Raw genomic sequence first — 72,089 nt, 5'->3', positions numbered from 1 at the left:
AAACTCTACAAATCCAAAATCATGAGAAAATCGAACATGCAAGAAACAATAAAACATGGGGAGAAGTAGATCCAAAACTCATAACAGAACTCCTTGAAAATGTAGATCTAAACAAAAAAAAAATTAAAGAGGAAGAAGAAAAATAGTCGAATCTACAACAAATAACCACACACGTGGTAGATCTTAAAAAAGCCATGAAAACATCTCTAGAAAAATATACAGGGAGCAAAGATTGATTCAAAGAAAAGACCCATATGACCAGGCAAGAAGAAACAATATGAGAAAAAGAATGAGACAAAAAGGACGAACCAGACGGATGAAGAAGAGAGAAGATGAGAGAGATAAGAACAAAAGTAACGTGAAGATCTGGGTGAGTAAGAGAGAGAGAAAAGAGGAGAGCTAGAGAAAATGCACCGATTTAATTAGAAGGTGTTAGGAAGTAAAACAGTGGGTTATTAGACCTATCATATTTATTTTATCAATGGCCCAAACATTGGGTGGGGTTTTCTTGCCTACCCTACTCAACTCTCTCAAAATTATTAAATGACCCCTAATGTGTTATTTTTATCCATCTCTCCAAAATCTTTATATATGTTTTATTGTGAGATAGACTAGTGTAGACATTGTATTTGGTCCGACTCAATTTTTTTTAAATACGTTTTATTTTATTTTTTTTAATGGGGTTTTTAAAAAATTTAAAAGGATAAATAATTTTTGTATATAAAGACATAAAAGAAAAGTAAAAAAAAAAAATTAAATAAAAATATTCTCTTTTTTTTCCATTCTTCCTTGTTCCCCATTCCTCTCCTATTCTTCCCCATTTCTCTCCTTCTCCCCTACTTTTCTCCTCCATTTTATCAACTCTCTCTAAGCTAATTTAAGCCTTATTATGGCTAATAGAAAGGAAACACAATACATTTTAGAAGGGGGAAAATACATTGAAAAGAGATTTAGGTGAAGATAAAGGGATTAAAGAATTATTATACACATTGAAAATAGAGAAATGAGAGGACTATAGAGATTTAAGAAAGAAATTGGAGATGAGATGAGAAGAGAGTTTAGGTGGAGGCATTTTAGAGAAAAGAGTAGAAGAAAATCATAGTAAAAGTCCAACATTTCGGTGATATCCCCATCGGTGCACATGATTTCTGACGAACTGTTGGGAATGTCCTAAAACTCGCTGTTTGTAAACATTAAATATATTTTATTCACAATAAAGATATTATTGAGATTTCTTTCTATAAAGATGTTATTGAATTGCATTCATTCCTAGATCCAATAAACTAACCCATGACTATAACATGAATACTTAGACTTTATGTAGAGACATAAAAGAGGATCAAGTTGTAGTGTTTAGCCATAATATCTATAAGTATATGAATAAGGTCGGGTATCTTATCTTGGAGACACTATGGATGCGGCATGCTTTGTATATTGATTAAAACGATATGATCCCAAAGTTGTTCACGTGAAGACATGTGAGTAAGGGCATCTATGCAAAAGATGTTTGCATAAGATCGGACCACAAAATAGTCACATTTCTTTATAACGATCATTTATTGTTAAAACTGATTATTTCAATTTGATGACCTAAGGTAACTCGATCTTAATCCTGAGATAATTATGAACTTCTGTTTCTTCGAGATTATCCTTTAATTTGCATAGTTGAGAGTGATTCAACATCGTTGCTCAATAAAACTCCCATTTTTGGGGTAAGACCAGATAGATAGCTGGGGACATAGTCCTACAAGATGGAATTCACTTTCTACTCGTCTCAGGGTCAGCAGATAGATTGTTCCTTTAATTACTGACTTCTGTTTTTGAACAAAGGGGTCCCACCCTCTCGTGCTGAGAGGGATTCGGTTTATTGGTAAGACCATAGACCAATTGTTCATTAGAGGATCAGTGGAGACTTGAGGAGCAAGATGTATTATAGGGGTCTGGTAATTTTGACCTAGCTGTAAATATGAACGACTTATTAAGGATTGACTTACTAATTATGGTTAAATCAAGTGGACATAAATATATCTATAGTGAGGAGAGTGCAACTACTGAGTTATAGTGGTATGTCTCGGTAGTTAACGGATAGTGATTAATTTGGGTTAAAGAGTTTAGCCAATTAATCTCAAATCGTTGGAGCTCATGATCTGTAGGTCTATTAGGTCCCTCTACTAACTTGTAAAAGGATTAAACATTCGATTTACGTGTTGAGAAAATTTGAAATGTTCAAACTCGGTTTAGGGTTTGGATTATTATATTTGATATAATTGATGTTTAATTATCGAATTAAACGTTTTGGTTTTAGAGAGTTGACAATATTTAAATATGATTTAAATATTTAATGAAGTGTTATATTAATTTAGTATTTGATATTAAATTAATTAATTAAATTGGTTCAATTAATTGTCAAAATTAATTTATTAAATTTTGAATATATAAAACTGCAAATTATGAAATTGGTTAATTAAATTTTGAATTTATGAAATTCAAAAATATAAAATTTGTTCAATTAAAATTGAATTTTAGAAATTAAAGTTTTAAATAAATTTTATTTATTAAAATTATCCAAATTCATTTTGAAAATTGAATCTAATGGAAAAGTGGGACAATCCCACATTTTCCATTATGAAACCACCTCATGCCACTAAATTGAATAGAAAATGAAGTGGTTCTATCTCATTTAATCTGATCTGAATGGTTATGAACTACAAATTGAAGTTTAGAGATCTTAATGGTTTAAGCAACCAGAAATTTTGAAGGAAAAATACTGTATTTTTCCTCTTCAATCAAACTCCCAAAATCATGTCAAATTTCTCTCAATTTCGTTCTACCACTCAATCTAAGGCCTGGGATTAGTAGAGAAGATTCTTATGGTGGTCTACTACAGAGATAGAAGAAGAATTTCGTGGTAGTTTCAAGCAATTGGAAGAATTCATCAAATGTATGATTCTGAAACCCTAATATGTTGAAAACTATGAACATGCATGCTAATTGCCTAAAATTGATGTAGTTAGAGTGCTTAGATCCTTAATTGTTTCCGTTTATTGCATGCTAATTTTATCATGAACGACGTATCAGCTTGATTCTAACGAATTCAAAGCTGCAACCCACTTGCAAAGAGAATAATGAAAGAAGAAGAGGGGAGGGAATGAAATAAGAAAAGGTGGAAGAAGAACAAAGAAGAAAAATCATGGAGGAAGAAAGAGGAAAGAAGAAAAAGTAAAGTGTGATGGGTCCCATTTTTAATTTCTTTTATCATTTTAGTTTCTTTCTTTTATTTATTTATTCTCCAAACCCTTCCTTCTTTTAATGGGTTTTAAAATCCTATTTGATATCAATTTGAAATTTTTCATAAAGTTTTGTTTCAAATTTTCTAAAGGTTTTTAAATTGGTTTTATTAAAAAAAAAAAACCAATCGACTTTAATCACAATTTGAGTTTCAATTTAGTTTCAATTAGTTTTACAAATAAATTCTAATTTAGAATTACCAAATAAAACTTATTTGGATTTAACTTGAAGTTTTCTAATTAGCTTCAATAATTTTTTCAAATTTCAATTTAATCTTCAATTTGGACTTCTAAAACAGAACTCCAACATCAATTTGATGTCCAACCCTTTAATTTAACTAAAACAGAACTCCAATTTCAGTCAAGTCTTTTAATTTCAATTCTTGGTATATTGAATATGGTGTAATATTTATGGATGCACCAAGATCTAGCATGTCCCTATTAATTTTCTTTTTGTCAATCACATAAGGAAGAGAAAACATACTTGGATCCTTTTGTTTTTCAGGAAAATTTTTCTGAAGGATCGTAGACACATATTGGCTTACCACCATTCTCTCCTTTTCTTTCGCTCGCCTCTTTCTCGTGTAAAGCTCCTTAAGGAACTTGGCGTATTCTGAGATTTTCTTAACGACATCAAGGAAAGAAATATTGATCTCCACCCTTCTGAACATCTCCAAAAGCTCCTTATCCTTGTCTACCACAGACTCCTTTGGCCTTGCAAGCCTTTGAGGAAAAGGTGTTTTAGGCACATAAGCATCTAAAGGAGAAAAAATGTGAGATGATACTCATTTTTTATTTCCTAGTGGTGTGACTGTAGAATTTGAAGAAGTGGTTCTTGGTTCTTCCAACTCTGGCTCTTTTATTGACACAGAAGGTGGCTCCAACTCCTTGCCACTCCTCAACGTTATTGCACTTACATTTTTCCTAGGATTTGATTCTGGCTAAGATGGGAGTTTTCCAGACTATCTCTCTAATTTACTCATCGAAGTGGCTAATTGAGAGACTTGGGTCCCCAAAGCATCAATGGCATGTTGGGGTTGATGCTCTAAATCTCGTGGGGTCCTATAGTTTGTAAACATTGTTGAACAAACTCTTTATGTATTTAATAAAATATTTGATATTTTATTCATTGTCTATAAAATATGTGATATTTTAGATGCATTAACCACAAACCAATAAACTAACATCCAAGGTTATTTTGTAACTTAAACATGTAAGTGGAGACATACGGGTGGACTATGTTTAAGTGATAACCTAAATGGTCTGTAGTAGATGGATAAGGCTGGGTATCTTATCCTTGTGACACAACGAGTATGACCCGCTTTGTAGATGTTACAATTGATCATTCATGTATTGGAGATGCGAGCGGGGATATTCTATACAAAAGAGTTTGTATAAGACTGGACCACGAAATGTTTAGTCTCATTATATAACGTCGTTAATAATAGAAACTTACATTTCACCGGATGACCATAGGTAATATGACCTGAATCCTGAGTGAGTTGTTAACTCCTGCCTATGAAGATGGTCCTTTGATTTGTATGGGTGAGAGTGGCCAAATCGCCAACTCAACAAACCTACCATTTTGGGGATTCGTCTGATTGGGGAGTTGGGAACACAACCACACAAGATGGAATTCACTCCTTCTTCGAAGTCGGGTTAAGTAGATAAGTTGCTTCTTTAAGAGTTGATTCTAGGTCTTGAACAATGTGGCACCAAACCCTCTCCTAGCCCTATTTAATCATAGTTAGACTATGATCTATTGTTCATTAGAGGGATCAGTGGTACATAAGGAGTTAGATGTAACTACGGGAGCAAAATGGTAATTTTTCCCAACTGTACTTACGAGTAATTTGTCAAGGGTCATCGTACTATTGATTGGTTATATCTAATGGACACAGAAATATATTTGTAGTGTGAGGAGTGCAACTGTCGGTCTTTAGTAGAGTGCCCAACAGTTAACGGATGGTGAGTAATATAATTAAAGAGTTTAATTAATTATTCATGTACCGTTGGAGCTTTAAACTACAGATCCATGAGGTCCCTTGGTAGCTCAAAAGAATTTAGTTGAGAATCAGTTTTTGGATTAAATTGAATTGTTCAAATTAATAGAGGGATTTAATTATATATGATATAATTAAATTGATTCAATTATATGTGATATAATTGTCTTAATGTATTTGATACATTATAGCTTAATGGGGGAAAGTAAATATTTGAGTGAGATTCAAATATATTTTTTATGAATGGGATTCATAGTTGTTAAATTTAATATAAATATGATTTATATTAAATGTCATATAATAGAGAAAAGAAACTATAGTTTATATTGTATGTGATACAATATTAAAACTATAGGTTATATGTTATATTTGATATAACATATAATATAATATATTTATAATATGATAAGTTAGTTATCATATTTATATTTATATTATTTTTATTATTTTGATAATAAGGAAGGGAGTTACAACTCTCTTCCCGAATCTTTTCTCTCCACCGACATTAGTGGGGTGGTTATTTAATTTGGCAATAGAAGAATAAAACAAAAAGTTGTTTTTCTTCTTTTTTTACGTGATTGCTCTTGAACGATTGAGTGAGAAAGACAAAAGGGTTCCGTACTTTGTCTTGAGTTGTAAGAGTTCTCAGTTCTCAATCTTTTTCTTCCTTCCCATTAAAATGTAACTTTCCCTCTAAACCAAAATAGTCAGAGCCCACCATTCATGGGTTCTCACCCTGAGAATACCAAGATAACATTGTGGTAGTGTCTGGATTTTTGGTTCGAGGTTATCTTAAAGAAGGTCTTCAAGAAGTTCGTGATTTTGTTCGAGGGAGAAACACGAAGAAAGGTTCTTCAAATGTGAGGTTTCTTGAAACCCATTTTCGTTTAAAGCATGTTGTAATTTAATTGTTAATGCATATCATCTTGTTTGTTTACTATAAACTTTATATTCGATAAATTATGGAATTTGGTTGATCCATTTCCGCTCAAGGTCTCTCATTTGAGTTCCTTCATGGCATTCTTTGTGTCCCTCTGAAATTTAAAAGAGTTGTCAGCAAGACTTTTGACAATATCTTCCAAGAACATACCTGAGCTAGACGGAGCTCCATTGTTAGGCTAAGCTTGCTCATTCTGTCCACCCCATTTGAAGTTTGGGTGATCCCTCAACCCAGGAATGTATGTTTGACTGAATAGGTCATACCATCTATTTTTCCCATCGAAATTGTAGCCTCCAATAGCATTTACCTCAAGTATTACTCCTTATAGAGCATTGGGGCAAATGTCAGTTGTATGTCTAGCTCCATGACACATTTGGAAACAATAGCAGGTTGTCCATTCTCTGTCTTTGCCATCTGTTTAAAGACAGAAACCAGGTCAGATATTTCTTTTCTAAGTTCACTTACCTTGTTTTCCGACTTTACACTGACTGCAGCTCTAGTGCCAAACTGTTGAGAATTTCTTGCCATGGTAGCTATCAGTTTCGTTGCCTCAATTGGGGTTTTATTGACTAAGGTTCCTCCTACATATCTATGCTACTCTTGTCAGTCTGTATCAGCCCTCATAAAAATACTGGATCAACAACTATTCTGAGATTTGATGGTGGGGAAACTTTGCATAGGTATTTTTGAATCGTTCCCAATACTTGTGAAGTGTCTCCCCATCAAACTGCATAATATTATAGATCTCTTTTTTTTTATACTAGCAACCCGAGATGCTGGGAAGAACTTTTCCAAGAACTGCCTCTGTAACTCTTCCCAAGATGTGATACTCCCAGGCGGAAGGATGTAGAGCCACTCCTTGGCATCTCCTTCAACAAAAATAGGAATGCCCTCGTATTGATTTTCTCTTGAGTCACCCTATTCGGTCTCATCCCATTGCACACCACATAGAATTCCTTCAAGTACTTGTGCAATCTTCACTCTGTAGACTAGAAAATGCAGGAAGTAAGTGAATTAACCCAGATTTAAGCTGGAAGTTACTTGTCGTTTCAGGATAGGCAATGCATAGGGGCTACTGGGTGAAGTCTGGTGCTGCGAGCTCCCTAAGAGTCTTTTCACATTCAGCCATTACTGGTAAATTTTCAAGAACGCTTTCTTCTCTGAATGTGTCTTCAACACGAATATCTCTATCAAGCGTACCTTGTTGTCTTCTCTCTCTCCTGATTCTCCGCTTCTCTCTGGAAATTTCTACAAAATACAACTGTTTAGAACATTTGGGAGTGTGAGTCATGCACCAAAAGAGAAAACCGATTAGCAAGGAAAACACTACAAGCCTAAAAAATAAAGAAATTCGTTGGCTCCCCGGTAATGGCGTCAATTTAGTAGGTTGCAGATTCACCGTCCCCCGTAAACCCGTGCTACACAAATAATATTTATAAACACCGAACAAACTACTTATACAAACTAGAGTACAAGCGCAAGTCTGAGGTTAAACCACAGAGAACCGAATTGGATTCCTCAAAAATTGAAACTCATAGAAAGTAACCAAGGGGGGAATTGTGAAAATTGAAAATTAAAATTTCATAAAAATCAAATTGCACAATGTGAAAGAATGTGTAAAAATATCAATTGAACAAAATACTTAGTTTGGGTAGTTCTAGTTTATTTCATTCATTTTCAATAGTATCATAGACTAAGATATGTGAAAAATTCAAGTTACAACTTAGCCTACTTGTTTAGAATCCTAATCGGTAGTCCATAAAATCAAGTTAATTAAAGGAAAAGAGAGAATCCTCGGCCATTAAGATCTAAGGCAAAGCTAAGCCAAACAATTGATTTTCATCGTCTAACCAATTATTTAAGCGAGAATTATCTAAGTTAGAAAGTAATGCTTATTAAATGGAATCCCAATTTAACTTTATAAACTTACTTAACTCTTGCTTCTAGGTGACGACTACCTAACGATTACAAATTAGGGTCAATCAAAGCAATCAATTATACATGCATAACTACTTTATTAGATTATCCCATACAAGACAATTGAATAATAAACACAAGATAAATTCTCATTAAATTCAGAACAGTCTCACAAAATTACATAACATAGTCTTAAGAATGAATTGGAATGAAAGTAAATTATGAAACACAAGCTAAGTTCTTACCATTTAGCCACAAATCATCTTCTAATTCAATACAATGCTCAAAGGGGAGGAAGATTCAGAATTTTGGTAAAAAAAGAGGCAGAAACTGAGTAGAAATAAAGTGGCGACCGTGTATTGGAGCGTGTCTAACCTAGGCTCAGACTGATGGGTTATTTATAGAATCTGTCGCTGCGCGCTACTCCAAGTTGTTGCAATGCTACCCCATTCTTCGACCGTCCGTTTCAAGTTGTAGCATTGCAATGCTACATATACGTCTCAATGTTACCCTGTTCTTTCATGAAATGGGTAGTTGCTGCCTTATAGCATTGCACAATACTCAAATCGAGCATTACGACGTTCCGATTGGGCAGAAAACTTCATTTTTTTGGCCTTCTTTCTTCATTTGTTCAATTTGACTCCTATCTTGGTCATCTTAACGCCCTTTTGTCTCGAACACTTCATTCGACCGCTTGTACACTCGAGTCCTACAAGACAATCGATTTTAACATATCAAGTAGCTTAACAATCTTGAATTAAGTAGAGGAAGATAACACATTTTCAGTGCTATCAGCTCTATCATGAAAAATATTATTATGATTCAATAAATTACATATATATGTTGATAAATAAACGAGACATCTACAACAATCATATATTCAATGTCGGTCAAGAAAAAATGTGATGTGAATACGTACAATGTCAGACAACGTCAATCCCATATAATTTTTATGTACAAGCTATGACACTGTCCCAATTTTGTATTAGTTGACAATTGTGTGTATAAACTACAAAGGCTAAGTTGTAATATATAATAATAATAACATTTAATTTTGGTATAATTTTTTGTGGTAGAAATTAGATTGTTACAAGATTTATAAGTTTAGTGACGAGAACCTCGTTTAGTAATCGTTTTATTTTTAGTTTTTAGTGTTTTAAAATTAAGTATATAAATGCACTTTCCATATTTAAATTCTATGTTTTATTGTCTACTTTCAATTAATGTTTTCAAAAATCAAGTCAAGTTTTGAAAACTATAAAAGTACTTTTGTTTTTAGATTTGGCTATGAATTCAACTTTTTTACTTAAGAAGATGAAAACCATGGTAAGAAATTGAGAAAAAATATACTTAATTTTCACATCCCAAAAACCAAAAATCAAATGGTTATCAAATGATACCTAAATTTTAATTTGGTGAGATTTTTTTTGGTATAGATTAAATTGTCATAAATTTAAAAATGCAATGATTAAATTATTATAATATGGCAAAGTTTAAAAATTAAATTGTTACCTATTGTAAGAACATAAATCAAATTCTTACAACTTAAATGAAAGTTCAAAGATCTAGATTGTTAATTTTATGAAAGTTGAAATGCAAAAAAGATGTTTTCTCTAATCTAACATACTAGTTTAGGTTTAAATAATTATTTCAAAACTTAAAGCTCTATTTGACTATTTGATTTTTTATTTGAATATTATACTTATTTCTTATCTAATTTATTTGTCATGATTTTTATCTTAATTCTTAACTAAACACTTAAATTCTTAGCAAATTAAAAGCTTCAAAAACTATTTTCAACACCCTTCGCTTGAAAAGAAAAAAAAAAAAGAAGATAATAGAAAGAAATCAATGTGCATCTTTAAACTTAATTTTTAAAAATTAAAAACTAAGTCCCAAATAATTTAATCCTCTATAGTAATTATTAGGGTTTTAATTTTTTTTAATTAAATCTATATAAACACTCATTCGAATTCTAAATTTCTGGTTTTGTTATATACTTTTCTATTAATATTTTAAAAAACCAAGCCAAGTTTTGGAAAAAAAATGATTATTTTTAAGTATTGGACTAAAAATTCAACTCTTTTATTTAAGAAAAATGAATATCATGGTAATAACTTGAGAGGAAATAAATTTAATTTTCAAAACAAAAAACCTAAAGTCCTGTTTACCATTTCATTTTTTTGTTTGTGGTTTTCGAAAGTTAAGTATATTTCCTCCTCATTTCTTATAATGATTTGCAATTTTTTTAAATACAATAGTTAAATTCTCAACCAAATTCCAAAAACAAAAGCTACTTTTTTTTAGTTTTCAAAATTTGGTTTGATTTTTTAAATCATTGGTAAAAAAATGTAGATAACAAAGGAAGAAATTTGGAGACGGAAGCAGTATCTATAAGCTTTATTAAAAAAAAAAAAAAAAAAAAAAAAACTAAGGTCTCATTTGGTAACCATTTGGTTTTTTATTTTTGTTTTTGAAAATTAAGTCTATTTCATCCACATTTCTTACAATAAGTTGCATCTTTCTTAAGTATAATAATTGAATTCTTAACCAATTCAAAAAACAAAGCCAAGTTTTTTAAAGCTATTTTTTTTAGTTCTCAAATTTTGATTTGGTTTTTTAAACAATTGGTGAAAAATAGATAATGAAAGAAGAAATTTGGAGGTGGAATAATATCTATAGATTTAATTTTCATAAAAATATAAAAATAAAAATAAAAATAAAATTATTACCAAATAAAGTCTAAATGATTATTTAACAGGACCTAAATAGTTATCAATTGAGCGTTACTTATGTAACCTAATTTATTTGCTACATACACATAGTAGTGTAATTGTAATAAAATTTAGAATAATAAAGTTTTATAAAAAGAAGTTTAGTGGGTGGAAAGGGCAATTTTTATAGAATTAGGCTTAGGGCAACTTTGGAGGCAAGGATGGGTACAACTTTTTAAGTAGTGGGTTTATTATATTGTTTCTTTCTTTTTCTTTTTCTTTTTTTTTTTTTTTTAAAAAAAGAAAGGTTTATTATATTACTCATATTTTTTGGAGTTATTATATTGCCTTTTCCCCAAACACAATCATCAAATCTCCAACCACAATATTATTTTCTCACTTCCATTGCTCTGTTGAACATTAACCTAATTCTCATTATTTATCTTGATTATTTTTTTAAAAAAAAATTGATTGCAAATGTATTTAAGGGTGGTCTGCCCAACTTTTCGTGGGTGGAGTGAGGCTATTATAGTCAATTCTATGTTTGAGAATTCAATTATAATAACTAGTGTTTCAAACTATTTCAAATCCATCTTTTGTTACCGTATATACTATTTCCTATTCATCATCTATTTCTCTTTTTGTTACAATTGTTTACTATTTACTATCCAATTAAAATAGTTTATACCCCACTAAAATAATCTACACTTCAAACCAGATTATTATAATCTACCTATTATTTTAACTCACTTATTATAATAACCAACTCAACACCCTAAACACTCATTAAGGAGTTGTTTTTTCGTTTACATTCAAGATCTTCGTGAAAATCTGGACAATCGTGTGTGTTTCATAATAACGTAAAAGACATTAACATCTAGATATTGATGCCTTTACGGAGTGCATCTTAAGAGTTTTGGATGCCCTCCTAAAATATGAATTTTTTATATTCCCATCTCGAGGACATCCATGTTTACTTGTTTACCCTTCATTTTTTTATTTGTATTTTATAATTAAGATAAATATTAGCAACCACATATATCACTTTTTTTTTTATTATTATATCCTAGTTATTTTTATTCTTTTAAAAAGATATTCAAATTTAAATGTAAATGAATATTTATTTTATAAAACATATTAAATTAATATATATTATTTTATTGTTAAAAATAACATATAAAAACAATATAAACAATAATTTTTTAAAAAAAGGAAATCAAATTAATAAAAAAATAGGTTATATATAATCAAATTATATTAAACTAATTATAAATTAATCTATAATCACGAGGATATTATTGAAAGATATGTTTTTAATAGAAATCCTACCAAATAAATAAATATATCTAAATATTTTCAGACGAAGATAAAAATATTCCTACAAAATAAATATATCTAAAAATATTAAAATTCTATCATTTCAAGCCTATAAAGATTATGTAATATACATTTCTAGAAAACAAAAGGCCCTAGACCAACTTAATGAGTCTTCTTTCTAGAATCCCTGTAAATATGTAGTTATATATTATTGTAATTTTCTTAAATCTAATATTAATTAAATATACACATACATTTGCATATATATATATATAATAATGTGTACACACTACTTTACTTGAATATTTTATTTTAAAATAATATTCCCTAATCTTCTATTTTATTATTTCCTTTGGTCTATTCCCACACTACATACACCTATAAAAAGTTTGTTTTGAAAAGGATTTTGAATGAGATAGTATGTCTTCATTAAACAAATACTCACATCTAAATAAAGTCACTTTTTAATGTATTAAGTTCATTTATTTATTTATGGTAAAAAATGGAACAAATATTCCCTAACAAAATCCATTATTAAAATGTGTACACCTAAGTCTTTCTCTCTTGCCTTTAAATTTTTATTCTAATACATGTATTTGATACTAAATAATTTGTACACATTTATCATGTGTCTCAATTAAGGAATATATGGATTTTATATCCTAATTAAATTCCATGGTTTCCACTAAGCTTTGCAACATAATATATCAAATACACTCCCTTAATTGTTAGTTATACCTCTAAATTTTGAAACGTTTCATTTTTAGTCTTTTACATTTGATTTCTTATTCCTTGAAGGCTTTTTATCATTAAATTTATAGATAAAGGCTTTATATCTACTTAATTAAGTGAACAGATAAACACATGACACATCTGTAAAATACATCTATTGTGATCTTCTACCTCTTTTTCAATCCACGACTCCAATTTTTTTGTTCCTTTGTTTATAATTCTTTTCACGAACTATAACCTCCCAATTTAGTTCCATATGTGTTTAAATTTGTTCACTGAAATAACACATAATCATATATAAACTTTTACTCCATAAAAGACCATCCGAAAATTGGAACAAATTTCATTTAATTTCAAAGCTCAAACCAATAAACATTTTTCTTATTATTATTTCTTTTATTTTAATTCAATGCAAAAGTTGACACCAAAGTGAGCAAGATTTGACTGATAATGGTTTTGATGTGTTCTTTAGTCAAGTTTTATATATATAGCTTTTGAGGATGATCCATTTCCCACTCAATTTGGCTTTTAATTTCTTTGTTTCTCATATTCTTTATTGGGACTATTTAATATCCTATGGTCCACTTTTTTTTTAAATGTTATTGCTTCTTCTTTTACTTAAGATTGTTAATCTTATATGTACTACTAAATAATTACTCTACTAAATTGTCCTGATTCAATAATTTTATTTCGATCACTTAAGTATAACGAAACTTTCCACGTCATGATTGATAAAAGAATATTCAGTTCAAAGTTCGAATAAATTTATACGATCTCCTTTAATATGTTAGCATTTTATCAATACTAATAATTACAACATCATAACTTGAATGTTAGTTTTTATTTTGAAACATTTTAAAAATTAAATCGAAATCGAGTTTATATAAGCTTTTTTTTTCTTTGGTTATTTACAGGTGGAGGGATCAAACCTCTAACTTTGAAGTTATTGTACATATTTGATGTTAATCGAACTATGTTCATTTTGACAGAAAAATATAGAATTTAGCTTCAAACATATCTTTAATTGAATTTGATTCTTTTCAGTACACATATATTTAGTTAGAACATTATTGAAATCTTTCCACATATAATTTAGGAAAATTTTTAAAAATAGAACAATATGAGAAACTATTTACACAAAATTGCTAATTTTATTATTATTATTTTTTTTATTTATAGAGATTGATAGTGATAGAAACTAATAGAAGTCTATTATTGATAGATAATGATATAAGTATATCAGTATCTAGCAATTTTTTTTTTTTTTGCTATTTTTATAAATAGTTTGAAAATTTTTCTATCTGTAAAAGTTTCCATATAATTTATTACATCATTCATTAATTAATACAAAAAAAATTTTTGTTGTGAATTTGAGAAGCACAACGAAACACAGATGCCAATAAAATATAATATAATAATAATAATATATAATAAAGTAAATAAATATCAAAATAAATAAAGCATGATATAATAAAAAAAAAATATAATATATAGAATAAATAAATAATAAAAGAATAAAAATATATATAGATATAAAATAAATAGCTTAAATAAAATAAAGAAAGAAAGAAAATAGTGAAATTATGAAATTTCCTTTAATTTTTCTCCAAAAAGTTAGAATTTCTCTCTAATATATTCACACCAATATAACCCACAAATGACCACTATTTATAGGAGTCTTGGCAAGTAGGATGTGGAATGACTTGGACACTAATGATGTATTTACATTAAGTATGGGCATCTATCTACCATTTATAATATTTATAATACTTCTTCTTAGATGCCCATCATATATATGAAAAATGTTCCGTTAAAACCTTACTAGAAAAAAAATCCAATAGGAAAAAAATCCTAGTAAAGGAAAAAGAGTACATATTTCATATAATTTATAGTTCTAAAAGAATACAATATGTTTGTAAAAACATCACTTGAGATCTCTGAGTCGTCGCATTCCAATATTGTGTACCAATTTTTCAAAGGTTGCAGTTGGTAATGATTTTGTAAATAAGTCTGCTAGGTTATCTTTCAAACTAATTTGTTGTACAGTGATATCACCATTTTCTTCAAGATCATGAGTGTAGAAAAGCTTTGGTGACATATGTTTTGTTTATCTCCTTTAATATATCCTCCTTTGATTTAAGATATATATGTTATGTTATCTTCGTATAATATTATTGGAAGATTTTTATTAGAAGACAAACCACATGTTTCACAAATATGTTAAGTCATTGATCTTAGTAATACACATTCTCGACTAGCCTTGTGAATTGCAAGAATTTCAACAGGATTTGAGGAAGTAGCCATTATGGTTTGTTTCACTGACCGACAGCAGTTCCTCCACATGTGAATAGATAACCTCTTTGAGATTTAGCTTTGTGTGGACCAGATAAATATCTAGAATCTGTAAAACTAACTAGATCAAATTTGATTTATTTGAATAAAACAAACTCATATCGATCGTTCTTCGAAGATAACAGATTATATGCTTAATTCCGTTTCAATGCCTTTTTGGTGAAAAATAACTATATCTTCTAATAAATTTACAAAAAATGCAATATCTGGTCTTGTATTATTAGCAAGATACATAAGTGCACCAATTTCACTAAGATATAATACTTCATGACCAAGAAGTTATTCATTATTATCTCGAGGTCGAAATATATCTTTCTTCACATTTAGTGAATAAACTTTCATTGGAATGTTCAATTGATGTGCTTTGTCCATATAAATTTTTTTCATAATTTTTCCTATATAAGTTGACTGATGAACAAATATTTCATCTGCTAAATGCTCAATTTGTAAACTTCCATTGGAATTTCGATGGATGTGCTTTGTCCATCTAAAATCTTTTCAAAAAAATTTCTATATAAGTTGACTGATAAACAAATATCTATCTGCTAAATGCTCAATTTGCAAGTCAAAGCAAAAAAAAAAAAAAAAAAATCGGAATCTTTCATTTCAAATTCTTTCTTAAGATAATCTATTACTTTTGAAAGCTCTTCAAGAGTTCTAATTATATTTAAATAATCAACATATACATTTATAATAGCAAACCTTGACTGTGATTTCTTTATAAAAATATATGGACATATTGAATTATTTTGATATCCTTCTTTCAACAAATAACCACTCTAGCAATTGTATCACATTTGTCCTAATTGTTTCAATCCATATAATGATCTCTGTAACTTTATTGAATACAATTCCTGAGAATTTAATTTATATGTTTAGGTATCTTAAATCCTTCTAGGATTCTCATATAAATATTATTATCAAGAAATTCATATAAATATGTTATGACTACATCCGTAAGATGCATGTCCAGATTTTCATACATAGTCAGACCAATTAAATATCTTAATGTAATTGTATTCACCATTGGAGAATATGTCTCATCATAATCAATATCAGGTCTTTGTAAAAAACTCTATGAAACTAGTCTTGCTTTATATCTTGGGACCACATTATTTTCATTTTTTTCTCACAAATACCCATTTGTATCCCACAGGTTTGACACATTTTGGTATTTGGACTATTGGTCCAAAAACCTAACATTTTGAAAGTGAATTTAATTTTTCACTAATTACTTATTTCCATTGAAGTCAATCTTAACTCTGTCGACATTCTTCAACAGATTTTGGTCCAGAATTCTTATTTTTAGATATAATATCAAGAGCAACATTATACGCAAAAATTTTGTCAATAACTACATTAGTTTGATTCCATATTTTTTCTGTCATGACATAGTTTATTGAAATCTTATTATTATTTTAAGTACACCTTCCTTATTAGTCATGGCAAGGATTTTTTCATGGGTATTTACATCCTCAACAAAGTCTTCTTAATTATTTATTGTTTTTCTTTTTCGAAGATTTTTATCGTTAGAACCCACTAGTCTATCACGCTTCTGGCGTGTTCTAGACTCATTAGTGACAACTTATTGTGTTGGGATATTAGTTTTTTATGGAACATTTACAGCTGGTATATGTGACTTAGTTACTTTCTTTGCATATATAAATGCATCTAATAATTGATTTGCTATATTTCGTAAATGAATTATTTTCTAAACTTCAAGTTCACACTGATCTATATGGGGATCTAAATGAGACAATAACGATGCATTTCATGTAATTTATTTATCCAACTTTTTAATTCCTCCCTCTAATTTTGGAAAAATTGTCTCATTAAAATGACAATCAACAAATTGTGCAGTAAATACATTACCCATCAATGGTTCAAGATATTTAACAATTGATGGGGAATCATATTCAATATATATTCCTAACCTCCTTTGAGGACCCATCTTAGTGTGTTGTGGTGAAGCAATTGGAACTGTACATCGAAAAATTCTCAAATGGGAAATATTTGGCTCATGATCATAAGCTAAGTGTAACAATGAGTACTTGTGTTAAGCTACTAGTCTAATGCGTACAAGTGACGTTGCATGCAAAATAGCATGCCACCATATAGATGAAAGAAGTTTGGCTCTCATAAGTAATGATTTTGCAATTAATTGCAAACGTTTTATAAATGATTGTGCTAAACCATTTTGTGTATGAGCATGAGCTACAAGATTTTCAATACTTATCCCAATTGACATACAATAATTATCAAAAGTTTGGGATGTAAATTCACCAACATTATCAAGACGAATGGTTTTAATTGTATGATCAAAAAATTGTGCTAACTTAATTATTTGAGCAAGTAATCTTGTAAATGCAAGATTTCGACTTGAAAGAAGCACATGTGTGACCTCTACTGGATGCGTCTAGTAATACTATAAAATATCTAAATGGTCCACTTGGTGGGTTAATAAGTTCACATATATCACCATGAATTCGTTCTAAAAATGTAGATGATTCAGTTCCCATTTTGGCTGGTGATGGTCTAATTATCAATTTTCCTTGAGAGTAAGCATCACATAATAATTCATTAGATTGAAGAATCTCCTGGCTCTTCAATGGGTGTCCACTTGAATTCTCAATAATTCTTCTCATCATTATAACCCTGGATTACCCAATTTATTATGCCAAATATCAAATATTTTTGGATTCATGAACTTCAGGTTCATTGTTATATATGTTTCAATTATTCGTATATGAGTATAATACAATCCAGAAGATAAAGCAGACAACTTTTCCAATATACGTTTTTCATTTGAGACAATAGAGATAAAATATAGATATTCCACATTATTTTTACTATCAATCTCAATATAATAACTACGTATATCTGTAAAACTAAGTAAATTTCTCTTTGATTGACTAGAGAACAATGCATTGTTAATTGTAAATTTTATTCATCTATGCAAAATAATATTTGTTTTTCCAAAGTCTTCAACCAGGTTTGCAGAGCCTGATATCATATTGACTTTTGCTTCCCGCATTGTCAATTTGAAAAAATATTTTCAACTTGTAAGTATTATATGTGTAGTTGCACTGTTAGACATAGATCTTCTACTCTTTTTTAGTCACCCAACATATGAAAATGATCCAGGTTTCTTCATTAAAATAAAATAATTACAATAAGAAAAACAACCTTTGGAATATTAAATGTTAATATCTACTAAGAGAAAAAAAGAACATGGAGATGAAAAAACAACATTAAGTATAGATATTTTCAAAGTCAAATGAAACATTAGATGTTCCATCAATTCTGTCGATTTTTTCTTCAAGAGATTCAAAAAAGTCCGTCACATCCAAATTTATTATATGGGATGGGTCAAATATGTCATTGTTCTTGCAAAATTTACTTCCACAATTTTCTCTTTTTCCTTCAAGGAGGCTTGATAGAGGTCAACTAAGAGTTTTGACATACAACAGGTACGTGAACAATACCCAGTCATTTCGCATCAGAAGCATTTATTTTCAACACTTTTTAAACTCTTATCTTGTGGAGCTTTTCCTTTGCGATCATCATTTTGTGTATTTTTTTTTAAAATTTGAATGATCAGAACGAGCACCACGAAAATAATAATTATTTCTTCTCCTACCATAGTCACGACCTTGACCGCGACTACGACCTCAACCACAATTATTAACATTTATTGCATTCACTACAGGGAATGGTGTTGTTCCAATTGGTCGAGATTCATGATTTTTCATCAATAACTCGTTATTTTGTTTGGCCACGAAAAGACATAAAATTAGTTCAAAATATTGTTTAAAATCTTTCTCTCGATATTGTTGTTGTACGAGCATATTCGAGACATGAAATGTAGAAAGTGTCTTCTCTAACATATCAGTATCAGTAACTTTCTATCCATATAATAACAATTTCGAACTGATTTTAAATAATGCGAAGTTGTAATCACTTATTGATTTGAAATCTTGTAGCCTCAAGTGCATCCACTCATAACGAGTTTTAGGGAGAATAACTATTTTTTTATGATCATACCTTTCTTTCAAATTTTTTTCCACAAGATACGAGGATCTTTTATTGTAAGATACTATATTTTTAATCCCTCGTGGAGATGATGACGAAGGAAAATCATAGTTTTTGCTTTGTCTTGACTAGATGTTGTATTTCTTTCTTTAATAGTCTCTCCAAGATTCATAGCATCCAGGTGCATTTTGGCATCGAGCACCCATGACAAATAATTTTTGTCATTAATGTCAAGGGTGACAAATGCTAATTTTATGAGAAGTTCATAGCAGCACTATCATAAAATATTGTATTTATATTAGAAATTGAATATGTACTAAATATGCAAAATAACATTTAATTTATTAATATAATAAAGAGAAAAAAAATCGACCTACCTTCAACGATGGAAGTGACAGAACTCATGTTGATAACGTGTTGTAAATTTGAGAAACACAACGAAACACATATGCCAATAACATATAATATTAAAATAAATATAATATATTAGTAATAATAATATATAATAAAGTAAATAAATATCAAAATAAATAAAGCATAATATAATAAAATATAATATATAGAATCAATAAATAATAAAAGAATATAAATATATAGATATATAGATATAAAATAAATAACCTAAAGAAAATAAAGAATAAAGAAAATAGTGAAATTAAATTTCCTTTAATTTCTCTTTAAAAATTAAGATTTCTAACTTATAGGAGTCTTAGAAATTAAGATATGAAATAACGTAAACATTAATGATGTGTATTTACCAGACACGTGGCATTCGAACATTAAATATAGACATCCATCTACCCTCTATTATAATATTTATAATATTTCCTAAAATATGTTATCCCAACAAATGGAGGGCCGAATCGTCAAAGTGGGGGCTCTAATTAATAACTTTTTTTATTATTATTAATTTTTCCAATTATGGAAATTCTAAGTGTGATCCCATCACATCAGCTTTCCCACAAAGTCCTTTTTATTTATTTATTTACATTCTTTTAAAAAGAAATCACTTTTATTATTATTATTACTTTTTAAGGTTAAAATTTCATTTTTATTCTCATACTTTTCAATTTTGTTCTTATAACTTATACTTTCAATTGCTCAAATTTAATTTTTTTTCAATATATCTTATATTTAGTCATTTAAAATTAAAATTTATCAAAATTGATTAAATAATAATAATTTTCATGTAAAAAAATATAATATGTGAATATATTTTAAAAAATCATGATAAAAATATTAATGAAAAATACAAAAATTTTAAAAAATCAACAATAAATTAATAGTGAAACTAAATTTAGATATATATTGAAAATATAGAAACTAAAATTAAATAACTGAAAATATATAGACTAAAATTGAATCAACTTCAAAATATAAGAATCAAAATCATATTTTAACCTACTTTTTATTTCCAACATCATATAAAATTTAGAATCTTCGAAACTTTGTTTCTTTCTAATGATATGTATTTTCTCACAGGGTGGTTTATTTAGTGAGACTTTTTTTTCTTTTAAGAAAAGGCATATATTCTGATATGGAAATATTCTTTTGATTCGTTATATTTAGATTTTTTTAAGAGCATTACTTTTTTTAATCACGAATTTTGAAGAACATAAAATTTTGATCCTTAAATTTTATAAAGGTAAATTTTTAGTTCTCAAATTTTTAAGAATAGGTGTTTCTTTGTCTCTAATTTTTCAAAATATATATTTTTAATTCTAATTTTTTAAAATAAGTTTATTTTTAGAATAAGTTTAAATGTTCATTAAATGATTTATTAATATGATTTTAAATATTTATATGAATTTTAAATTAGAAGACTTTTTGTTTTTAAGAATGGTCTTTTCTATCTAAAATTATATAATTATTTTTTTAAAAAAATAAAAGTACTCCCAAGACTTTTTAAACATATTCTTAAAATTCAGGGACTAAGAAATATATTTTAAAAATTGAAAGATCAAATACACCTATTTTAAAAATTTAAAAGACTAAAAAGATATATTAATTTTTAAGACCAAATGCATATATTCTTTAAAAAAAAAAAAAAAAGTAATTTAAACAAATATTGGCTGGGCTAAGTCCGGCCTGCCATGAGGCCCAAGCCCATCAGGTGTGGAATTTGAAAAGGGCTTTTGAAAGTAGAAGCCTGTTGTCAATCTGATCCAATGTCAACACTGCAGTTTAATATTTTTGAGAAAGTATATTATAAAAATAATTATAAATATAGTTAGAAGAAAAGAAACCATTAAAAAAAAGTGGACAATAACAAAAATATACAGCTAAAAAGTGGAAGTTTTTTTTTTTTTTTTAAATCTTATTTTTCCTTTCATCTTTAAATTTTTGTCTATTTTGGTCCCTAAATTAAAAAAAAAAAAAAAACATTCATTCTAGTTCCTAAATTTATAAATAGTGTTTATTTTGGTCTCTATTCTTAAGATTATGGTAAATTAAAAGAATGAAATTGCATCTAACACGAATTGAGCAAGATGAAAGTGAACTAAAATGTGACTAATGTATCCAAATAGTGAACAACCAAAATCTTAGAATCCAAAATTACTTTTGAGATCTCCTATAGAAAATTGTTTTAACACCTAATTCAAAATTGAAACCTTAGTTTTCTTTTAGCATGTCTAATTTTTTTTGGTAGTCTAGTCACCTAAAAATATAAATCATCCCACCATTCTGTTCAATATTTAATAGAATTTTAGTAGAAAGGACTAAAATAAGTAATTTTTAAAAGTTTAGAGACTAAAATTGACTTTTTGAAAGTTTAATGACTAAAATAAAACTAGATTCGAAGTTTCAAAGATGAAAATAGATTTTTTTTTTAATGGATAATAAACTTTTAGTTAATTTGGAAAGGGGAGCATATTTTGTCCTATCTATATTTAGTGCAAAATTGACCCAACTTTGTATATATTTTATATATATAATATTGTGTTTGGGATTTCTTTTGTATGATTTTTGTTGTTATGTATAAAAGAAAATTCTATTATAATAATAAGAAGAAAGAGATGAATGGGAGAAAATTTTGAGGAAAAAAACAAATGCACACCTAACTTGATGATCTCATCTTTCCAAAGAAATTGTTGGTCAGTTAAAAAAATATAGTTTCTTATGCTTTACAATTATATATTTTAAACTACTGCATCCTACCTTAGATTCTCTTCAATGGCTTCTCCATCTTTTTTTCCCAATAAGGGAGGGTTTCTTTTAATTATTATTATAATAATAATAACAATGATAAGAATAATAATAATAAATTCTTGATGTGTGAATCCAGCTGAACAAGATTAGGTCGGATTGATTGGTTGTTCAAGGGCCACGACCCACATACCTAGGACCTGCCCAAGGAGCATCGTTGTATGCTTAAAGGAGAAGATCTACCAATTTGATACTTATCGAGTTGAGATGGGAGATCTCCTCCCTACAATGGCCAAACAAGAGAAATCCATCCCTACCGAGAAAACTCTCTCAAAGAAGACAAGTTCTATTTCAAATGGATACTCAAAACTTTCTATTACAATCCTAAATTGGCTATTTATAGCTTTACAAAGAAAACAAACAATTAACTAATTAATTCTTAAATACTTGTGGTTCTTGTGGTTTGGGAGAAGGTGGTATCAAGTGAGCCATCAAGAATTTTAAAACTCTTTGCTATGATTAAGGGGTCGTCTGAGCTTTCTATGCATATAGGTGCCTGTTTTGCCCTTCCTCTGATTGTAAAGTCTGACAACCTTGAGCTTGTCAATGTTGTTAACGGTGTGGGTTGTTATATGTCTGAGCTGAGCTGCTTGGTGGAGAAGATTGTCTCTTCTTCCCAGGTCACTAGGGTGGAGTTAAAACGATTGTTAAAGCAATAGGTGTTAAAACGAGATATTGTTCACTCACGGTAGGAAAAAAGTTTACCTTGGATATATTCCAAAAATTGTTGGAACCACGAATTTGATAGAATATGCACCTCACAATTTTGAAAATCATGGTAGTGAAAATTCTCATCTCATCGACCATCAAAGAGGAGTCTAATTCGTTGTAAAGTTATAACAAAAATAGTATATTGTTAAAGCAACCCCAACAAAACCTAAATCGATGAACACTTTGAGTAACAAAAGTTATAGCCATTTTTTTAAGAAGTGTAAAATAATGGAAAAAACAGTATATAAAATTAATTTATTAAGAATATAAGAAATATACGGTTAATTTGTTAAAAATGTATATAAAAATTTATGAAAAACAATTCAAAGATTTGAATAAAATTGAAGACATATAAAGTAATAAAAAAAACCATTCAAACATTTGAATAAACTATATGGATAAAATGAAAGTTAATAATATATGGATATTTAAAATATAATTTGGTAGAAAAATTTGGATATTTAATTAAGGTGAGATTAATTCGAAAAGTGGTTAAACAGAATCTAAAATAATAATAAAATATGGAGATTATGTTAACTACATGAGCAAAATTAGGAGGAATATAAGCAATATCAGCAATTACCTGATTTTTATTCTAAAATTACTGGTATTTGTAGTTTTAACTTGTTAAAAAAACCATAACAAAATCTAGATCGATAAACACTTTGTGTGAGTAACACAAGTTATGGCCTTTTTTTACGAAATGATATTTATTTTTTCCAATCATTAAAACAATAGCAAAAACAGTATATAAAACTAATTTATTAAGAATATAAGAAATATATAGCTAACTTATTAAGAATGTATATAAAAAATTGTGAAAAACAATTCAAAGATTTAAATAAAATTGAATACGTATAAAGTAATGAAAAACCATCTACGAATTTGAATAAAATATATGGATAAAATAAAAGTTAATAATATATATACTTAAAATATAATTTGGTAGAAAAAACTAGATATTTAATTAAAGTGAGATTAATTCGAAAAGTGATTAAACAAAATTTAAAATAATAATAAAATATGGAGATTATGTTAACTACATGAACAAAAAAATTAGGAGGGCAATATTTGTAGTTTTATCAACAACTACTACACGGGCAAATCATGATTTAGAAATTTGTGACCATGTGCATGTCACGTGATTTGTCATAAATCTTATTTCAATTTTATCATTTTTTTATAATAAAACCTTAAATTTTACTATAAGCTTCAATTTCCCTCATAAACTTCCTTTAAAAAAATTGATTAAACACAAATTAATTATAATTCAAATAAAGCAAATCCATGTTTTAATCCTACAAACAAAGCTTAAATTTCATTTTGGTATTGGTGTGTCTTTAAAGAAATAATCATTTTAGTTTTCAAACCCTATTTATAGTGAAATTTCTTTATTAAACAATAATATATATCATTCAAAATTTCACTTATTTTTTCTTGGAAATAATATATTTTTTGTCCTTAAATTTTGGCTCTAGTTTCTATTTGGTCCCTAAGTTTTAAATGTTACACATTTAGTCTTTAAGTTTTGAGTTTTATTTCAATTTTGTTCATAAGATTCAAAATGTTACAATTTTACTCTTAAGATCTGAGTTTTATTTCAAATTGGTCCCTAGGTTTCAAGATTTTACATTTTTAACCTCAAATTTTCATTAAATACACACTTTCAATCATTGACGCCAATTTCTTTTAATTAATTATAATTTTGAAATGAAATTTTAAATTTAATTTTAAAAGTCATAAAAATAGTGAAACTTAATTAATTATAATTCTTTTAACGATTTTTAATTTATAAACATAAATTAACTCTAAAGACGAAAAACGAATATCTGGTGAAAAATCGAGGTTAAAAGTATAACTTTTGAAACCTAAGAACCAAATTGAAGAAAAACTCAATTGTCAAGGGTAAGCATTTCAAAATGTAAGGACTAAATTGAAACCAAACTAAAAACTTCAAAAGATTAAATATATAAAATCCTGAACTCAAGAATTACGAAAATAGACTAAAAATTTAGGGATCAAAAACGTTTTTTTTTTTTTTTTTTTTTTTTTATCCTCTACCTACTATATGCTCACTTGTTTCTCACCTCAACCAATTTATGAGATTCCATATATATATATATATATAAATTATATTAATGTGTGTATATAATATAGAGATATTAAAATGTTATATTTAATTGAATACTTGTTTATTTGAAACTAAGTTTTTTTTTTTAACATTTAAGTCCCCATTTAATAATCATTTTGTGTTTTATTTTTTTATTTTTAAATAAAGCCCATGGACACTAATTCCATCTCCATATTTCTTCATTTGTTATCTACTTTTCACCAATGGCTTAAAAAACCAAATCAAAATTTTGAGAACTAAAAAAAAAAGTAGCTTTCAAAAAGTTGTTTTTATTTTTTAGAATTTGGTTAAAAATTAAACCATTGTACTTAACAAAAATGCAAATCATTGTAAGAAACGTGGATAAAATAGATTTAATTTTAAAAAACAAAAATAAAAAACCAAATAGTTACCAAATGGGGTCTAAATTAATTGTAATATTGAAACTTAAACATTTAAAAATTATGTTTGAACATTTTAATTATATTTTGGTACATGAAATATTATTGTTTTTATCATGATATTCAATGATTTCTCTCTTTAAATGAAAGTTACATGGAAAATTACTCATTTGAATATATAGTTTTTGAAGAAGATGGAATCATTCTCTTTTGTTCATTTTTTAAACAAAAAATAATAGAGAATAAGGCGATCCTCATTATTTTCTCATGGGAATCCCCACCCTAATCCGTGTAAAATTAAATAGAAAATTTCGTGAAGATGAAGACGAGGACAACGAATGCAATTCTCTAGTCAATACAAACTCAAAGTTATACTATCTCTCTAATCCATTTGTTAAAACCACATTACATATTTAAAAAAAAAATCAAAATAACTATTTAAAAAAAATATTCTGAAAGTTCAAAAGACAACAAACATACCTAAAATTTCAAAGAAAAATATTTTGTACTTTATGATTTTGTTTATATCATTAGCATCGAAACTAGTTCTACACACGCATCGACTATTATCATAAGACTAGCCTATTACATTTGATTACTAAAAAGCCTTAAAAGGATATAATAAAATCTTAGATACATGATCACCATGACTTGAATCTATTTTCTCGAATTCATTTAAAGAAAGTATATCGGAGATTGAAACAATAATATTGATGGTTTTGTAAGAGAGTTGCAGCCATTTTGTGGCTAAAAGTTTCTAGTTCTTGCAGCATTCTTGAGGGCTCCAGCAGAGACAGAGGAAGCTGGATTAATGGCCTTCCTAATCTTGAACACATTCCAAGCAGTATTAGCACAATGCCCTGCAGTTGCAAGCACATTCCCAGTTGCTTCCCCAGCACTTTCCCCAAATCTATCTGACACCATTCTAGTTGTAGCCTTTGTGGTTGCCAAAAGTGCTTGCTTTTCAGCTGCTTCTACTGCATCCATCATCTTGTCTGCAATTTATCCACAGTTTTTCATGAGATTTTTGTATCTAGTTGTGTTAATGATGAATGACTCAACCCTAAAAAACCAATGAAAACTAACTTTTTACTTGTGTCATAGAGTACTTAATCGCTTGATGCTTGGTATCGTTGCTAGGGATGTTTTACCCACTGCAAAAAGATCGTAGTCCTATCCTGATGTCAATGTCTATTGCGATTTTCATTTTTTTCTCACCGCTTCGCCAATTAGGAGGGCACCCGCAAGGCTGATTGACGAAATGGTGAGAAAAGAATGAAAATCGTTATAGACATTGACATCAGGATAAGGCTATGATCTTTCCGCGATGGGTGAGATGTCCCTAACGTGATACCAAGTATCAGGCGGTTAACTACTCTATGAAGTAAGCAAAATGTTAGTTTTGGTTGGATTTTTAGGAGTGGGTTCTTCATCACTAGCGCGTCTAGGATAGGATCATCCATATAATAAATTTAATTTTTTCATTTTTCCAACTTTTTATCTTTGGAAAAGGAGGGGAGGGAAAACTCAGAGTACTTACTGACTGCATCTAATGATGCCAACAGCACTTGCCCTGGAACCATGGCAAAGAAGGCCCTTCCTGCTTGGGATTTCATTACAGGACCCATCACTGATCCTGAGGCTATCCCAACCAAGTCTAGCATGGATTTGCTCAGCTGCTCAGTCATCTTCGACAGTTTTCTTACTCTAAGCCATTCGTTAATAACAAGCCAATCAAGAGCATATTTAATAACATTCTCGTTTCTTAAATTTGTCAAGCAAAAACTTGAAACGGGAATCTTACCAAATGACCATAATATAGCATTTAAACGAGATTTCATTGGTTCTTTTGACAACAATGACGCTTACTATTTTAAGCTTTTGTTGTAGTTTTGTTCCAAAGGACCATAATATAACATTTAAATGAGTTGAGATCTGATTTGTTCTCGTGACGCTTACCGTTTTAAGCTTCTGTTGATTGAAGTTTTGTTGTTTTGGGTGGCACTAGGAGAACTTCCTGATCTTTTTACACCTGCAACTGGAGGAGGATTGTTAAGAATCATTTCACCTCCCTTGTTTACCTGATAATTTGATGAATTTTTCTTAGCAGAAGAAACAATCTGAATCTGTTTTACTAAAAAATAAATGAAGTAATACCTGATTGGCATAACTATTGCTACATTTGAAAATCCCCTGCACAATCTGGCCAGTACCTTGTGCAATCGCCTTAGCCAAAATGTTATTGTAATCGTCAATTTTCGGCGCATACTCCTTCCAATTAATGTAGTTCATGTTGTTTGCATTACACGACGACGACGAGAAGCAAGAATTGTCCTTCAAAAACAAATCCAGCCAGCTCAAACTGCTGCTGTTTTGCTCCAAAAATGTCACTCCATAGCTAAGAGGATCACCATCTTTCATTGGCAGTGAAAACAGATAGTTCAAAGAGTTGAGTTTCACTACAGGCTCATCTTTAGTCAGAGGCCATTGAAGATCCTCGCCGACTTTTACGATCGTAGCAAGGGAAACGTCGTCTTCCATGATTCTTTCAAGTTTAAATTCTCCATTGGCAAGTTCTAGAGCTTCTCCTCCATCCATTAGATGAGCACTACATCCTGATATCTGTAGAAGTACTTCTTGTTTGAGCTTTTTGGGTTCAGGGCTTTTCTGAGGAGATTGGATTGGGTTAGAGGCTTTCATGGAGGGTGGAGATTTGGAGGGACGAAAGCTGAAACACCCCATTTTAGTTCAAGGTAATTGCAGAAGGAAGTGCTTTTGTTTTTCTTGTAATGGAAGTGTGTTCTTTACTTGTGATTATATGATAATGAAGGAATCTAAAAGACAGGTGAAATCTAAAGATTGGCTCTTGACGAAGTTGTGTTGTAATTGATCCTTTTGGGGTAACTTTATTCGATTCTTCATGAAGCATTTTTGCACTAAAAGAAAGCGACTCTTGGTGGAGAATGAGTTTTAAAGGCTATTTTTTGGTTGATGCCTTCAATCAAAGACGCTTAAGACTATGAGAAAATCTTCTGAGATAGGAATAGAATTTTAAGGACAAAATGCATCATATTTGGTTAAAATTTGAACCTCCGACTTTGAGGGAAGGACTTATGTTCCTTCAAATTCAAAACACAGTGGCAGAGCCATAAATTTTATATAGGAACACTACATATACAAGTCTAACAAAAAATTTGTCTTCTACGAGTTTTCATGTTTTGAAATCGATCCTATCTTTTTATTTACTTATGGTTTGAATAGATAACAATATAAATAAAATGCAGCATTCTTTGAAATGTTACGTTATAACTAATTAGAATATTCACTGAATAAGCTGTACTAAATTGTTTTGATTTTGTACCAAAATTCTTAAGCGAAAAGAGTATGATTTTGAGGTTGACTAGGACCTTTTTGTAAATGTACTAATATGAACTTGATCTCAAATATTATAATTATAATCATACATTTTGGTTCTTAGACCAAGATCTACAGATAATTTTTTTAGATAATATTTTTCTTCTTTGAAAATGATACCTCTACAATTTCTATTGTTGTTTTTCTGTTATAATATCTCTCCATATTAATTTTGAATTAACTCTACAAAAATATTAATAATAAGAATATTACATTCTATTATATAGATTTAAAGACATTAAAACTTAAAGTCTAAAAAAATTTTAAAACTTACTTGCCGAGAAATGAATGATACCTTTTTAATTGAATGTTCTTGAGATTGAAAAGTGAATTTCAAAAAAAAAGGAAAAAGTTTATACAATGCTCAGTCCGGTTGCTGATAAAAAAATATATATTTGATTATTAAAAAACGACACATTATTATATTCTAAATGCCTCATTGTTTGACCTACTTTCTTTTATTATTCTTTATATGAGTTGGACCCATTAGAAATGAAAAATATGGTAAAAACTCATACAAAATCTAAAATAAAATGTGGCAAGCAATAAGAGTTGAATCGCTATATGTTGCCAACCAAACAACCCTCGTGCCAACAAGCCAGCATCGTTCGTGTTACTCAACTTGAACTTTTATATATATATATATATATATATATGACTTTATAATTTATAGTAAAAATACAAAAGATGAATAAATTGAGGAGGAGCACGTGCCCACCTCTGGCCCCTACGTGAATTTGCCCTTGTCAAAATACAAAGTGTTGATTTATGTAATAAAGAAAACAAATCACTAGCATTAACCTAGACAATTTATAGTAATTGTTTCTAGGGTTTTTTTTTCCTCCATACCGTCCAATTTACCTTCAAAAGCGAATAAGAATTTTCAATTATCAAGCGGGTTTGGTAATCATTTGATTTTAGATTTTTAATTTTTAAATATTTTATCTTGTTATTTACTTTTCACGAATGTTTTCAAAAACCGAAACAATATTTGAAAAAGAAATAAAATAAAAACTTGTTTGTGTTTATGAAATTTAGCCAACAAATCAACTCTTTTTTTTAAGGAAGATCAAACTATTGTAAGAAATTGAGACAAAATAAACTTAATTTTTAAAAACAAAAAACAACCACCATTTGTTTGTTTTATAGAATTTAGCTAATAATTCAACACTTTTATTTAAGAAACATCATGCTATTGTAAGAAATTGAAAGAAAATAAGCTTAATTTTCAAAAACCAAAACTAGGCCCCCATTTGGTAGATATTTGGTTTTTTATTTTTAGTTTTTTTAAAAATTATAGCCTATAAATACCAATTTCTTCTGACTATATTATCTACTTTCTACCAATATTTAAAAAAAACTAAACTAAGCTTTGAAAAGTAAAATAAATAAAAATTAAAAAAAAAAAGTTTTATTTTTTAAATTTGGCTTAAAATTCAACTTTTTTACTTAACATAGTTGAGAAGATATAGGCTTAATTTTCAAAAACAAAAAATAATAAATCAAATAGTTACCAAATAAGGTATAAATGGTTACAAAACGAGATCTTAATTATCATGCTATTGGGTTGGTTACAAACTTACAATTGAAGCAAAAATAACTCTCATAAATACTCCCCCCATGGCACAAAGAGGTAAAACAGTTTTCTTAAGATTAAAAACCCACAATAATAATCACTACACTGTCACTGCCAGACTTACATCATTACAAATAAGAAACAAGATGGAAAATCACAAGGTTGCTGCTTCACAGCTGAAGTTTACAAGGTATAATTGAAATTACAAGAATCACATGGGGAAACAAAAAAATCACTGCCAATTTACCCAATCAAACCCTGGCAAGCTGGAGGTTGGTGAAGAAGAATCAAATGGATGTAATGGGAACAAAGAAAAGAATGAAGAGAAAGTACCTAGAACTCTATTATGATCAATCAACAAATGGAGTGGCAGAGTATTACCAAAGAATTTGAACTGTCAATCCACTCTTTCACCTATGAACTCTATGGCCCTTCCCCATGAGATCCCTAAATGGGAACACATAATCAATCAATAATTAGCAGTTCTTGTGAACAACTTTTCTATCCTAGCTATCGAATTTCTTAGGTTGACGCCACTGTGCCAAAGTTTTGGCTAAGGAGCCTAGGAATGAAACCTTTGGAGCCATTCCTTTCTTTCCATACAAATGCTTTCCTCCCAAATCTGTATAAATTGGACCCATATCGACTTTCGGTATACTTCTTTCGATCTGCAGAGCATGAAAAAACAACTATTCATCTAGTAGTCGGAACTGGTTGACTATACTTTTATTACAGACAGAATTTTCTTGCCTAGTGAAAAACCAAAGCAACAACCTCTAGACGTCGTCATGCAAATTTCTTGACAATTTTTAATAAGCTTCACGCCAGTTCACTGAACAGAAAATATAACGATAGGTTTAATCTTCTCATGTACCTTGTGTATCTTTCCATCTTTCAAGTAGTATCGGATGCCGGACCAGTTGATTGATTGAGAAAAATGAGAACGTATTGCAGAGATAGTGTACAAAAAGTTGTCCACCAAGATGGCAATGAATACCTGGCGACAAAAAAATGACATATTCACTTGATCTAATCAAAAGATGCCATGATATAGCTCTCTTCAACAGTGTTTTAAAAAGCCCTCCTAGGCGAGCGCCTAGGCTCACGGGCCAAGTTTGGCACCTCACCTACCTCAGGTGATGCCTTTTGTGAAGCCCCAAGGCTCAAAGCCTTGCGCCTTGGGACTTTTTCATTAGTTTTAAAAAATATAATAATTAGGGTATTTCCTTCTTTATTAACTAAAAAAATCAAATTTACTAAGTTTAAATGCAAAATTTCTTATGTTAAAGAAGTTCTTTTTTTTCATATTTCCACTTCAACTATCCTTTCTCTTCTTAATGTGGTATTTTTATATGTAGTACGTCTCATTCAAAAAATCTGCAGACTATTGTGCTTTATTGTACATTCAGCTTTAAAAAACACTGCTCTTAAAGATAAATTAGAACGTCAAAATCTTGGACGCTAACATGTAAAGCCAAGAAACCAGGCTGTATTATGTCTACCAAGCTTATCTTCCAAATAACAAGCTATAGACACTTACCAATCCCCAGTTGTAGGAAGCAAGAGAGAGCTGGGGAGATTCCGGAGACAGAATGTTGCATAAGTGAACTTCTACCCTTGTCAAGTTCCACATTGAGAAGAGTTCAATAACAGTGCACGCAGCAAGACTGCACACCATTGTCATCCCTATGAAAGAAGAAAAAACGGTTAGCTGTGACATGACAACTCAAAAACTGTAGAAGGCAAACAAAGCTCCAATTTCACGAGGGGAACACATGGGCATTCAGGTAGAGGTGAAGAAGATAAATTCATGCATTCTTAGAAGAGGACTTGATGCGAGTATTATATTTACAAGTGCGCTTTCTAAACAACTCAAGTGGCCATTTTATATAAACCATTAATAACTACGTCAATAACCACCAATAATCAATAACTGTATAAACCATTCTCGGATCATTGGATGCTTAAAGCCTTAAACAGCCTCTTATCATTCAACAAATTCATTTTCAAATCCCTACTTGTTCACCATATTGGCATTCAGCACTGAGCAAAGTAAACATGAAATGCAACTCGCACAAGGATCTCAAGAAGCAGGTTTGGTCTGAAGTAATACTGATAGCCTAATTAAAATGAAAGCAGTGTGCTCACCCACAGAACTAAAACCTGTTTCCTCGAGTGAGTAACCTTTAGTGTAGAACCGTAGTGCTGCAGCAACGTGAATCATAGACATCAAGTATGGTGCCACAAACCCCCATGACAGATAGCAGTGAGAAGTAAACAGTGCCCGGTTCATTATCTTGTTAACATGAGACGTGTATGATTCCAAAACAAATGTTTGCTTTCTCAAGTAATTCCAATACCTGCCATATCAATCAAAGAGGTCAGAAACATGGAAGTAAAAAAAACACGATTGCTAGACTGTATTTGTCTATATAGATATCAAACCTTCCCAAGTTTAGATCACTAGCAAGAGGATGAGGGAAAATTGCAACAGGAGGTGACGTAATAAGCCTCTTATGAGCACCTGAAAAGAAACAAAGCATGCATCAACGGAAAAGCAACCCTCAGATACCTATAAAATTATATTTGACTTAATTAATTAAATGTAAAATTGGTTCGTTAATGAAATATTGACTAAATGTAAAACTGTGCTTCTATTTCATTAAAAGCTGCAAATCCTGAATTACAAGAGTACCCCTTCCCCTACGTATTCTTATTCTTGATAGGATCAGTAGTTTGTATGTTACCAGCTATAGCTGCTAGAGTCATATCGTCTGAGTATCCACCATCTCGTAGTCCAGAGACCACTCCATAACGGTCATATCTAAAATCGTCAGCATGCATCTGTAACAAGTCAAATGAAGCTATGATTACTTGATTGCTTACACATACATAGTTACAAAGATGTGAATCTACTCACCATCATGCAACCTCCCCAAAGAAAAAATGTCTTTCCACCAGTAGCAAAGCCCATTGAACAAGGCTGTAAAGCACATAAAATTAAGGAAATTCTTTCTCAGACTTTAGACCCAGCAATTCCACATAAAATAATTCCTCTTCTTCTAGATAGTGTAAAAATAATCATATCATACCATATGATATTCATAGATGCAGTAACTCCCTAAACTCCCCGAAGGTAAATCAAGAGGGTATCCAGTTTGAATAAATATCTGCGTACAATGTAAGCTAGAATTAAACATAAAATTGAGTTATAAAGCAATATATAGTCCAAAAATGAACATTCATACAAGAAATTACTCTTATTGGATAGTAACATTAACTTACATCAGGATTCTTTTCCATCTCAGCTGTAAGGGCTCCAATTGTTCCAGGATGTAACCTGACATCGTCATCCAAAAATAGCACATATTTGCTATCTTTATGCATTTGCTCCACCCCGACCTGCAGAAGAGTATTAGTTACTCAATGTTAATAAGAACCATATATAATATCCTCTCATACAAAGAATGAACAAAATTGGCCAAATTGGTAATAATTGGTTTTATTGGTTTAGCAATAGACTAGCTAATTGCTAAAGTAACTGATAAGACTAGGGAGAATAGACCCAAAAAAAAAATCAAAACAGCATTCTAGAGTTATTTTCTGGGTACACCCTACTAGGGTTATGGGGAAGGATAAGTACAATATTTGCCTGACAATAGAATTCAAGAACCATAGATCACTCTCTCCAGCTCAAACAATAACTTGCGTCCCCTCAAATAGCCTCACCCTTCCCCTTTTTACAGTTCCAACTAACTTCACTGGGCAACAAGCCACAAATAATCGTTTAGCCCAAAGGAACATACCGTTTACACCCACAAGTCCGTGTGTCACCCGACACAAATTTCAATCTTCTAAAGGTCCTAACCTAGCCCCACGCCATTTTCCACCTTATTTCTCCTCTCATTTGTAATATTTAACATTATCAAGCCCTGACATCTTCCTTCTACCACTTGTGAGAAGTAGATCACTGTCCTCAACTTCTTATCAAAACTTGCCACTCAAACTTTAACCTTGTGAGTACAAACTTGAATGTGTACAATGGCATAAAAACAAAAGCAAAAAACTGTTTTCGGAATAGTTTGTCAAATATGTTTGAACTAGACTCCAGTATGCCATGAATACTAGTAGATTAACGTATACTCAAGAGGTCTGGAACTATCTAGTAGCCAGTACATAGCATCCCCACCAGAAAGGCCACCTTTTAACAACCCATAGGTACTAACTTCAATGGGCCACACAGCAATAGGATTGACATTATTATGTCCAAATCCTCCAGCCCAACATTGTTTTCAAAATAATACAAACATCCAAAAAGATTTGTTCATCTTCATTCATAAAAGCTGAAGAGGAGGCAGATTATTTCTGAGACAAGTTTTCACGACAGAAAGTACTAAAACAAGATTAAACAAATTTATCACATACCAACTGATTGTGAATTTTTTGGCTGCACGTTGTTGCTAGGCCAGCCACAAGAATTCTAGCATCCACATCATCCTGAAAAAGAAAACAAAACAAAAAATAAAATAATAATAATACATAAAATTGTCAGGCAATGAGATAATGAGAAACAGTTCTGCAACCCGTTGAACCCTAGGCTTCATGTGAATTATGAAGAGTGATGACAAGAACTATCTAACGGAAACAATTGGTGAAGAAGAATGAATTCATACAAACCCTGTAATCAGATAGCAACCGCAATACAGCATTGTAAGCAGGGTCCTCCGTACTTTCCACCACAAAAAGAAATTCTAAAGGACCTCCATAAAGGGATGTCACCTGGAAATTTGTTGATAAATGAACAAGTTAACATAATATCTTGGAACAGTTTTAATTTGCAACGGGACTAAGTTAAAACAATGTTCTTAGGGAATAGAGTACTAAACATAACCATTTTCAGGAAATCTAGAGCTAGAAATATAATAGCATGCGAGTTATAGGCAGATCTGTTAGGTACTTAAGTACCTTGGAGAACAACACCCCAGGGTGCTTAAGTACCTAACAATGGTATTAGAGCCGATTGTTGACGTTCCGGAGTGGAACTGGCGGAGGATTCTAACCAGGTGTGGTCGAGTGAAGTATCGCCAGAGTAGCCGCCGGAATGTCGGCTTTTTGGGAATGAGATATTGTTAAGAACCAAGGTAGTATGGGATGCCTTTGTCTCACATAGGTTAGAATGTGATGACTAATGTGGTCCTTGAGTGGCTTGGCTCTCCCACCCCAATAGCTAGCTTTTGGGGTGTGGTTCTCCAATCATCTAATATGAGGGAAACTACCCGACCTGGAGAATTCATAATTTATTTTCTAAAGTAAAATGGTAATAAATACGATTTTAAATCGATTTCCTAATTTATCATTTTTCTTATCTTATTATGATAAAGATAATAAGAATATGATAACTTAAGTACACATAAGTAAACTCTTAACAAAAAAAAAATTAAAAATCAACATTCCTTGAATGAGAGACATTGACAATTATTCAAGGAAAGAAAATGAAAGGAAAATTTGTTTTTTTTCCTAAATTTGCAGATGCATACAAAAAAATCAATCCCCCGTACCCCCATCAAAAAGGAAAAGAAAGAAACTCACCTGACTTCTCCAATTGTGCAAATTATGTTCTCCAAAGCCTTTTAAAGGCATAATAACTGTCACTCTTGGTAGATTGACCTGATTGGAGTGCTCAAGTTCACTGATGTCATTGCAAATGAAAGCAAAGCTATTACCAGCTCGAACTCTCCCCTTTATACGTTTAATCTCTCTATTTCTGCAGAAGGAATAGGAAACACAACCCATTTTAAGTTAAAAGGTGCTAAACATTAAGAGGCCACTCAACACTCGTCATCAAGAGTTTATTAGATCAAACAGCGTTCAGATCATATGAGTACCTGACATAAGCAGCACAAGCCCACCCAATAGCAAGAACTAGGCATATTAAACATCCCTACAACAACAAAAAAAAAAAAAAAAATTTAAAAAAAATGAGACTTCGGTGAAAAGATAGAAATATCTTCACCGAGTTGGAATTATCAGCTATAACATTACAGTGGATGAGAGAATCAGACATGAAAGAAGTTCAATGACTATCATCAAATTTAAACCAATAACACATTTCCACATCCAGATACAATTTCAACTTCCAGCTTAAACAAGAACTAAAAAAGAAATGACGGCAGCATGTAGATATTTTCAAACCGGAAAGAAATTGAAATAATACGTATTCAAACTTTACATTTCCACGACACTACTACTTCAGCCACTAGAAAAAAAAATTCAAAAACCAGAACAGAGTTATAGAACTAACATACTAAACCTAAGCTCAAAAAGGCGTAAGAAAAACGAATTTCCATTCTAGGTTCTCAATAGAGAGAGCAAAAACATGAAAATCAAGAGACAGCGAAAAAAAGTAGAATAGCGATGGATCTGAAAGTAAAAAGAAAGAGAGAGAAAGTAACCTGGATCTGAACGAAAAGCGCAAGAGGAGTAGAGAAGGCATTGCTAAGAGAGAAGAGGAAGGAATCAAGAGCGTCAATTGAAGGCAATGTTCCTCCCCCTCCGTCCATTGAAAAGGGGAAGAAAAGGAGGCGGAGGCGGAGGCGGAGGCAGAAGAGAAACCCTAGAAAGGAAGAAAAACGCGCATCCCTTTCTCCGTCAACCGGAAAGGAAAAATCAGATCTGCAATGGACGGAAAATTTTGTCCGGCGAAAGAGAGAGAGGGAAAAAGAAGAGAAATGAGAGTCGTTGAGATTATATAATGGGAAGAAGAGGCTGGGATTGGATTTGACCACAATTAAATTTAACCAATTTTGTGAATTAATAAGAAGAGAGAGATTGAGAAATGAGAAATTGAAGGTTAAAACGAGAGACGAGGGAGAGACCGTTACATATGGTCGGTTCATTGTATTTATAGTTAACAACCATAGCTTAAAAAAAATAACTAATTAATTAATTAACTTAACCCTGCCACCACCGTGTGAGTTTGCACGTGTTAATCCCTAAATTAATTAATTAATAAAGATGCCGCTTCTTTTATTCGAATCTCCTCTCCGTTTCCTTGCTGTCGCTTTTATTACAGCCTTTTTCTTTTTTCTTTTTCTTTTTTTTTTTCAAACCTTTTTCCTCTAAATATCTAACCCTTTTCTTGCTATTTCCCCTCCATTTTAAGCCTCCACTTATCAAATTTTGGGCTTTTGTTTTTTGTTTTTTTGTTTTTTTTGTTTTTTCCTTTTTCTAATTTCATTAAATAACAGCTCGAATATCTAAATTTTGTAAAAGTAATAATTTAATCTCTAAATTTTAGTTTGTAATGATTTAGTCTTAAATTTTTAATTTTGTAACATTTTATTTCTTGAATTTTATTATGTAATAATTTAATCTTTGTACTTTAAGTTTTGTAATGATTTAGTCTTTAATGTAGAAATTAATATTAAAGTTTAAACCTATAAACTAATTAAAAACTCGATATTTTTATAAAATACATAGTCTACATCGTAAAATAATAAAAATTGACATCTAATTTTGATGAATTTTTTCACTTTCGAAACTAAATTGTTATAACTTTAAAAGTACAATAACTATATTGTTACAAAATTGAAAATGCATGCACTAAATTGTTATAGACCAAAGTTCAAACACAAAAAGTTTAGAGATCAAAAGTGTTTTTTAACTGCAAAAATGATTTTTAGGAGTGAAAAAATCGTCAAAATTACTTTTATTATCTTTAAAATCACTCTATAACACACTTTTAATTATTCAAACTTAAATTTAATTATATGAAAAAATGTATTTAAAAATATAAAATTAAACATTGAATTGATTTTGAGAGATTAAAAATATGTTTTTGAAGTACTTTTAAACATGATAAAAAATGATTTCAACAATTTCAAAATCACTCTCATTGCATATTTGGGAGTGATTTGTGAAATGGTTAATATCACTTCTATTGTGTTTAAAATTACCTTGAAACACGCTTTTAATCAATTCAAATCGATCCAATGTTTAATTTTACATTGTTAAATATATTTTTCATACTATTAAAATTAATTTTGAATGATTAAAACATTTTCAAAGTGATTTTGAAAATGACAATGATTTAAATTATTTTATATACACTTCCAAACATGTCTTTAGTCTTTGGCCTTTAATCAATTTACTAATTTACATGTACTTTTAAATTCGTAATAATTTAGTCCTTTAGTCCACCTTATCTTGTACTTTCAATTTTGAACAATTAAGTTCTACCATATATTTTTTTAACGACTTGATTTTTATAATTTATAAACACACTTGACATGTAATTTAATTTACGTGTATCTTAATATTATTTTTCACAATAAAGATCAAGGGTCTGGATTGACTAATGAAAAAGATATTTTCAAGAAAAAATCATTTTTATTTAAACTTTTTTTATATAAAAAAATGTTTAAAATAAACTTAGAAAGTGTTCCAAAAATTATTTTAAATAGCTCAAACACTTCAATTATTTTCCAAAATGACTTATTTTCAAAATTAAACACTTGAAAAGTTACATCAAACACACTCTAAATTATTATAAATTATAATGTACTAGGATTAAATTGAATCATTATAAAAGTATAACGATTAAATTAATTTTCATTAAGTTTGGAGACTAAATTGTTGTAAATTTAAAAATACATACACTACAAACTAAAATTTAAGGATTAAATTTTTATTTCAATAAAAGTTCAAAGTTGAATTTTAACTTTTTTTTTTTTTTGAAAAATCAAATTTGAATCTCGAAATCAATAATAGAACTACACCAATTTAGGTGTTTAATTTTGTGTGAATGCGCACTTATTACAATTATTATTTTTTCTATTATTGAGTAATTCGCGCTCATTATTGATTCTTGTACGTTAATTAGCTTGAATTGATTATTGTGTAATATTTTATTTTAATTTAGATGTCCAAATCCACACATACGCAATCAAATTAATTATTCCCTTGAAAATTGCATTCCGTGTCAACAAAAATTATTCCACGTCATCACCTAACTTTATAATTTGTTGAAATGCCGATATTCCATATGGATAATTGGTTACATCAAACCGAGAAATTAATTAATTCTCGTTTTGAAATAAGGATATGGATGATGGCATATATTCCTTTTTTTCTTTTAATTTCTTTTTAGTACTTATAAGATCGACCAAAAAAATATTAATTTTATTTCTTAGTTCAACAACATTTTAATTAAAAGTACTTACTTTATATTAGTTAAATTATGCTCTAATATAAATGTTTTGTTTTTCCGTACAAAATGTTCTCTACCTTATATTGATATTAAAACTATTAATTTTATTTGCATAATGTAATTTTGAAAGATCTAATTGAGATAGTTTGTATAAATATTATGACAATAATCTATTTTCTAAAAAACTGATATTCATAAAAACCGACAAAACAACCCAACAACTTAACGGATGGATAATACAAAAGGAGGAAATAACTCTCCCAAAGGAAAAAAAAATTCAGATGAAGAAGCCAAAACTTATCTATACTGTGTAAGATTGAATTGTAATCTAAGTGGATTTTTTTTATTGATTTAATCAAAATTTATTTTGCAAAATTAGTACAATAAAGGAAAATTCATGATAAACATAAACCAACTAATTTTTCTTAGATAAAAAAAGTCATTAAACCAAGTAATTAAAAAAGGATAGCACATTGCATGTAGTATAATAGACTGATAAATTATCAAGCATTTTATAAAGTATTGATGGACAATGGTCTTTATTGTAAATAAAATACAGATATGTATAATAAATAATTAAAACACACAATTTGATTGAAGAACGGAAGATGATTGTGTTTGAAAATTACGTGAGACCTATTACTTTTACCGTTACGGATATTATTGTAATGATATGAGAATTATGAATTTGTCACCGTAACAGTAAGGTAAATGTGACAACTTCGTAGGTTTAAGTAAGCGCGATAAAAAACAATTTAGTTACGTTTGTGATTCAGGTCCATTACAACTGATACATCAATAGAATTCTATAATGATTAGACCAATTTTAAAAGCTATTTTATAATAAGATTTGGAATATTACAATATGATCTCAAAATGGATAAGAACAATTAATATCACCTTAATGGTATGATTCTAATAATAAAAGTCAATCAGAGTATAGTGAGTGTGAGTCACTGCATAAAACATCAATTATCATCCCAAAGACAATCGATGGAATACTGCCTGAGTTGTTTAACACCAAAAAAAAGAGAGACAAATAAAAAAAATGGTTATTAATTGTTACGAATTACAACCCAACTTACCATAAGACGAAAAACCACCTTGTTTTTTTCTAAAAACAAGAAACAAAAATTTCCCTCTCGATGAAGAAATTTGAAAAGGAAAATGGGCTCATAGAACTAAAATGGTTTCAAGTGATTGGGTAATAAGAACAATAAGCCAAAAAAAAGGCAAAAGTTGGGGATACAGGAAGAGATGAGTTGTCTTATGGGCCATGTCTGATTGTAGCTCATTTTGAAAACTTTGCCTAAGCCAACTCACATGGCTTAGCCAACTCTGTTTCCTTTTATAGACGATAAACATGGGAGGAACATGACATGTAATGTTGCACACAATCATATAGAAACGAATTGATCCAACCTGTAATGAAGGTTAAACAGAGGTTTCTAATTATTCATTTTTGTAATTGTTTCCAATTAAATGATGAATAAGCACACCTGCTGCAACGCTGACGTTTAAGCTCTCCACAGCCATAAAAGATTGGAACTCATCCACCAAGCACACGTTTGATGGTTGTGTCGTTTCGATGTCATTTTCCTTATCTATTGTTACTTCAACTGGAATATTCCCAGGGATTCTAACGAGCTGTGAGCAGGATCTCTCCACCAAGGGCCTCAAACCAGTGCCTTCACTGCCCAAGACAAGAATCGTCGGTGCACCGGGGGCTATCTCATTCAAAGCAATGGATTTCGAAGAAACCGAAGCTCCAAGGACTCTCCAACCATTTTCAGCTGAAGATGTTAAGAATTGCATCATGTTTTTACAGTATCTAAGCTCCATTAACTCGAGTGAACCAGCACTTGCTTTACTAACAACACCACTTAATGGAGCTGAATTCTTTGCACACAAAACAACCCCTGATGCACCGAAGAAATAAGCTGATCTTATTATTGCCCCCAAGTTTTGTGGATCTGTAACTTCGTCCAAAGCCAACCAAAGTGAGTCTTTGTCTTCTTCAAGTAAGACAGGATCCAATTCTTTTATTTTTACCATCTCCAAGGGAGAAGCATCTAGCACAAGACCTTGATGGGGGCGGTTATCAGAAATCATATTGAGATCATGCTTCGATATTTCCTTGATAGTTAATGCATTCTTTTCAGCTAACCTAAGAACTTTCTCAAACCCTTTCTTGTCCTTCTTCTTCTTATTGTTATTGTTCAAGTCAATCCCTTCTTGCATATACAATGCATAGAACTCTCTTCTTCCCGCTGACAAAGCAGCCAAAACTGGTCCAATCCCATAAACCCCTTCACCAATCATTTTAGGCAGAGTGGATTCAGAAGCTTCCCTCCATGTTTTTCTACCCCAGCTTTCTTGTTTATTCCATCTCTGAAATTCAGGTCTCTCAGGCGCAGCTCTTTCATCCACCATTCCCTTAAATCTACTTTTAATCTTATCCCATCTGGGATCAGCAATGGCTTCTGTTTCTTCATCTTCAACTTCTTCATAACTTCCCCCTCTTTCGATATCATCGTTTTGCTGCTCTTCATTGTCCACTATTGTCCTCCTACTTTCTCTTCTTTCATCTGCAGACTTGATACCTTGTCTAGCAAATTTCTCAGCAGAAACCTCCCAAGTAGAACGGTTAGCACTTCCAATTGGTGCTTTGCCATTTCTCTTTTCCGGTTCATCCCGAGACGATCGATTTCCCTTTTCTCCAGATGTCTTTGTTGAATAGTCCCAGGAAGACCTCATCCTATCTGATCTAGAATCTGATTCCTTCCAAGACGATCGGGACGATCGGTCCCCTCCCTTCCTTTTTGTTGATTTATCCGACCATTTTGCCTTCTCAAGACTGTTAGCTGCAGCTAACCAAGGAAGCTTGTTCCCAGATAACACTCCTTCATCCTTAAGAGGATAGGAACTCAGAAAACGTCGAGATTTCTTCGAGGAAAAGGATCTCAAAGAACTCCCAATGCTCAAAGCCGATGAGTTCAATTGGGGGCTTACTAAATCCCTAATTTCTGGAAAACAATGGCGACCACGAATTGAAAGCTTCATAAGGTTCACCAGAGAGAGATTAATATGAAAGCTTGAACATGACCCAGATGAGGAAAGTGAGCAAGTGAGCCAACTAGGGTTTATTGCGGGTTTTGGACGTGTCCCCGTATTTAAAATTTGGAAGTTTGAGGAAGTAAATGATTTGTAGCATCTGGATCCTGAAGAAACTCTCATGGGCATGAGGAAATGCGCGTCTCTGTTAAAGAAACAGCTGCATTGAATGAATACAATTCTAGAAGTTTACCATAGCCAGGAGCTTAATTTGAAAGCATAAAACGATGATTCAGTAGAAGAAAGACAAGAATTGAAATGTAAGAGTTGGAGAACGAGCGGTGAATACCTTATCTGCGGTTAATTGATCGCCGGATGTCCGCCGTCGCACAGTTTGGAGATGAAATTCGGCGGTGGCTTGATAGGGTTGCGCGTTGCAGAGGCAGAGACTGAGGAGTAGAGAAGGATGTTGGAGGAGTGCACAACGACGTCGTTTCAAGATTTCAAATGATATGGGACCACAGACAAAAAAAAAAAAAAAAAAAAAAATGATGGGGAGATTTTAAGTTAGAATCAAATATAAGCTAGATTATAATAAATATCCTCCTATTTCAATTTTATATAAAATACTCCTAAACCTTTAAAAGTTTTAAAATATCAATTTTGATTAAAGAATATTTATGCTATTAGTGGAAAAAACAAAATGATGAAATGGACATTAAAAACGTTAAAAATTTGATAAATGACATGTGACATATTTAATTTGATTAGAGTTTGTTGTTTCAAAAATACCCGAAATAAAATGTTTTGGTTTCAAAAATGCCCATGCTTATCAAGACCCACATTTCAAAAATTGGGTTTGAGATTAAAAACAAATTCCATCATTTTTTCTTTTCCTTTTTTTTTTTTTTTAAGGAGACGACATTAGGATTTATAAAATGCGAAAACTCTTCATAACACAACGAAGAAGAAAACTTTAACAACATTAGCCAAGATTGACTCACGATTCGCGAAGACTTCATTGAAGGTATTGCTCTTTCATCGAAGAAGACGCTAATCAAGGTTAAAAAATATATAAAATAAAAATTACTTTTGGTCCTTAAATTTTAATCAAAGGAACAATTTAGTCCTTAAACTTTAGTATGTAATAATTAATTAGTCATTGTACTTTCAAAATTGTAACAATTTAGTCCCTAACGTAAAAAAATAATAAAAAAATAGATGTTAACTTTTAATATTTTATGATGCAAAGTTTGTATTTTATAAAAATATTAAGTTAATTTAACGGTTTATTTATGCCTCAAATCTCATTAAACTTTGACGTTATTTTCTACAATAAAAACTAAATCGTTAGAATTTTAGAGTTGACTAGATTGTCATATAGTAAAATTTATGGACTAAATTGTTATGAAATTAAAAGTATAGGGATTAAATCGTTACAAACCAAAGTCATGGACTAAATTGTTACTTATACGAAAGTTTAGGTACTAAAAAATATTTTATTTTCTTCGTTGTTGTAGTTGGGTGACATATTGGTTATTAAATTGGTTATTTATTTATTAATATTATTTTTTTGTGTGTGTTTGTTTAATGTAAATTAAAAAAGAAAAAAGAAAAAAAAAATCCAATACTTTGGTTGTGGTTACAAATATTGAATGGAAATGCGTGTATAAATGTATAGGTAGAGCATGCAAGGAATGAGGATGTTAATGTGTAAGCACATATATGAAGATGATGAAGCTATTTGGGACTAAATATATAACGGGGAGGATGATGTGGATGATATCATTTTTCTGATAGTGAGGAGGACTTAAATGATGAGGTTGAACCCTCGGAAGAAAAGAGTAATGAACTTGAAAAGGCTTCTAACAACGAGAAAAACTTAAATAGAAAATTGTCTCTTATGTATTATGTATTTCCTAGGAAAAAAGGTTCAAATCCAATTCCTTTTTGTCTTTAGATTACTTTGTGACAACGTTCTATAAACTTGACTGTGAAGTATAAATTGTTTTTTACCAAGTGCTTCAATTGAAATTTTGATCATTGGCAAAGGAGCAAAGTTGCCCATAAGAGAAAAATTGAATAAGAAAGTTAGTAGCCTTCCTTTTTTGCCAATTTGGGATAACAACCAAATAACATGTTCGATTCTCAATAACCCATAAACTTTGAACAAGCTATCAAGTAAATGATAGATGTAGTTGCCACTTTTGTAAACATTAGATCTTATGAAGTTTTGTGTACATGAAGAACGGGATCTATTTTTGTATACATGTACATTGTAATAAGAGATAACATATTTTATATCTAATCTTTTAGGAAAGATCACAACTTGATGACAGATGTAACTTGTGGTAACATTATGTTTTCTATCATTTAGCAAGGTTCAAATCCAATTCCTTTTTTGTCTTTAGATTACTTTGTGACAACGTTCTATAAATTTGACAGTGAAACACAAGTTGTCTTCTATCAAGAGCTTCAACTAAAATTTTGATCACTAGCAAAGGAGAAAAATTGCCCACAAGAGCAAAATTGAAGAAAAAAGTAGCCTTCCTTTGTTGCCAATTTGGGATAACAATCGAATAACGTATTTGATTCACAATAATCCAGAAACTTTGAACAAGATATCAAGTAAATGGTAGATATAGTTGCCCACTTCTCTAAACATTAGACTTTATGAAGTTTTGTGTACATGAAGAATGTGGTATTTTTGTATACTTGTGCATTGTAATAGGAGATAATATATTTTATATCTAATCTTTTAGGAAAGACCACAACTTGATGACGATATAACTTTTGTTTGATGAAAATTCAAATTTGGGATGACCATTCAAGCTTGCTCTATACCTAGTAACTGCTTGATATTTAGTCCATTTGAAATTATTGGAGCTCATAATGTATAGGTTTATAAATTTTTAAAGTATAAAAAAAAATTGTCGACATCGATATATCAAATTTTTTTAAAAAAAATAATGTAATTTAATTAAATATTGACAAAAATAGGGTGGGTCACTAAGTAATGGCAAATTTAGGGTTGTCCAATCGTATACTACGTACACGATTTAGCCTACATTATAAGCCACATCCACATTTTGAGTCTATATCGTAACCCTTGTCCATGTTTTGAGGCTAAATCGTGTACGGAGTACATGATTTAAGTGACATGCAAGCCAAAAAACCACCCATCTGACAAAAATTCACCCAATTGCCCATCCATGTGCAAAATCGTGGATGTTGTCCATGGTTTTGTAGTCTTTTTGTCGTCACTTAAATCATATTTGAGGGTTTTTCTGGTATTTTAGGAGAAAAACTTAGAGAATCTAATTTTAGAGAGTTTGATTTTAGAAGTAAAAATTTATTTTTCTTTGCCCCTTTTGTAGGGATTTTTTTATTCATCTCCACGATATGATTTTAGAGAATTTTGAGAGTTTTTGAAAGATTTTCTAGTATTTTAGTCATCATATTCGATATGTAATACATATATAATATTTCAATCCCTCCCTATTTCTTTTTTATTCTTTTTCTGTGTTTTGTTTCAAGGAGAAGTTAAGAGAACTTAGCTTTTGTCTTCTTCATCGTGTAATTCTAAATCAATGAAATCTTGAATGTCTTCCACAGTTGATGTATGTGAAACACCAAACCACTACAATTGACTGTGTGTCTCTTCTTCTTCCTCTCTCTTCAAAAATTTAAAATTGTGACGAATGTTTTTTTTTTTTTTTTTGTCTATGAATCATCGAGAGAGAAAAGACAACAATATGCATAAGATTGTGAATTTACTTTGATTTGCATAAGAAGAAAACTTAAAGTTTTAGCTGCAAGTTTTCTTCTTTGATCTCCATAAGTAAAAACAATAATTTTGTAAAGTGATTTGGTAAATAAAATACACTTCTAAGAAAGGGAGATATAAAATATGTGACATTACTATAAATCTACACGTGTTTGACTTGTGAAGGGAGTGAATTTAAGAGGGAGGTAAAATAAAGGATGGTTATTATTTTATGAATATTTAAAAAAAAAAAAAAGAGAGAGAACTCGTGTACCAGGTAAAAAAAACAGAGAGATAACACGAGTTCCACGAGTTTCTTACCTATTTTTGTCGGTATTTTTGACATCTTACCTTAAACTACAAATTTGTTGTTTTTTCAATACTATTAAAATCGTTTTTTTTCATAACTACCCTAAATTTGTTATTTCTTTTTAAAAATACAAATTCTTGACTCTAACCCCGATATATTCATCTATATATCCATTAAATTGAAAATTTGATATCAATATAAATATCGACGTCAATATTTAATGCTTAGTTAGAATCTATTTGGTTGTTAAAATGTTATTTTGAAATTAGCAAGGGTATTTCAGAAACCAAAACTTTTCAGTAAGGGTATTTTTTAAACCAAAACCTTTTAGTACGAGGTATTTTTTAAATAATTTCAAACTTTAATCAAATCAGACATGTCATATGCCACATGTCAATTTTTAACACCCACTTCATCATCTGTTTTCTCCAACAATAAGGGTCTTTTTGAATCAAATTTGAAAGATTAAGGGTATGTTTGAGACTTTTGAAAGTTTAGGGGTATTTTTTACACAAAAGTCGAAGTTCATGAGTATTTAATATAACTTAGTCTAAAATATATCATTTTAAATGAGAATAGTTGCATACTATAAAGTATTTACTATTTAGAGGTTTGATTTATCTTCTCTCATATTATATATTTTTTATTTTATTTTTTACTTTTATTTTCAATAACATTTTTTAAGTTTGATATTCGATGAATTTTTCCATTTTTTCTATTTATCTTTTTCTCTTAAGCTTTTTATATCTTAATTAATACTTTGTTCATGTATCCTAGGTAAACCCCAAATTTTTTTTATTATTTAATTAAATTTAAGTCCTCCTAGTTATGAGTTAAGGATGTGTATTAATATCAATGGAAAAATAAAGTTAAATATAGAGAATGACGCGTCTGAAATGTAAGAGAAGGAAAATGTTCTAAGCGTTTTTTATTATATGCGTTCAAGTTATAACCTAGTCGACACGTTAAGAGTTAAGAATAACACTTGTAAGCCGAAAAAGGGCAAGAAAATATGTTAAATGTGGAATGCAACGTTATCAGGTGAAGTAGGAACATGTTAAGACCTAGATAGAGGAGAAAGTTCCATGTGTTGGAATTGGTAGAGCCATGCAGCCAGCTTGGTTGAATGATGCGGCCAGAGGCCTAAGGAGTGGGTGTTGTGGCTAAGTATAGCAAGTGGTATGTAGGGTATATGCGACCAACTTTGTATACCATTGCTGAGGCTAAACTAACAAAGGATGTGGCGAACGATCGTGCGCTAAATGGAGAAGTCTTGGATGGCTACAAGACCGTGCGATCAAGCTTAAGTTGAGAAATTAAACTTAATTAAGGAGAAAGTAAGCCAGGTGACAACTTTACAGATGTCAATAAAGCAATAAGCTTGCCAGGTGGCAATTAATTAAGAAAATTCTCTATGCAAACCCAAGTATAGATAGGCTTAACCAAGAAGGAGACTGTTCTGCCAAAATTATTCCAATGCCTAAGTGAGTGAATGTTGTTGCCACCTGAAGACTTTGGAAGTTGAAGAACTCTTGGCTAATTAAAGGAGAATTTAAGGGATTTCTGATCGAATATGGGGAAAATGATGCTCAAAAACTAAGGTAAGCAAAGGTTAAGATGTTTATAAGCATTTTCTTTAAAAGAAGTTTAGTTAAACGAATACTGAAATTAAAGTATGAAATCTGGAAGTTTGAATTTGGAAATGTGTTGTGGATGAATAAGCAGGCAGCTGCATACGAAGAACAAGCAAGCAGCTAACTCAGTGATGTTATGCGCTAACACATGCAACATAGCCAATTCACAATGAAGGCAATCTGAGTACATTGCATAGTGGATGTACGCCGCATAAACTGAGAAGTATTTCAACGTTTACCGAGCACCTTGAGAAAGGATTCCTAATTATTAGTCAAGTTAAAAGGTAGGATTGCTAAAGATACTTGATGCATTAAGGATGGTTTTGATATGTCGAACTTAGTTATGATGCGATGACTATTAGTATGTTGTAAAGATAAGCTATGCGTTAAGCTCAAAAGGGAGTTAAGTATACTGACCAATGGACCTTTCCTTTTCAGGGCAAACGTAAATAGGAGAGGCGTACGATCCCTTAGATAAGTAGCTTAAGACAGTGAGTGACAAGTCTTAATAAATGTTTTCTAGCGTAAGTTTTATGAATGATTCCCAACGCATAGACATTTTATATGAGAATATTATACCATGATTTTCGTCAATGCATGCCTTGAAATGAATGTTGATCGCATGATCATTTTTTTTAAATGATGAAATTATTTAAGAGTTTAACATGCATTTTCCAATAAGCCCATGCCATGTTTTATGATGAAATCAATCAAGTATATTCCATGTTTTACAAGGCACTATGTGTTAATATGAAACCATTAGGTATGATTATTTCAAATATGCATATTGTGTATATGTTCTTAAATATTTAAATGTTTGTGCCTTGTACAAACCCTACTCCAATGTTGGTGTTGAAGGTATGGTAAGTTACGCAGATTACAATGATGTTAGGGATCCTTGACACTGAAGGTATGGCAAGGTGGTTAGAATCTAATCTAACTCTACATGCATATATGACTATGTTATCGACGTTGATGAGATTGAGCAAAAGGGCTCTCCCACATGTTCAGGCAGTGAAGTAGTGGAGTTTCATAAAGATGCTAATAAATTATTTCAGGGTTTTTACATGATGTAATTTTATGATGTCAGTTCTCTTTTTAAAAACTTTGACTATGATTTCATAAATGTTTCTTGATAAGCATGTTTTTGTTAACTATGATTTAAGTATGTTTTACATGGCCACTCACTGGGCTTTCCAACTCATTCTTTTAAAATGTTTTCCTCCTCAGGTAGCGGTTGACGTTCCGAGGCCTAAGAATTCTGCCAATTAGTCACTTCTCAGACCCTCTGGAAGATTGCTGTTTGGGTGCCTTATAATGTTTTGTTATTGGTTCTTATGTTCATGTCAGGGGGTGAGAAAACAGAGCGAAGTTTGTATTGTATTTAAGTTTGGTTTAGTAATCTATTAAGTATGTTGATGTTGATATTGATGGTTTGCAGTAAATTATATGTTTAGCGTTGATGCTGAAATTATGTGTTGGGTTCTAGAGAATTATAAATTGCTAATCTGGTTCAACAAGTGCTAAAGCTACATATTTCTAAGAGTATGTTGGACAGTAGTTGTCATAAGAGGATTGTCAATTAGTGTCTTTACATCTCTTCTCAGATTAAGACGGTAATCTGGGAAAGGGTGTGACATCCTAGGTTTCATGTATACTAGCAAAAAAAGAATCTTTAAAAACGATGTGGTGCTTGGCTCAACATACTCTAAGACAATCAGATATAGTTAATGTCGAGTTAAGAATCCATTTTCAATCAACATGATGACTTCACCACTTTCTAGCTCAACATCAATTATTATTTGATAGGTTTTAAATATAATAATAATTAAAATGGAGGAGAAGATAGAGATACAAAGTTTTAATAATTTTTTAAAATTATTATTATCATTATAATTGCTTTTATCTTTTAAAATCCACATACTATTAGTCGAGAGGCTAAAATAAATTATTTTAAATATTGAGGATTTAATTGTTCAAGTGTGAAACATAGGAACTAATTTAACACATAAATCTAATGAACAAAAATGTAAATTCCTCAAATTCTTTTTTTCCACAAATTCTTTTTTTCCAAAAGAATCGTGTGTAAGTTGTGGAGTGAACTTAGAAGGACTCATGAGCCATGACAAGCTCCAGTCCAATGAGGCCCAAAGACTAGGGAGGCAAATAGAATATTTTTGGTAATTTGAAAGAAATGAGCCCTTTTCGTATCCGTACTTGAAAAGTAATCAAGGAAGATATACAACTTCTCAAGTTAATATATTGAATTGAAATAAATAAGGTCCCGTTTGGTAATCATTTGATTTTTTGTTTTTTGTTTTTTGAAAACTAAACCTATATCATCCATATTTTATACTATGATTTACATTTTTTTTCTTAAGTATAATGGTTGAATTCTTAGCCAAATTCCTAAAACAAAAACAACTTTTTGAAAGCTACTTTTTTTAGTTCTCAAAATTTGGCTTGGTTTTTTAAATCATTGATGTAAAGTGAATAACAAAGGAAGAAATTTGGATGTAGAAGTAGTGTCCATAGGCTTGATTTTAAAAAACAAAAACAAAAAACAAAATATTATCAGCGTTGTTAGTTTGAAAAATATTTTCTACTTGTAAGTATTGTATGTGTAATTGCACTGTCTGCCAGACATTGATCTTCTTTATTCATTTTTTAGTCACCCAACATATGAAAATGATCAAGGTTTCTTCATTAAAAAAATTAATTACAATAAGAAAAACAACATTTGGAATATAAAAAAGTTAGCATCTACTAAGAGAAGAAAAATAACATAAAGATGAAAAAAAACATTAAATCTAGATATTTTCAATGTCAAATGAAATACTTAATGTTCCATCAATTCTATTGTTTTTCTCTTCAGGAGATTTAAAGAAGTCTGCCACATCCAAAATTTTCATATGGGATGGGAAATACGTCATTATCCTAGTATGAAAAATTTGTTTCCACAATTTTCTCTTTTTCCTTCAGGGAAGCTTGATAAAGATCAACTAAGTGTTTTGTACGACAGATATGTGACCAATGCCCAGCATTCTGCATCAGAAGGATCTATTTTCAACACTTTTTAAACTCTTATCATATGGGGCTTTTCCTTTGTGACACTTCGAGTGGTTCTTTTGAAATTTGAATGATTAGAACGACCACCATGGAAATAATAATTATTTCTTCCCCAACCACGATCATAACCTCGACCACGACCACAATCTCAACCACGATTATTATTAAAATTCACAGCGTTCAATTCAAGGAACGGTGTCGTTTCGGTTGATCGAGATTCATGATTTTTTTTTTATCAATAACTCGTTATTTTATTCAGCCACGAGAAGACATGAAATTAATCCAAAATACTGTTTAAAATCTTTTTCTCGATATTGTTGCTGCAGGAGCATATATTCGAGACATAAAATGTAGAAAATGTCTTCTTTAACATATCAGTGTTGGGGTTTATGCCTTAAATCTCGTAGGGTCCTGTAGTTTGTAAACACCTGTATGAACAAATATTTGTGATGTAATAATATGAGATATTTTATTCACTACAGTCTATGAAATATAAGATATTTTAGTTGCATTAACCATAAACCAATAAACTAAGATCCCTGGTTGTCGTTGTAACTTAATCATGTATATGACGACATACAAGTGAATCATACTTTAAGTGATAACCTAAATGGTCTGTAGTATATGGATAAAAGAGAAAAACCTTATCCTTGTGACATTACGAGTGTGGCCTGTTTTGTAGATGTTACAAGTGTTGAAGTGCTACAAATGTCTGATTCTGACTATTCATGTATTAGACATGTGAGCGGGGATGCTCTATACAAAGGAGTTTGTATAAGACCAAACCACAAAATATTTAGTCTCGTTATATAACGTCGTTCATGACAGAGACTTTCATTTGACTAGGAGGACCATAGGTAACATGACCTTAATCTTGAGTGAGTTAGGAAATTCTTCCTATGAGTGCGGTCATTTAATTTGTATGGGTGCGAGTGGCCAGATCACTGACTCAGACCCACCACTTTGGGGATTCGTTTGATTGGGGAGCTGGGAACTCAGCTACACAAGACGGAATTCACCTTTTCTCCAAAGCAAGGGTAAGTAATAAATTGCTCCCTTAAGGGTTGATTACGGGGCTTGAATAATGTGGCGCCACACCTTCTATTGGCTCGAGAAAGGTTTACTCATAGTAGGACTATGAAGTATTGTTCATTAGAGAGATCGGTAGTACTTAAGAAGTTAGATGTAATTATAGGGCAAAATGGTAAATTAGCCCGACTGTACTTACGAGCGATTTGTGAAGGATCATCATACTATTGATTGGTTATATTCAATGGACACATAAATATATTTGTAGCGCGAAAAGTGCAGTTGTCGGTCTTTAGTGGAGTGTCCGACAATTAACAGATGGTGGATATCATTAAAGAGTTTAGTCATTATTTACGTACCGTTGGAGCTTCAAGCTACAGGTTCATAAGGTTCCCTTGGTAGCTCAATTGATTCATGTTGAGAATCAGTTTTTTGGGTTAGTTTGAATGTTCAAATTAACAAGAGGGAATTTGATTATATATTATATAATTCAATTAATTCAATTATCTGTGATATAATTGATTTGATGTATTAGATACGTTAATTGGAGGAATTAATGTTACATGCCATAAAGGAGAAAAAGAACTATGGTTTATATATTGCATGAGATGTGATATTAAAACTATAGGTTATGACTATATTATTTATTTATAATTAAATCAATTATGGGATAATTGGTTTCAGTTTTTTCTCCTAATAACCAACTTAGTGGGAAGTTGTGATCAGTTATGGTAACTGATGGATAAAATGAAAATTGTTTTCATTTTTTTTTTCATAATCGAATGATAATCGAACACACATTAACCAAATAACTATACTTATTTGAGAGAGTAAACGATCGTGCATAGAGTTTCGTTCAATCAACATAAGTAATTTTCTCTCTGCCTAATAACAATTTTGAAATGATTTTAAATAATGCGAAGTTGTAATTACTTATTGATTTGAAATCCTGTAACCTTAAGTGCATCCACTTATAACGAGTTTTAGGAAAAATAATTGTTTTTTTTATGATCATATTTCTCTTTCAAATTTTTCCATGAGATACGGGGATATTTTATTGTAAGATACTCCATTTTCAATCCCTCAAGAGATGATGATGAAGGAAAATCATAACTTTTGCTTTGTCCTGACTGAATATTGTATTTCCTTCTTTAATAGTCTTTCCAAGATTTATAGCATCCAAGTGGATTTCGGCATCAAGCACCCATGACAAATAATTATTATCGTTAATACAAAGATGAAAAATTCTAATTTTGTGAGATTTTTCATGACAACACTATCATAAAGTATTGTATTTATGTTAGAAATCTAATAGATATTAAATATGTAAAATAACATTAAATTTATTAATTATAACGAAGAGGAAAAAACCAACGTACTTTTATGACCTATCTTAAGCGGAAAAAACAACAGGTACATGTTATGAATTTGAGGAGCACAACGGGAACATAGATGCCAATAAAATATAATATTAAAATAAATATAATATAATATAAATATATGGAATAAATAAATAATTAAATATAAACATAATATATATAAATATATAAAATAAAATAAATAAATAAAGTAAATAAAATAATAAATTACAGATTCCTCCAATTTCTCCAAACTTTTTAGAATTTGTCTAATATGTGTCTTTCAAAACCTACCAATTGTCACTATTTATAGGCAATTTGGCAAGTAGGAGAGAGACTATATAGACACTAATAATGAGTATTTACGACACACATGACAACACTTTGAAAAAATGAGAACATGACATATGGTCAATGAACACTAAGCATGAACATTTAATGGACGTCTATTTTTCGTAATATTTATAATCAAAATCAAAATCTGCCGACTATAATTAATGTTAAGTAATTTCCGGGTAGTTTAATATACCTTTTTTTAAAAAAAATCCGACCCGAACCTCCATTAACCAAAGCGAAAAAAAACCTATTTCCCATTTTCAGCCGACTTTGTCTCTGCAAACCTCCGCCCACAGAAACAAACGCAAAAACCTTCCGATCAGACCTTCCATGGGAACGCCGGAGACTTCTCGGGAGCCTTGTCCAGATCGGATCCTCGACGACATCGGCGGCGCCTTCGGCATGGGCGCTGTCGGTGGTTCCGCCTTCCATTTTCTCAAAGGCATCTACAGTTCTCCTAAAGGCGCTCGTCTTCTTGGTGGTTCTCAAGCCGTCCGAATGAACGCGCCTCGTATCGGCGGAAGCTTTGCCGTATGGGGTGGCTTGTTCTCCACCTTCGATTGCTCCATGGTCTACCTCCGCCAGAAGGAAGATCCATGGAACTCGATCATTGCCGGTGCTGCTACTGGCGGCTTCCTCCAGATGCGTCAGGGCTTCGGCGCCTCCGCCCGTTCGGCTTTGTTCGGTGGTGTTCTGTTGGCTTTGATTGAGGGAGCCGGGATCATGCTGAACAAGGTTCTTAGTCAACCGCAGAACGCTCCTATTATGATCGACGACGCCGGTGCTATGGCCGGTGTTCCTGGTTATCCTGTGGACCAGATTCCGGGTCTAACGCCACCGGAAACTTCGTCTGCAAGTCCGGGATCTTCAGGTGCAGGTTCGGGGTCGTGGTTCGGAGGATGGTTCGGTGGTGGACAGAAAAAGGATTCAGAGGCAAATCGTGGGGACGGCGAAACGAAGATTTTGGAGAGCTTTGATTCACCGCCGGTGCCAAATTTCGAGTTCAAGTAAATATTCTTTAATTCTGAGATTTGATTTGTTAGGGAAAGTGTAGAATTGGAATTTTATGATTCATGCTGACTTGAAATTGCAATGGGCAAGTGTTCTTTCATTGTTGTTGTCCTGAAATAGTGATTTGTAACAATAAGATTTAGAACACAACATTCAATCAATTGAACATCATTTACCAAGTTAACTGGGAGGATAACAAAGAAAGAAGCCTAGTTTGAGAATTGCATGATTTCCCCTTTTTTCTTTTGAAAACTATTTTGAAGATTAAGTGAATGAATGTCACCAGTTTATAGAGTCACAGACCATCAAGTATTCTGAGAAAGGAAACTAAACAATGAACTCTTGTTAATTGAATTAGAATAGTTCTTTGAAACATCCACCCTGGCTTAGTGGTAACAGACGACCTTGATAAAGAGCTTAGAATTCATAGGTTCAATCCATAGTGACCATCTATCTAAAATAGTTCTTTGACACCGAAATGCTATAGGATCAGGTGGAGGAAAAAGTTGTCTAAAACATCTTTGAACTCAAACACTTCCTAGCAGCTGATGGAGCTTAAGAAACTCCATATTCAAATTATGAGATTTATCAAAGTTTCAATGAATTAGTTGGATCATGTAATGGGAATTAGAATGTGGGGCTTGAGTTGAATGTAAGGAGAGAGTCCCAGAGTGTTGGCCTTATGTAATTCTGGCCTGTATTGAAGAAAATCTCAGAATTTAACCTTTTTCCACAACAGTAATGTACATGTGGACAGTGAATTGAGGAGTTCTAGTTCTAGATTTCCTTATTCAGACTGGACTTGAGTTTTCTATTCTAACAAAAAGACAAAACATCTTTAGCTTTCTCTCTGGTTAATACTGAAGAAAATCCAACTGTGGACAGTGTAGTAGGGCCATCTGGGTCTATTTAGAGCATGGAGTTGAATGCAAACACGGTTTGGGTTTCCTTGTCACCATCTATATTAGGGTATTTGGGACAAGAAATTGGTTATTGAGTTTTGTGTTTGGGGTATAGATTATTTTAGTTTGGATTATAATAATATGTGTTTGCCGTGTAAACTATTTTAGTTTAGAAAGGAAACGGTAAACACTGTAGTAGAGAATAAAAAAAATGATAGAAGGTAAAATAGTAAATGTTGATTATTATTAATTAAAGACTACAAAATAGTATTTACTGAAGTGATGTTTATTTTAGTCTTAAGGATTTTGCTTTCCTTAAGGAATAGTCAGAGCATTTGGCTTCACTCCAATTACACGGTAGAAAAAAACTAAAAAATATTTATAAAAGAAAGGAAAGAAGAGTTTGTCATGTGATAAATCGTGGTTGGATAACTGGATGAGCTACAAAAAATAAACAGGGATAGTCTAAGTATTTTTTTCCCACTAAACCTTGGAGGTGTATCAATTAAAATCTTGAACTGATAATTATATCAATTAAACTTTGAGTTTTTCAAGTGTATGAATTTATATACTCCTCTAGGTTCCGTTTCACAAATATCGTACGGAATATATAATTTAAGTCAAGTAAACTCCTAAATTTTCATAAGTCAATCAATTAAACTCCAAAATCTTCAAAAGTTGGTTTTACAAAATGGACGATTAAAGTAAATGTATGAACGATTCTAAAAGGAAATTCAGATTAAAAGTCTAAATTGATTTATTTATAAAAATTTTGGGGTTTTATTGATATAATTATAAGTTTCACACGATTTTTTTAAACTAAATATAATTGAAGGTGTAAATTGATACCATTAAAACATTTCATAGTTCAAATGGATAGAATCCTAAAAATTTTAGGAGTATAAATTGATATATTATTTTTTTTCATCATTTCATACCGATTGTGTTTTGGGTTGTCATACTATTCCACGTTGACTAATTTTATGGAATAAGTGGTTGAGGTGTTGAGTGTCTACGATATTTGGCCTTTAAACTAAGGAAATTTCTATTACTAGGGTAGTATAGGACTTTCCATATTATCTCAATTCATTGCATGCTATGATGATAACATTTAAGAATTATATAGGTCTACGAAATAGATAAATAATGAATTAATAAATTATTTCATAACGTGTCAAATAATGAATAGAAGAAGTTTGTATTATAGTAGTATAAGAATTTTTTTCCCCTTTAAACTCTGCTGTGCTGTAAGATATGGACAATTCAAACTTTAGAGAACACTTTGCTTCTCCTCTTTTCCATATTTTTATTTGAGTAATCTATTTAAAAATCATTTAGTTTTTAAAACCTAGTCTTGTAAATATCACTTTCATTTATTGACTTCTAGTTTAGTTTGTTACTTACTTTCTAGAAATGTTCTAAAAAATCAAGTCAAGTTTTGAAAATTGAAGAAACATTTATTTAAAATTGTAACATAAAATTGTTGGAGGAGGAATTTTGACCAATTACAACATCATTTTTCAAAGTAATGAAGAAATTATAAAGGATTAAATTTGGAATTAATTACAAATTAATATAACATGTATCTCAAATTAAAATTAAAAATGAAAAATGAAAAAACAGGTAAATCCCAAATATAGGCATGTGTATTGACTTTGTCAAATTAAGTTACATGGTATTGTTTGGCCCGAAGCCTAAGCTCAAAGGGGTTACGTGCAAGACCGGTAAAGCTTAAACTCAATGAGCCAGACCCAAAGTTGAATAGGCTCAATCTCCTTCATTTTGGTTGGATACTTTAAGAGGCAAATCGAGAAAGAATTAACAACAGATCAGAAGAATTTTCAAACTCTCGGAGATCAAACACTCTTCGAAGAACAATCGTAATTCAAAGATTAGACGACTTTCAAACCAAGAAATTTTAACTTTGAGGACATGAGTTTTCGTCTGTATGTTTAGAAAATTGAGAACCCAAAACCTAGAAGATTGAGAGAAAATCTCAAAAGACTAAACCATCTCTTTGGAGAAACTAAAGACCTCAAGGCACAGAGTGACTCTTCACCAAGCTGAAAATTTCAATCTCGAGAACAAACTACAAAGTCCTTGAAATAAATTCAACACCGAAAACAAGTTGTAAACCCCGAGATAAAATTACTTTTGAGAGAGAAACAAAGAATTTATATTAAAATTCGTACTACACCCACATATATAAATCAATATAAATTCAAGTTTGTTCCACAAATTTAATTCTCTTTGCTGTGTGAATAAAAAATAACTTTCATAAATCCATAATAATAGTTGGGATTCAACTAAAAATTTAGTGGATAACTACAACTACTATGGCTTTTTATAAATATGTAAACATAATTGAAATTTCGACATTTCGATAGGCTTGAAATTTGGGTAGGGGGAATTTCAACTTTCCCCCAACTTTTCAAAATTTGGAGGTTTTTAAGCAATTAGGTATGCTCAAGGGAAGTACTTGGTTTTTCTTTTTTTTTTTTTTTTCTTTTTTTTTTTAATTATAAAAAATCTTTATTTTCAAAAAAGCACATGTTTTTATTCAAATATTTTTTTCACTGAACTTTCACATTATTTCACCTCAAACTTGAATTAACGTGAGTTATCTAATATTCCTCTTATTTTCTCTCAAGCTCTATCTACTTGTAGAATTTTCTTTTTCTTCTTTTTTTATCCCATTATGTTGTGTTATGTTTTTTTTTTTATATCTCTTATGTTTAATGTCATGGTTAATCTATTCTTACATTTTTTTAAAAAATAATATAATTTTAATAAATATTAAGAAAAATAGGGTTTGTGTATCGTGGACCCAGTACACAATTATCTCTAAATCATGTACCTGGTACACGACTTCCTACAGAGCACATGAATCTGCCACACCTAGCAGTGACTTGGTACGTGCAGACTGCCACATGGACAGTCATGCAACATTGACCAGGTAATCGTGGACGGGGTCCACGATTGCCCTAAGATGTGTACTGAGTACACGACTTAATGGTCCCAACTATGCCCCACGACCTTCTCCTTACCTTTTTTCCCATTCGAAACTTTCCAACTTTCTTTCTTTCTCTCTCACAGCCACCGGTTCGACTGTCCGTCGATCTAGTTGCTATCGTCGTTCGCCGATCTAGTTGTTGTCGTTGTTCGCCAATCTACCGCTCGCCATCCTTCTTACCGCTGATCTACCCTCTGCCATAGGTAAATTTTATTTAAAATCTTTTTTCTAAAATATGAGATTGTACGTAAAAGAATAGATTTTCCTCCATAGATTTACCATTTTATTTTTCATTTGGGCTGATTTAAGTGTATATTCCATAGATCTCATATTTGGGTTGATTACTTTTTTTTTTTTTTTTTTTATTTGAATATCATAACTTGGATTGTCGATTTTTTTAGATCTTTTGGACTGATTTTTTGGGTTGTATCATAACTTGGATTTTTTTAAAGTGACAATTGGAAAATATTTAGACTGACTTAGGAAAATATTTGGACTAATTTTTTAAATTTTTGGATTGACTTAGGAAAATATTTGGACTCTTTGGACTAGTCATAAAAAAATATTTGGACTGTTTGGAGCATTAATTTATTTGGACGGCTTAAAAGAAGAAACAAACTTTTTGTCGTATTAACACATTTTTTTGTCAACTATAACAGTTGTAAAAATTTGAGTAAATATGTCGATGCATCCTGAAGATTTAGTCATTCTTGAACCTAGAAATGATGGAGACAATGATATATAGGACTTGATGAATTATTTGGAAACAACAAAAGTGGAGAACATGATCTTGAGTTGGTATCGTTAGAAATATTCACATGAATAGATTGGAAAATTACTAATTCAACCTATGAATGAGGGTCAACATTGAAGGAAAGGAGTAGATGTGTAGATAATTCTAGTTTAATAGAAAAAGGAATGTCATTTGACAGCAAAAAAAGATTTCCAGCTGGTTGTAAAAAAAATACCGCGTGAAAGAACACTATGAGATTGTTGTTGTAGAATCAAATCAAGATATTTGGTATGTGAGATGCAAACATTGGAAGGATGGTTGTGATTACGGGTATTTCGGCATAAAACTCATGGGATGTTTAAAATCATCAGACTTGAAGGGGATCACTCATGTTTTGTTGGGTTTTATGTCCTAAAACTCATGGTTTGTAAACAATTAAACTTATTCTGAAAATTCAATAAAGTTGTTATTGAATATATGAATTGCTTATTAATCCAATAAACTAAAAGATCCATGACTATTACATGAGTACTTGAACTTTATGTAGAGACATAAAAGTGGATTAGGTTCGAGTAAATAGTCAAAATGATATATAGTATATGAATAAGGTTGGGTGCCTTATTCTGGTAACACTATTGAATGCGGCCCACTATGTAGTTGTTACAAGGAGTTGTAAACTGCCACAGACAAAGTGATCCTGATTCGTACATGTAATGACATGAGAAGTGGGAGTGTCTTGTGCAATAAGTTTGCACAAGATCGGACCACGAAACAAGTCACTCTTACTTTATAACGCTGTTTACTGTTTAAGATTGACTATTTCAAAGTGATGACCTAGGTAATTTGACCTTAATCTTGAGCTAACTATGAACTCCTGTTTATTCGGGATTATCCTCAGATTTTCATAGGTGAGGGTTGACTCAACAACGCTTGCTCAATAAGCCTCCCATTTTATGGGTAAGATCAGGTAGATTGTTGGGGACATAGGGTGCAAGATGGAATTCGCTCCTACCCACTTTTAGGGATAGTAGAGAGATTGTTCCTTTAAGTGTTGATTTCAGGTCTTGAACAAGGGGCCCCGTCCTCTCATTGGCCTGAGAGGGACTTGGTTTGATGATTGGATCACAAACAAATTGTTCATTAGAGGATCAGTGGGACTCAAGGAACAAGAGGTAATCTCGGGGGTAAAACAACCATTTGACCCAACCGTTATTACGAACAACCTGTGAAAGGTTAACTTACTATTCATGGTTATATCGAGTGGACACAATATATCTACAGTGTGGGGTGTGCAACTCTGAGCTTTAGTGAAGTGGCTCAGTAGTTAACGAATGGGGTTAATTCGGTGTAAAGAGTTTAGCCAATTAATCTCGGATCGTTGGAGCCCATGATCTGTAGATCCACGAGGTCCCCCTACTAGCTCACAAATGGATTAGCCTTAGAGTAGCGTGATAAGTTAATTTGAAACGTTCGAATTATAATTAAGAGAATTAGTAATTATATGTGAAATAATTACCCGTTTAATTTTGAAATTAAACAAAATTGGAGAATCAATTAATATTTAAATATGATTTAAACATTAAATTCATGAATAGAGTTTCATGATGGTGCAATTAGTGTTAAATTAATTTAATATTTGATATTAAATTAATTAAACTAATCAAATTGTTTAATTAATTATTAATGATTAATTTTATTAGAAAAATTAATTTTGAATTAATTTTTGTAAAATTAATAATACTTTAGTTTTGATTTTGAACTAAAACACTAAAATTGAGATTTAATTTGAAAAATGTTTTCAAATTAAAGAAAAAAAATGTTGAATTATCTCAAAGTGGGTTTTTCCCACTTTGAGTCATCTTTCCATTCAAATCCCACCTTGATACTCCACGTAAGAGGTGTAATTCATGCATGAATTCCTTTTACATAAAAGTCATGCAATATATTCTTCACTTGTGAGTGGAAATCAGGCATGCATTTGGGTGGAATAAGCTGAAAAATTTCAAAGGTTGAAGATAGGTTTTCAGCTGGAAAACCAGAATCTCTCCTTATTGTTTCCTCAATTCAAGCTTATTTTGAGTCCCACAACTCAATCCGAGGCACCAAGAGGAAAGTAGGGTAGGCCTTGTGGTGGTTCACAAGCTGATTTGGAGAAAATTTGCAGCTGGAATTCGAGATTCAAGTAGTTCTTCAAAGGTTAGTATGAAACCCTCTTGTTAGTTTATGAGCATGCTTAATTCAAAGTCAAAACTAATGAATTAGAATGCTTAATGATCCCTTTTTTTTTCTGCATGTTTTTTTAACTCTAACAATTGGTATCAGAGCATCATTTAAGTATTCAATTTGGTTTAATTTTGGCTTGGTGGGTGTTTTTACATAAGATATATGAAAATGGTGAACTAATATGGATTTCTGAGTTTTGACATTAAAATTCTCTTTGATTCCTTTGTTAAATTTGTTATTGGCTCTTGATTGATGGGCTTATATGTATCTCAAGAGTCTTTAATTTATTTGGCGTAATTAGAGTTGAAATTAAAATGTAATTGATGAAAAAAGTGAAGAAGGTCGAGTTGCTGCAAATTCTAGTGGAGCTTTTGTCCAACCAGCGTTGCAACGCTGCCCTTGAGCATTGCAATACTGCTCATGTTGCTGCGTAGAAGTTGAAGAACGGCCACATCATCGCAACGCTGGGGTGAGAGCATTGCAACGGTGCTCACCCTAGCCCAACATGCACGTTTCAACCTAAACCAACGGTTCAACTGAACCAATCTGGTTGGTTTGGGTAAAAAAAGGTCCGGTTTGACCTGATTTAGTCTTGTTCAACCACTTTTGAAGGTTTGGAGGTCCGATTCGAGCGATTTGGGTCTGGTTTGGGACGGTTCGAGCAGTCCAGAAGCGTTTTGGAGCCAATTCTTGCTGATTTTTGTAATAGTTAGGTCTTTGTTTGCTTGAAAATGCCAAAACTAAAATCATATCAGTATGTGTTTAATTATTTATACTTGTGATGTATATTGTAATTAAATAAATCTTGTATGTGTATAAAGTATGCAATGTAGATTTAAAATCCCACCATAGGAAGTATGTTACATGTATTGAAAGTATGTTATTTTTGGGTTTTATGTCCTAAAAACTCGCAGTTTGTAAAATGATAAACATTTTCTATTATCAATATACTTGTTATTGATCTCATAAATTGTATTAAAGTCTAAATCCAATAAACTAAGACCTATGACTATTGTATGAGTACTTGAACTTTATGTGGAGACATGAGAGTGGATCGGGTTCAAGTAAATTGTCAAAATGATCTATGGTACATGAATGAGGTTGAGTACCTTATTCTGGTAACACCATTGGATGCGGCCTACACTGTAGTTGTTACAAAGAGTTGTAAAGTGCTACATACGATGTGATCCTAATTCGTACATGTTATGACATGAGGAGTGGGGGCGTCCTATGCAATGAGTTTGCATAAGATTAGGACCAAGAAATAAGTCACTCTTACTTTATAACGTTGTTTACTGTTTAAGACTGATTATTTCACCTAGATGACCTAGGTTAACTCGATCCTAATCTTGAGCTAGTTATGAACTCCTGTTTGTTCGGGATTATCCTTTGATCTGCAAACGATGAGAGTAGTCCAACAAAACTGCTCAATAAGCTTACCATTTTGGGGATAAGACCGAATGAATAGCTTGGGACATAGCCTTGCAAGATGGAATTCACGCCTACTTGATTTACGAATAGGAGAAAGGTTGTTCTCTCAAGTATTAAATCCAGGTCTTGAACAAAGGGTTCTACCCTCTCACTGGGCTGAGAGAGTTTGGTTTAGTGATTGTATCACAAACCAGTTGTTCATTAAAGGATCAGTAGGGACTTGAGGAATAAGACATAATCTCGGGGGTAAAACAAATATTTGACCCAACCGTTATTATGAACAACCTGTGAAGGGTCGACTTGCTGATTATGGTTAAATCATGTGAACATAATATATCTACAGTGAGGGGAGTGCAACTATGGGCTTTAGTGAAGTGACCCATTAGTTAACGAATGGGGATTAATTTGGTCTAATGAGTTTAGCCAATTAATCTCGGATCGTTGGATCGTTGGAGCCCATGATCTGTAGGTCCGCGAGGACCCCCTACTAGCTCGTAACGGACTAGCTCTAGAATAGCGTGATAAGTTAATTTGAAACGTTCAAATTAGAATTAAAAGAAATTGTAATTATATGAGATATAATTATGTTTAATTTTTGAATTAAACGGAATAGGAGAATTTATATATTTAAATATGATTTAAATATATAAAGATGGATATGTGTTAAAATTAATTTAATATTTGATATTAAATTAATTAAGTTTTATTTAGTAATTAAGTTCTATCTTTGAAGTAGCTCACACATGAAGAAACATCTTGGCCTTGTCTTCTCCTAGCATGATCTGCAACTCATGTAGCTCTTCTCTTTGCATGTTGATCTGCAATATAATGAAGAGATTGGAGTGAAAAAATGGGCATGCAATCTAGAGAATTTTGAGAGAAAATTCGGTTTGAAGAAAGGTTCTTCAACAAAGGTTGCTACAGTGAGCTTTTCTCCTTCATCCCTTGATTCAAGCTTGTTTTGAGTCCCACAACTCAATCTAGAGCACCAAGAGAATAGTGGAGAAGATCTTGAGGTGGTCTACAACAAGATATGGAGAAGATAGCAGTTGGAGATGGAGGTTTGAAGAAGTTCTACAAGAGGTATGTCTTGAAACCCATTTTTCTGCAGAAGCATGCTTTATTTTATACCAAAATTAGTGAATTTGAGTGCTTAGATGATCCTTGTTCTTTTGCTGCTGTTGATACAATACTACAATTGGTATAGCAATGGGCGCTGGTCGTTGTGATGTTGAATGCTAGACGATTGTGTACCTGTGAGAGTTAAACGATGCGTTCAATTCCCTATATGATAGCATTAAGCGATCGTTTAGCTTTGGGATAGGAACTAAACGATACGTTCAATTTACTATACGATGGTACTATGCGATCGTTTAGCAACGATGCGCGCTAAGTGATGCGATGAAGTGCTACGCGATAGCGCTAAGCGATCGTTTAGATGCAGAGCTAAACGATCGTATAGACGAAGTGCTAAGCGATGCGTTGAAGTTTCTATGCGATGGAACTAAACAAATCGCTTGCCTACGATGCTGAACGACTCGATGATGTTCTACACGATGGAGCTAAGCGATCATTTAGCTACACGATGAATACTAAACGATGACATGCAGAGCTAAACGATGGTGTTAAGCGATCGTTTGGTTCTATACGATAGAACTAAGCGATAGTTATGAAGAGCTATACGGTAGCCCTGAGCGATTGCTTACCCCGATCGTTTATCTTTAATCAGGAGCTAAATGATGCGTCGAGTTGCTATGCGATAACACTACGCGATCGCATACCTTTGCACGGTAGCTGGGTGATGCGTTGAATGCTATGCGATGGCATTAGACGATCGTTTACCTTTTCGCGCATTAAACGGTCAAGCATTTATTAAACGATCTGGCAAAATGCTAGATGATGGTCGTCATTGCTAAACGATGAGACTTAGTGAGATGTTGAACATGTGCAAGAACTGCCGGTTCGACCGGTTCTCTTATGGTCTGGTCCGGTTCTGCTTCGAATGATTTTTGGCTGGTCCAGTTCAGATGGTTCAGGTCCGATTCAAGCTACTTGAGCTCATTTTGGAGTGGTTCGAGTGGTTCAGGAGCGGTTCAGAAGCAGTTTTGTAATAGTTAGGCTTCTGTTTGCTTGTTTTTTGCCAAAACTAAAACCACATCAGTCTGTGTTTAATTATTTATGCATTTGATGTATGTTATAATTAAATAAATCTTGTATGTGCATATGGTATGCCATTTAGATTTAAAATCCCACCATAGGAAGCATGTTACATGCATTGAAAGTATGTTATAATTGTTATAATATATAGTATGCATGTTAGGGTTTCTTATATTTAATATAAATGTTATATTAAATTTGAATGCCTCATGTATATTATGGATGAATAACATGTTTAAAGTTTTATAAGTTGTTATAAAATTGGTTTAGACATTTAAAATCCATAAACAACAGCTGCATGCTCACATAGGTTGACCACCTTTTTTAATTGTTAAAACTTATAAAACCTAGGTTACAAACTCAACCAGTATATAATCCTGTCTAAGGCTGGGGGTACTTAAGTTAACGGGTTACGGAACACCTCCTACCTGGGCATTATGGCCGAATAATTGAGCGTTGGTAACCGGTCTTAGGAGCATACGTGAGTGATGTGAGGTAATAAAATAGTTTACATCGTGAGATTCATATGATGCTTTGTGTCACCCTGGAAGTGGCCTCCCTACGGAGAGTGTTTTGTATGAGTCAATATCAAGGTAAACGGAGGAAGTAGTTCATAGTAAGTGGGTGAAGGATATGTGTCAATATATCCTACGGTCTCCTCCATTAGTCTGAACCATGAGATTCCTATGTTGCACCTGCTGGTTAGCTTTAAGCGGCCCTTTGCTAGTCGTTTAGCGACGGCTATCCCCACGGAGGGTTGTTATATAGGATTCGAAACAACCCAGGCTTCAGTAAAATGAATAGGGTCTTATAGTTCCATTTTGGATGTTGTCTTCTATTTCGGGGACAAATTCATACCGTCCTATAGAATCTAAAAATGGCGGGTCACACTTACAAGAATTACTAAGTTGTTAGTAAAGATCTTGAACGAAAATGATAATTGAACGAATATAGGAATAAGAATTATTCCGGAGACAATAGGAATAAGAGTTATTCCGGGGATAGTGTTTTGTCAAAATTGTTTGTTTTAGTGAAATAGTATCTGACTGCCCCTCGGTAGCACATATTCTAACTCACTAAAATATCATTGCAAATAAATAATGGTTATGGGTACATTATTGATTTTGTTAAAATTTGATTTTGGATTTAGTTACAATTTGCTAATTAGAATTTGTTTGAATTTTATTAGCATGTCGAATTCTAGAATACTCGCTTCCGATGTACATAACAGTAAAATCAAATCAACAAACAAATTACTAGCAGTTGATTATACCAAAAGAGTTTTAACAGAGGATTGTCCTCTATCTCCCGTCTCATTTGAAATTATGAATTATGAGAATGCTGAATTCGAACAACAAGATAAATATAATTTACTTGTTATAGAAGCATGTTTAGTGGAAAACGATAAAATCTGGATAATTGATTCAGGTGCCGCTAATTATGTATGTACTATCTCACAGGTAACAAGTTCCTGGAGACAGTTGATAGAAGGTGAAACAATCTTTAAGGTAGGGACCGAGGAGATTGTTTCAGCCAAAGCGGTGGGAGATATGAAGTTATTTATAGAAGATAAGTACATTTATTTAAAAAATGTATATTATATTCCTTCTATGAAAAGGAATCTAATTTCTGTCTCCTGTTTGCTAGAACAAAATTATAAAGTTTATTTCAAAAATGGTGAAGTGTTCATCAAAATGGGAAATAAACAGATTTGCTCTGCAAAATTAGAAAATAACTTGTACATGTTAAAACCAACTGAGGTCAAAACTGTTTTGAGCATAGAGATGTTTAAAACAATTAGGACTCATAAGAAAAGGAAGATTTCTCCAAATGCCTGTCTTTGGCACTTGAGACTGGGTCACATAAATCTCAACAGGATTTAGAGATTGGTTAAGAACGATCATCTAAATAAGTTGGAAGACAGTTCATTATCACCATATGAGTCTTGTCTTTAGGGTAAAATGACAAAAAGATCTTTTTCTGGAAAAGGTCTTAGAGCCAAAGAAACCCTAGAGCTAATTCACTCAGACCTTTGTGGGCCTCTAAATGTTAGAGCAAGAGGAGGATTTGAATATTTCATCAGTTTTATAGATGATTATTCAAGGTATGGACATGTTTACCTAATACACCAAAAGTCTGAAACTTTTGAAAAGTTCAAAGAGTATAAGGCTGAGGTTGAAATCCAATTAGGTAAAAAGATTAAAACATTTGGATCGGATTGAGGTGATGAGTATTTAGACATAGAATTCTAAAACTATTTGATAGAACATGGAATTCAGTCTCAACTCACAGCCCCTGGCACACCTCAGCAGAACAGTGTGGCAGAGAGGAGAAACTGAACCTTGTTGGACATGGTTCGTTCGATGATGAGTTACGCTCAGTTACCAAATTCTTTTTGGGGACACGCAGTTGAGACTGCGGTGTATATTTTGAACATAGTTCCCTCGAAAAGCGTTTCTAAAACGCCTTATGAGCTCTGGATGGGACGTAAAGGAAATTTACGTCACTTCAGGATTTGGGGTTGTCCAATACATGAATTGGTGCAGAATCCTAAAAAACTGGAACACCGTTCAAAAGTATGTCTATTTGTATGCTACCCAAAAGAAACAGAAGGTGGTTTCTTTTATGATCCTTAGGAAGATAAAATGTTTGTATCGACAAATGCAACCTTCCTAGAGGAAGATGATATAAAGAACCATCAACCTTGCAGTAAGCTAGTAATAGAAGAAATGTCCAGAGAAACGAAAAATACACCAACAAGAGTTGTTGATCGAGCAGGTCCTTCAACAAGAGTTGTTAATAGAGCAGGTCTGTCAATAAGAGTTGTTGATGAAACTGATACTTCACATCCTTTTCAAGAGTTGAGAATGCCTCGTTGTAATGGGAGGGTTGTGCAACAGCCTGACCGGTACATGGGTTTAACTGAAACTCAAGTCATCATACCAGATGATGGTTTAGAGGATCCATTGTCTTTTAATCAAGCAATGAATGATGTGGACAAAGACCAATGGATTAAAGTCATGGACCTTGAAATGAAATCTATGTATTTCAATTCTGTCTGGGATCTTGTAGATCAACCAGAAGGGGTAAAACCCATCGGCTACAAATGAATCTAAAAGAGAAAACGAGACCAAGCTGGTAAGGTACAGACCTATAAAGCTAGACTAGTGGCAAAAGGGTTTACCCAAAGAGAGGGGTTGGATTTTGAAGAAATCTTCTCTCAAACTGCCATGATAAAGTCTATTAGAATACTCTTGTTCATAGCCACATTTTATGATGATGAAATATGACAAATGGATATCAAGACAGCTTTTCTGAATGGCTATCTTGAAGAGAGTATCTATATGTCTCAGCCAGAAGAGTTTATACAGTAGGGTCAAGAGTAAAAAGTTTGCATAATCGATCCATTTATGGATTAAAACAAGCTTCTAAATCCTAGAATATGAGATTTAACGCTGGAATCAAATCTTATGGTTTTGAACAAAATGTTGACGAACCCTGTGTATACAAGAAGATCGTCAACAAAACTGTTGATTTTCTAGTGTTGTATGTTGATGATATTCTACTCATTGGAAATGAGATAAAATATCTAGCTGACGTTAAGAGATGGTTGGCTTCACAATTCCAAATGAAAGATTTGGGAGAAACACAGTATGTTCTTAGAATCCAAATAGTTCGGAATCACAAGAACAGAACATTGACATTATCTCAAGCATCTTATATAGACAAGATGTTGTCTAGGTATAAAATGCAAAATTCCAAGAAATGATGTTTACCTTTTAGGCATGGAATTCACTTGTCTAAAGAGCGGAGTCCTAAGACACCTCAGGAGGTTGAGAAGATGAATCGAATTTCATATGCATCTGCAGTTAGAAGTTTGATGTATGCAATGTTGTGTACTCGTCCCGATATATGCTATGCCATAGGATTGTCAGCAGATTTCAGTCCAATCCTAGTCATGATCATTGGTCATGAGAACGAGAGATTATATGCTAGTATATGGTCCTAAGGATCTGATTCTTACTGGATACACTGATTCTGACTTTCAGACCGATATTGATTCGAGGAAATCAACTTTGGGGTCAGTATTCACTCTTAACGGAGGAGCAGTTATATGGAAGAGCATCAAGCAGAGTTGTATTACGGACTCCACAATGGAAGTGAGTATGTAGCTGCAAGCGAAGCAGCAAAAGAAGCAGTATTACTCAGAAAGTTTCTGATAGATCTGGAAGTAGTTCCTAATATGCACCTGCCTATCACTCTCTATTGTGACAACAGTGGAGCAGTTGCAAATTCAAAGGAACCACGAAACCATAAAAGAGGAAAGCATATCGAACAGAAGTACCATCTCCTCAGGGAGATTGTACACAGAGGAGATGTCATTGTCACTCAGATTGCTTCCCAAGACAACTTAGTTGATCCATTTACGAAGGCCCTCTTGGCAAAAGTGTTTGAGGGTCACCTAGTAGAACTAGGTCTACGAGTTTTGAATCACTAAGGCAAGTGGGAGAATTGATGGGTATTGTAATGCTCTATTTATTGTATTTGTACATTTTATTCTCTCCATGTAAACTCAACATTGTATATATTTGTATATATTGATCCACTGGAGTTTTAGTCCAAATGGGGTATTCTTGGGTTTTATGTCCTAAAAACACGCAGTTTATAAAATGATAAAAATTTTCTATTATCAATATACTTGTTATTGATCTCAAAAATTGTATGAAAGTCTAAATCCAATTAACTAAGACCCATAACTATTGTATGAATACTTGAACTTTATGTGGAGACATGAGAGTGGATCGGGTTCGAGTAAATAGTCAAAATGATCTATGGTACATGAATGAGGTTGGGTACCTTATTCTGGTAACACCATTAGATGTGGCCTACTCTGTAGTTGTTACAAAGAGTCGTAGAGTGCTATATACTATGTGATTCTAATTCGTACATGTTATGACATGAGGAGTGGGGGCGTCCTATGCAATGAGTTTGCATAAGATCAGGACCAAGAAATAAATCACTCTTACTTTATAACGTTGTTTGCTGTTTAAGATTGACTATTTCACCTAGATAACCTAGGTTAACTCGGTCTTAATCCTGAGCTAGCTATGAACTCCTATTTGTTCCGGATTATCCTTTGATCTGCAAACGGTGAGAGTAGTCCAACAACACTGTTCAATAAACTTACCATTTTAAGGATAAGACCGAATGAATAGCTGGGGACATAGCCTTGCAAGATGGAGTTCATGCCTACCCGATTTAGGGATAGGAGAAAAGTTGTTCTCTCAAGTACTGAATTCAGGTCTTGAACAAGGGGTCCCGCCCTCTCACTGGGCTGAGAGAGTTTGGTTTAGTGATTGGATCACAAACTAGTTGTTCATTAGAGAATCAGTAGGGACTTTAGGAATAAGATGTAATCTTGGGGGGTAAAACAAATATTTGACCCAGCCGTTATTACGAACAACCTGTGAATGGTAGACTTGCTGATTATGGTTAAATCATGTGGACATAACATATCTACAGTGAGAGGAGTGCAACTATGGGCTTTAGTGAAATAACCCATTAGTTAACGAATGGAGATTAATTTGATCTAATGAGTTTAGCCAATTAATCTCGAATCATTGGAGCCCATGATCTGTAGGTCCGCGAGGTCCCTCTACTAGCTCGTAACGGACTAGCTCTAGAATAGCGTGATAAGTTAATTTGAAACGTTCAAATTAGAATTAAGGGAATTTGTAATTATATGAGATATAATTACGTTTAATTTTAGAATTAAACGGAATAGGAGAATTTATATATTTAAATATGATTTAAATATATAAAGATGGATATGTGTTAAAATTAATTTAATATTTGATATTAAATTAATTAAGTTTTATTTATTAATTAATTTATGAAATTAATTAAATTTTCATTTTTAAAATCAAAATAGATTTATAAAATCAAAATTTGATTTTTAGATAAAATTGAAAATTGGAAAACAAAACACACTTAAATGGAAAAATGGATTTATCCATTATCTATCTTTGAAGTAGCTGACACATGAAGCAACATCTTGGCCTTGTCTTCTCCTAGCATGAGCTGCAACTCATATAGCTCTTCTCTTTGCATGTTGATCTGCAATATAATGAAGAGATTGGAG

The 72,089-nt window shown here is 31.6% G+C and overlaps 3 protein-coding genes and 1 pseudogene across 7 annotated transcripts; 1 reads left to right on the top strand and 3 right to left on the bottom strand.

Moving 5' to 3' along the window:
• Positions 1-26,209: 26,209 nt before the first annotated feature.
• LOC120070807 (senescence/dehydration-associated protein At4g35985, chloroplastic-like) lies at positions 26,210-28,591 on the bottom strand. The gene is made up of 4 exons (XM_039022690.2): positions 27,881-28,591; positions 27,683-27,804; positions 27,264-27,430; positions 26,210-26,718 (listed from the first exon to the last, which is right to left on the bottom strand). The coding sequence occupies exons 1-4, from the start codon at positions 28,463-28,465 to the stop codon at positions 26,471-26,473; spliced, it is 1,122 nt and encodes a 373-aa protein (XP_038878618.1). The 5' UTR covers positions 28,466-28,591; the 3' UTR covers positions 26,210-26,470.
• Positions 28,592-30,771: 2,180 nt separating this feature from the next.
• On the bottom strand, positions 30,772-37,591 carry LOC120071859 (Nucleotide-diphospho-sugar transferases superfamily protein). Of its 2 annotated transcripts, XM_039024261.2 has the most exons (14): positions 37,166-37,591; positions 36,599-36,654; positions 36,303-36,477; positions 35,391-35,492; positions 35,139-35,210; positions 33,999-34,115; positions 33,806-33,883; positions 33,634-33,696; positions 33,461-33,557; positions 33,159-33,237; positions 32,862-33,073; positions 32,254-32,399; positions 31,588-31,710; positions 30,772-31,381 (listed from the first exon to the last, which is right to left on the bottom strand). In XM_039024261.2, exons 1-14 carry the CDS (start codon positions 37,271-37,273, stop codon positions 31,220-31,222), a joined length of 1,590 nt encoding a protein of 529 aa, XP_038880189.1. In that variant the 5' UTR covers positions 37,274-37,591; the 3' UTR covers positions 30,772-31,219. The 2 variants fall into 2 exon arrangements, with proteins under 2 accessions (XP_038880189.1, XP_038880190.1); XM_039024262.2 differs by lacking the exon at positions 36,599-36,654 and having other exon boundaries at positions 37,166-37,589.
• A 3,343-nt stretch (positions 37,592-40,934) lies between these two features.
• Positions 40,935-43,465, bottom strand: LOC120071698 (tRNA/rRNA methyltransferase (SpoU) family protein). Of its 3 annotated transcripts, none has more exons than XM_090310578.1 (3): positions 43,325-43,465; positions 41,421-43,180; positions 40,935-41,343 (listed from the first exon to the last, which is right to left on the bottom strand). In XM_090310578.1, the coding sequence occupies exons 2-3, from the start codon at positions 43,162-43,164 to the stop codon at positions 41,270-41,272; spliced, it is 1,818 nt and encodes a 605-aa protein (XP_090166704.1). In that variant the 5' UTR covers positions 43,165-43,180; positions 43,325-43,465; the 3' UTR covers positions 40,935-41,269. The 3 variants fall into 3 exon arrangements, with proteins under 3 accessions (XP_090166704.1, XP_090166706.1, XP_090166705.1); XM_090310580.1 differs by having other exon boundaries at positions 41,421-43,195; positions 43,325-43,458; XM_090310579.1 differs by having other exon boundaries at positions 41,421-43,400.
• Positions 43,466-54,636: 11,171 nt separating this feature from the next.
• LOC120070793 (mitochondrial import inner membrane translocase subunit TIM17-2 pseudogene) lies at positions 54,637-55,709 on the top strand (annotated as a pseudogene). The gene has a single exon (XR_016527507.1). The product of XR_016527507.1 is annotated as a mitochondrial import inner membrane translocase subunit TIM17-2 pseudogene (transcript).
• The last annotated feature ends 16,380 nt before the right edge of the window (positions 55,710-72,089 follow it).

The sequence above is a fragment of the Benincasa hispida genome, chromosome 2, assembly GCF_027475165.1.
Source record: "Benincasa hispida cultivar pf3 chromosome 2, pf3_genome.v1.1, whole genome shotgun sequence".
Classification (NCBI taxonomy): Eukaryota; Viridiplantae; Streptophyta; class Magnoliopsida; order Cucurbitales; family Cucurbitaceae; genus Benincasa; species Benincasa hispida.
This window is presented reverse-complemented; position numbering and strand designations above follow the sequence as displayed.

What these genes read in the sequence shown, in the direction of transcription:
- LOC120070807 (XM_039022690.2), bottom strand. Translation starts at nt 28,465, where the DNA reads ATGGGGTGTTTCAGCTTTCGTCCCTCCAAATCTCCACCCTCCATGAAA. An exon ending in ATCAACAGAAGCTTAAAACG is followed by an intron (nt 27,431 to 27,682) that starts GTAAGCGTCACG and finishes CGAATGGCTTAG; the next exon opens with AGTAAGAAAACTGTCGAAGA. An exon ending in GGCATCATTAGATGCAGTCA is followed by an intron (nt 26,719 to 27,263) that starts GTAAGTACTCTG and finishes GATAAATTGCAG; the next exon opens with ACAAGATGATGGATGCAGTA.
- LOC120071859 (XM_039024261.2), bottom strand. Translation starts at nt 37,273, where the DNA reads ATGGACGGAGGGGGAGGAACATTGCCTTCAATTGACGCTCTTGATTCC. An exon ending in GCTTGTGCTGCTTATGTCAG is followed by an intron (nt 36,478 to 36,598) that starts GTACTCATATGA and finishes TTCCTTCTGCAG; the next exon opens with AAATAGAGAGATTAAACGTA. An exon ending in AGTGATCTAAACTTGGGAAG is followed by an intron (nt 33,074 to 33,158) that starts GTTTGATATCTA and finishes TTGATATGGCAG; the next exon opens with GTATTGGAATTACTTGAGAA.
- LOC120071698 (XM_090310578.1), bottom strand. Translation starts at nt 43,164, where the DNA reads ATGCCCATGAGAGTTTCTTCAGGATCCAGATGCTACAAATCATTTACT. An exon ending in AAACGTCAGCGTTGCAGCAG is followed by an intron (nt 41,344 to 41,420) that starts GTGTGCTTATTC and finishes CCTTCATTACAG; the next exon opens with GTTGGATCAATTCGTTTCTA.